General features: G+C 45.8%; 1 long non-coding RNA gene across 2 annotated transcripts; it reads right to left on the reverse strand.

Annotated features, from left to right (window-relative positions):
- Positions 1-35,557: 35,557 nt before the first annotated feature.
- Positions 35,558-38,918, reverse strand: LOC117851732 (uncharacterized). 2 transcript variants are annotated; one of them, XR_011898034.1, is made up of 3 exons: positions 37,822-38,879; positions 36,848-36,988; positions 35,558-35,874 (listed from the first exon to the last, which is right to left on the reverse strand). It is a non-coding gene; the product is annotated as an uncharacterized lncRNA (long non-coding RNA). The 2 variants fall into 2 exon arrangements; XR_004639639.2 differs by having other exon boundaries at positions 36,848-38,918.
- Between the last annotated feature and the right edge of the window lie 26,255 nt (positions 38,919-65,173).

Consider the following 65,173-nt stretch of genomic DNA (forward strand, 5'->3'; position numbering starts at 1 on the left):
GACACGCGATCATATGCTTTAATCAAGTTAACTCGGCAGTCCGTCGGATTTCCTCCGACAAACCACTACACAGGACCGAGAAAGCAGAGCTCACACGAAGGTGAGTGGTTCCAGAGAATACAATAGATCATCCAAATTAAACAAGTACATTAATTTGTTACAACACCAGTCTCGAAATTCAAACAAAGTTTTCAGAGTTCTCAAGCAGTGGAAAAGAACAAACAAAGCTAGCGCCGAAGTCGGACGTCATGAAGAGGTTGATCATGACATCAATGATCCCTGTCCTCGCCGTCCGAGGAGGGATCCCACTCGACCGTCCACCCAGGAGGAAGTTGGGGAGGCCAAGTGCCACCAGCAGCAAACTCAGGGGCTTCAACATCACCTGAAAGATGTGCCACAAGCAAGGCTGAGCAACTATGCTCAACAAGACTTAACCGACGGGTGGTTCTAATCCACCAACTTTTAGACATGCAAGGCTTTTTGGCTGAGGGGTTTGTTTTGCCAAAAGCGACTAGTGTAGGTCCTTACTTTCAATGTTTTAGCCACAAGTTCTACGTTCATTTACCAATCTAAGTGAGCAGATATACTAAACAAGCAATGGTTTCCAAGCAATTAAACAAGTAACAAATTTAGATCAGGATCATCTTCCATTCTTACTCAGTATAGCATAACGATCAAGCAGTCCCAAACTGTGAGAGGCAGACGAATCGATTCGAATTTCTTAACCATGCATGGTGAACCTAATCTCACAATATCCACGTACCACGAAGGGTCGCTTCACTTGTCAGCCGTCCCCATCAATTCCCAAGCACGTGTCAGGTCACAAACTCCCTTGGCATGCAATGCTCCACAGTCCCAGCCTATTGCTGCACTGTGACCGCACTTGCACCCACATGATGCACCATGGGAACCTTGTTCCAAGGACAGCAAGGGTATAAGCCACGCCCTAGTTCAATCAGGTACTAGGCTTCCCTATCCCATACTAGGTATGAGATTAGTACTTTCAAATACTTGATCACGAACACCATCACCTTTCGACCTTAGTCCATTTTCATGTAGACAGACGGGGCAATCCACCGACCACCAAAATAGTTCACAGAGCCCTGCCCCGTCCGTCGTCCTTATAGTTGTAACAAAAAGGAGAGCAAGCAACTCCTATAACTCGCGAGTGATAGGAAATCACTCGACTTTTACTGAGTCCTATTTAAGCAAAGTAGCTACTCGGCCTATCATACTAGTGTTCAGATCAAAGGAAACTAAGTCATGCATCTACAGTTTCAAACAACTCTTGAACGTAAATGCACACACATACAACAGAAGGCATGCGTAAGTTTAGAAAAACTGGGTTATGCTCCGGGGCTTGCCTTCAAGCGGGGCGGTGGCGAACTGGTCCTCGGCGGGCACGAGCTCAACTCCTGCAGGCGGCGGCTCTGCTACGGTGTCATCTTCCGGCGCCGGGTGAAGCTCGTACGTGCCATCGGCAAGGTTCAGCTCTACACGAAATGCAATGCAAGGGGTCAGACACTTAGACGGTGATTTCAACAACAGTTGCAAGGATTCAAACCCAAAATTGTAGCAAAACTACAGGAAAAGGTGCAAAACCCACTTTATTGGATTCAACTCAGAACGAGGATTCCAACCCAAATGATTTCACATTTTTCCGATTTTTCTTCGATTTAAGATGAAATCTCCAAGCTTCTGCTGACTCAAAACGAGTTAAAAGAGTCGGATCGGGAAAAACTTACGATCTAACCCTTAGACTTAAGGAATAACTGCACCGGGATTCTTAGATTTAACACACCCTCGGTTCAAAAGAAAAGACACAACCGAGCCCTCGAGCGAGGCGGACAACACTCGGGTGAGGCGGACAGCACTCGGGCGAGTCGAATAATACAACAGTTCAGTTTATATCATGCCCTGATGAGTGATACTGTAGCTCAATAATTTCTTTTAGACTAACATAAATCTCAAATGGCTCACTGTTATGAAAGCCTGCAGCCATAATCCCATTGTTCTGTGTCTTCCTATTTTCCTCTCGGTCATGTGTATGGTACCGGACACCGCCAACAAGACATGTTGAATATTTTCTTCCTCGCTTGCCTGATAAAACTAATAATGTATATAGGTCCTCGGCAGGCATGGTTTTGGACCTCGGTGGGAGGGGCGATAGCTGGGGCCATGTCGTTGGGGGCCCAGACCCTATATATTTAAGGTATGTATGTCAGTATGTGTTGCGTTTGTGCTCAAAGCCCAGCAGGCCTGGCCGCCTGGGCAGCCCACACATGCGTTCAGCGCCGCGCGTAGGAGGAAGGTTTTCACCTAATCGTGATTAGGGATTAGCTAATGCATTCCGCTTGTCCGTCTACCGCCGTCGCCAAACTTGCAATCGCTGTCCTTCATAGCCTGCTCTGATAGTCCCATCAATGAGTAAATCACTTGATCTGTGTACGGTTACTTGATTTGTTAGTGGTTTTTTGAAGCACTAAAACATTTCTATCAATAGAGTACACCATGGAGTATGGTTTTTATTAGAGATAATCCTCTAGTCAAATTTTGCCTCTCTTTTAATTTGTAATGCCAACATTTTTTCCATTTTCTAAAAAATGAATACATATTACTGCTAGTATAGGATCTTATTTTTTACATTACAAATAAAAAATTATTTAGGCTAAAAGGCCTATTATATTCAGTTTGCTCAAGGGCCCTACAAACCATAGAGCTGGCCCCGATCCTCAGAGACCAATCCTTCAGGCATCTTTTCAATCTGTACAACAAAACCATAGTTTTATATATAGTTTTGTAAAAAATTAGCATTCTCTCTATTCCTGTCCTCTTGATTGAATCGTGTGTCAACATCATCATCCATAAAGAACCTTGAGCAAAATGTCAACAACTCATTAGCAATATATACTTCTGCAATGGATCCTTCAGGCCTACCCATGTTTCCTCATGAAATGCTTTAATGTGCATAGCCTTCTTTCGACGGGATACATCCATCCATATTGTATAGGACCTCTTAGGATTGCTTCCTCAAGCAATTGGACAGCCAAGTGCACCATAACATCAAAGAAGGTAGGAGGGAAAATTTTCTTAAGCTTGCACAAAATTATTGGGATATCTATATTTATTCTCTTCAAAACATCCAACTTCAGAGTTGGAACATAGTTGCTAAAAGAAGTTTCCTAATTCCGAAACAGCTGAGTATATCTCTTTATCCATTAAACCTCAAAGGGAAGCAGACAAAATCCTTTGGAGTAGGATATGACAATAATGAGTTTTCAGTCTTTGGAGTTTGCATCCATCAGTGGCAATACATCTTGATAAGTTAGAAGCATATCCATCTGGGAACTTCACCTGAGATATAAATCACAGAACACCTTCTGTTTCTTTTTACCCATTGTATATGGAGATTCTGGCATTTTGCATGACTCTCCTTTTGTAGTATTCAGCATGTTTTGATGTGGTCTATTGCCCATCTCTTCCAAATCAACCCTAGCATTGATCGTATCCTTTGTCTTTCAACCAATTTTAAGCAATGTTCCAATAAGGTCTTCGCATATGTTTTTCTCAATGTGCATGACATCAAGATTATGTGGTAGCTTCAGAGTTTTCTAATACGACAAGTCAAACAAACAAACCCTTCGGCTCCAACACAGTCCGAGTTCCTGTTTCCTTTTCTGACCTTGAGGAGGCTTTCCTGGTTTAACGTCTTTAACCTTCTTCAGTTGGTGCTTAGGCTCCTCAATAGTAAATTACTCTAGCCTCTGTTGGTTTTTAGTATTACCATCAAACTCTACTTTCTTTCTTCTCCATGGATGGTCGGTTGGAAGGAAACAATGATGGCCAATATAACATATCTTGTTCTTCAATCTCCTTGAGCAAGGATCCTTGTCACAATGCACACAGGCATAAGAACCTTTCACGACTCGCCCCGCCAATGTGCTCAGTGCTGGATAATCATGTATGCACCAAATAACCGCAACATGCAGTTTAAAGGATTGATGACTACAAGCATTGTATGCATTGACACCCTTTCAAAGGTCCAACAGCTCATCTACGAGAGGTTGCAAGAAGACATCAAAATCCTTTGATGGAGAACTCGGCCCAGGGATCAATAATGCCATCATGAAGTTTGATTCTTCCATGCATACCCATGGTGGCATGTTATATGGCACAACAAATATTATCCACATACTATATGAGTTGGTCATGTTGCCAAATGGATTGAAACCGTCAGTTGCAAGGCCAAGTCTAATGTTCCTAGCATCTTTTGCAAAATCCATCCAATTTTTATCGAAGTCTTTCCATGCCTCAGCATCTGCTGGATGGCTAAGCTCATTGTCCACCAGTTTTCGCTTCAACTTGTGCCATTGTACATCCTTTGCAGTTTTTTATGAAAGAAACATCCTCTTCAGCCTTGAAACCAGTGGTAAATGCCTCAATACCTTTTGAGGAACGCGCTTCTTGTTGTCTGCATCTTTCTATCTTGAATCAGCTTCACAACACACTAGGCACACATCATGTTTCGCTAGAGTCTTGCGAAACAATACACAATTATTCTTGCAAACATGAATAGATTCATAGCCAAGTCCGATCGCACGTATGTACTTCATTGCATCATCGTAAGATGTCAGAACACATGCTCCTTGGAAAGCAAAGACACCATCAGAATCGCATTGAATGTGACATTACTGATCCAATAGAAAGACTTGATATGAAGTAACTTCACAACAAACGTAAATTGTGTATATAGATCCTGATGACACGTTACTTTTTAAATGATCCTCTATACATTCTAACATTTTCTGTTCAAGCACTTTAGCATGGCACATGTCGGCTATCATTTCAGGAAGTCCATCTTTAGTGCCTTCATCCTCCTCCATACCCGATATGTGTTCGTTTTCCTAAACCATTTCTTGATCACCATCTTCTTGTAGAACTCCATTATCCTCAACCCCCTCATCCGGCAGAATTGCAATTTCCTCAACCCCATCATCCTGCAGAATTGCATTTTCCTGAACCCAATATCCTACAGATTTGCATTTTTCTGAACCCTATCCTCAAATGTTTCTCCATGATGGATCCACCTAGTGTAGGTGCTTGCTATCCCAATTCTAAATAAGTGCATGTCCACCACTTCTACAGTACATCTAGACTTATTCAGACATCCATGACACAGGCATAGTATTTGTTCATCGTTAGAGTATCTACTCTTAACAAATTCCATAAAATCATATACCCATTTCTCATGCTCAGGGGTAAATAGTTGACAACCGTGTATCCAACATCTATCCATATGGGAAATTTTGGTTAATTCAACTCAAAATTACTAACCAGATTGAAAGACCTTAATGGGAATTAAATTTTGGCGAATTCAACTCAAAATTACTGACCATATTGATGTGCCGCAGTAGGAACCACCAGATTTGTGCTGTCATAGGACTGAGCCGCCGCAGGGAGGCACAGATCTCCACCGAAGTGCTACGTGGCCGCCTTCCCTCTATTCTTCTTTTTCCTTATCAGGGGAGTGCAACAATGGGTAAACTATTTTTTGGCTGCAGTGCAGGCTTTTATGCGACCAACTACCACACTCACCTGAAACTTACCTTACATGTGGGGCTCGGTTGCGGTAAATGTCGGTGTTTTAGACTGGCAACCCGCCTAGGGGGTACCCTAGGTGGTCTTTTATGCGGTAAGGGTCGTCGAGAATCAAGGAATCAATGGTGACGCAAGGAACACGATTTAGACAGGTTCGGGCTGCTAGATCGCGTAATACCCTACGTCCTGTGTGTTGGTTTGTATTGATGTATGATGATATGATGTCTATCTGTTCGGGTCTATTTGAGGGGGGTCCCTGCCCGGCCTTATATACACGGGAGGGCAGGGTTACAAGTCTGAGTCCTAGTCGGGTACTATTACAGAGTTCTACTCGGTAATGGCCCGAGTAGTTTTCCATAAACATACAAGACTAACCCGAGTAGGATACGCCCATCCTTGTTCTAATCTTGTCCGAGTACGTCCCTTGGTGGGCCATCCAAGGCCTACTCATGAACCTAGGGTGTATGCCCGACAAGCCCCCGAGTACTTTGTAGTCGAGCGCCACAGTCTTGGGCACTGCAGGCACTATCCGAGTAGCTTAGCCGTAGAGGTTGCAGACTGAAGTGCTCGAGTACTGTCGCGTGGCTGGAAGGTACTCTTTTTGCTCCTTCAAGTTGTTTCCATCTCGAGTAATTTTATATGGTAGTGCGATGTCAATCGCACTCCATATGAAGTAGCCCCCGAGCCTTAGGTTGATTCGAAGAGTCAGGCTTAGGGTCCAACCATCTTTGTCCATTTTACCCTTGGAGATCTTTGGGAAAAGAAAAAACTGATCAACGAGTACGGTACCCGCAGCCCTCGAGCACTTAGGCGATCTTTGTCGTTGAAGTGGTCAGCAGTCCGTTGAATAGAGTAGCCATTGGATGTTTAAGGCGATTAATACGCAATTAATCTGTTCGTTGCGCAACTGACGCGTGGAAACCGGGGCTGGCGGAGATAAAACTGGAAGGCCCCCTTTCGGTTGCTGTTACGCCGTATGGCAATCAGATTTCTTTTTCTTTCTCCTCTGCGCCTCCACTCTGTGTTTCGCCGCTGCCAGTGCCACCGCCGCCGCTATTGCCCCCTTTTGAGAAAGATCCGAGTGTGAGCTCCTTCTTCCTTGAGGTTGACTCCGTCGAATGCGCACAAAGAAGATGGGCAAGAAACCCGAGAAGATCCAGGGCAAGGTGAAATCCAAGAAAGGGAAGGAGCTGGTGCTGCCGGCGCCGAAGGTGGGGCCGACGAACCAGACTACGCTGCCGCCGCCTGGGGCAACCTGGCAACACTCGGTGATGAAGGAGGAAGCGGTCCAGGCGCTAGTCGAGGCAAAGCTCCTTCAGCCAAAGGAGATTCTTGAGTGGCGCCCCGCGTTTCCCAATGCGTGGCAGTTCGAGGAGCATCCAGGCGAGACGGTGATGCTCGCGCATTTTGTGGAAAGGGGGTTGGCGGTGCCCACCTCCGACTTCTTCAGAGGTATTCTCGAGTACTACAAGCTTCAGCTCGTCCACTTGAATCCCAATGGTGTACTGCACATGTCTATTTTTGTACACCTTTGTGAAGTTTACTTGGGAGTTCCTCCAAGCCTCGAGTTGTTTAGGAAACTGTTCCGTTGTAAGCCTCAACCGAGTGCCCAACGGACGGAAGTCTTTGGAGGCACCGGGTTCCAACTCAGGAACTCGGGCGCGTATATTGAGTATAACCTGACCGACTCCCACGGGGAGTGGAAGAAAAGGTGGTTCTACATCGGGAACCATGAACCCCGCTTGCCTGTGGTGACTGGTCACGCGCCCAAGCATGCGGAGAACTGGGTGAGCGAGCCCGAGGACACCCCTGAGCTTGATCACCTAATGCAGCAGATCACCGAGTTGAAGGCACTCGGTTTGACTGGGATCAACGTGGCGGCCAGCTTCCTGAAGAGAAGGGTCCAGCCGCTTCAACAACGTGCTCACTCGGGAAGTGAGTACGTAGGTCTGAAGGATCCATCGCGTATGTCCGATGAGGACATATCCAATGATGACGTAGAGGCGCTGCTGGCTAAATTTTTTAGGAACTATCAGGGAGTACCAGTAATTCCTGCAGCCCTTCGTCAGTATGACGCCTGGTATGAGCCAGAAGTGGTAAGTGTTTTGCTCCTGACTTGTTCTCTTTTGACTTGTGATTCTTGTTGCTGATACCGACTTGTTGTTTGTAGTCTCGAGTTCTTACCGGCTACTTGGCGCAGTCGGAAGAAGAGTCGGAAGCTGCTGTCGAGGAGTCGGAGGACGAGCCTTCTCCTCCTGTTAAGAGACGCAGAGTAGTCCGCAAGATGTCTGCAGCTAAGTCTGCTTCAACCCCTGAGAAGTGTCGGGGTACCAAGGTACATAGTTGTGAACTTGTCTGTTACTGATGGATTTGAACTTGTTATTGATGTGGCGAATCTTGTTTTTGTTTGTAAAGGCTGTAGATACGGCGCTTGGTGAAGATGAAGCTGTTTCTGAAGAAATGGCCGTGACCGACCTAGAAGTCGGTAGCGTGTCTGTTGACATGGTGCCGGAGGCGCCATCAACAGAAACTGGAGTAGCCCCCGAGCTACCCGCGCCTACTCCATTGGCTGCCATGCCGCCCATTGCTGACCAAGCGGTCTTGGGGCTGCCTGCTGGAGTAGCGGCGTTGCAAAGGAGGTGTCACCAGTACTTGCTATTGGTACTTTGCTGTCCAATGTGATCGCTAGCGGTAAGCATTGTCCCTTCCAATTGTATCCGATTGAGTAGTACTGTAGTCTTGACTCCAGTTTTGTAGGCCTTGGCAAGAAGACAGCGCCGGTGGCTATTCCCGCGGCTCCTAGTACTCGGCAGCCTGTCACCGAGAAGAAGCGTGTGCAACTACCACCACGTTCAACCCGGTGAGCTTTCTTGTCTGTTTGAATGTCGTTGGGTTGTCTTGAAATCATGTAATGACACTTTTTGGTGCAGAGATGCAGAGGAGACTATCCCTGTAGAGACAGGGGTGGTGCTGGATCCCTCGACTACAATGTCTATTCCTTTGGAGGACTTGATTGTTGAAGAGGTACCCGAGGTTGACGCCGGTCGTCTTGGAGCTACTATGTCGATGCTTCAAGACGTAATTCACTCGGTGGAGGTTCCTGCCGCTGCATCGGGCTCAGGAGGCGCTGCATTGTCGTCATCTACTAGCGGATCGCTGGCCGTAGTGGATGCTAAAAAAACCAAACAAGCAACTGCACCAAGTATGTTTCTGTAGTCTTTTTATTGTAGTCATAGCCGGTAGCTGATATGATAAATGTTGCAGGTGCTACTCTGGGTACGATTCCTCATCTTGTGGAGAGTACCCAAAGGCCAGTACTTAGTCTGCCTTCTGACTTGGAGTTCCAGAGAGCCATCGATGTTTTTCGGGGCTTCCAGGTAGATTTCCTTGTTGAGTTTGTTGCATGTCCCGAGTAGTTGTGAGGCTTGAAACTCACCACACCATACTTGGAGTTTTTTCAGGAAAGAAGACATCAGCTGGAGCAGGAATGTGCCCGACTGACAGAAGCTCTACGGGTTCACGAAGTCGGGGCGAAGTCCTTTGCCGTGGAACGCGCGGATCACGCGGTTCTGCAGGAAAAACTGGAGAGCCGCTACAAGTCCTTGAACAAGAAGTATCAAGGTAAGTATTTCAACTACTCTGGGCGTGTCCAACTGTAGATGGTTGTAGCCTGAGTTCTTTGTTTTGTAGAGCTCAAGAAACAGGAAGCGGCTGCGAGGAGCCAAGTCATCGACTGGAGAAATGCTCATGACCGAGTGGCAGATGAAGCCGAACATCTTCGGGCTGCGCTGACGGAAGCACAGGCTGCTTGTGAGCATCAGCGGGACCGAAAGATGCAAAACGGCGTGATGCTTGCCATGGCCATGGTGGCATGCAGAGACTATGCCCAGACTCTGGGAAGACTTTGGGGCGAACTCCAAGAGTTGTCTGGAGCGGCCGAAGACTTGGTGAATGCCATAGCCCCCGTGGAGGAAGGTGCAGGGGCGCAATCGCTAGTCGAGCGACTAAGAGCTGCCCCGAGTAAAGTGGCGGGACTTTGCAAGACTGTTTGCAAACAGGTTCTTGCAATTGTGAAGTCCTACTACCCGAGGGCAGACTTGGCGGTAGCTGGTGATGGCATGGCTTGCAACTGCAGAGAGGAAGCGTATGCACAGTACCTTGAGGAGGCGGAGCCTATTGCATCCACGATGTCGAAATTTGTCTCCTTAGAAGAGCTTTGAGCTTTTGTATGGACTTTTGTAATTGCGTCGAATACTTTGATACTTTTGAATATCAAGCCTTTGGATTTGTTTGAAGTTTGTTGTCTTGCGAAGAGTAGTTTTACTCCATTTTGTCCAACCCAAAGTGCTGAAGTTGGCTGGGCCTGACCCTCTAGGGGGGAAGCTTCATCTTGCCCGACCTTAAGTCTTGGGGTCGGCTGAGCCCGACCCCTTCGAGGGTGAAAACTCCGCCTCGCCCGACCCTGGGTCCTAGGGTCGGAGTAGTCCAAGACCCGGAGATGTAGGCCATGCTTGGCTTGTAGTAGTCCCGAGTGTTGAGTAGTCGTAATGCTGTCGAGTACTCATCATTTGAGGGACACGGGTGTACTGTACTCCTTTGTCCTTTGTGGCATAAGTGATGTCACGTGGGCAGAGTCAGGAGTCGTCAGACTTATTGATCACGGGTGCATAGTAACTCTTTGGCAGGTGGTAGTTGTGGCTTTCGGCTATAAATAGGGCCATCTGGTGAGCGAACCAACTCAAGTTCCTGAGTAGCGATGGATTGCCTTCGGTTGCTTCTGTTTGAGTGTAGAGAGCCATCAAAGAGTGCACCGGTGCTAGAAGATTCCTCGTAGATTGAGGCCACCTTCCCTCCACAGACTCCTGCGCTCGTAGGGATAGCCGCGATGCTAGAAGAATCCTCGTAGGAGGCTTCGTTGCACGCCTCATCTTGCAGCTCGTGATCCAGTAGGGTACGCGCTGGAACTTACGAGTGATGGGTGATGAGTGCCGCGGTCTTTATCCCGCTCTGAGAGAGGTGGAGGTGCGGCCATAGAGTAGATGGGTTTCGCAAGGCTAGCAAAAGAGCAGCCTTGGTTCCCTCTAGGCACGTTGTGCCGGATTTGGTGTTGCCGCTGTCAAGGCAGTGGTGATGCTAGAGTTCCTGGCATTGCCTTGGGTAGGGTACCTAGGCCTGGCTGCGTTTTGTGTAGCTTCCTTGCGTGTGGGCCCTTCGTCTTGTGGTCGGCAGACCTGAGTGGCCTTGTGATATAGTAAAAGCTTGAGGCTTAAATGCAGCCCGCCAGTAGGCAGTTGCTTGTAGTCTTCATGTATTCCAAGTACTTGTACTCGTATGTAACCTGATGTACTCTTGTTTCAGTAAAGATATTGATACGGAGATGTTGTACCAGGGCAATGATCCTTGTTGAGCTGAAAAACTCTTGTCGAAGCTGAGATATCTTGAAGTCGGTAGTCAGGCAGTTGGCTCGAGTAGTTGTCATGAGTTATTGCCTTGAAGTGATTACTCGGGTGCTGCTATGGGTAATAGCGACAAAGGTGTTCTATATTCCAGGAGTTTGGCACTTGTTCACCTGAGAGCTCTTGGAGTCTGTAAGATCCGAGTCCCGTAACTTTTGATACGATGTAAGGACCTTCCCACGATGAATTGAGTTTTTGCAATCCTAAAATGTCTTGGATACGCTTAAGGACCAAATCACTCGAGTTGAAAGATCTTTCCTTGACGTTGCGGTCATGGTAACGCCGTAAACCGTCAAGGTATCTGGCAGATTGCACTAGTGCTGCGCATCTTGTTTCTTCTAGACTGTCTATATCTGTTCGCCATGTTTCTGTTGCAAGTTCTTCGTCGTATTTGTTCAACCGATGGTGATTGCCACATGATGTCAGCGGGTAGTATGGCTTCCGAGCCTTATACCAGAAAGTAGGGTGATAGCCCCGTAGTCTTGCACGGTTGGGTGCGTAGGCCCCATAAGGCATTGGGTAACTCTTTGAGCCATCTGCCACCTTTGGTGTTGCCAATGTCATGTAGTCATTTCTTCAGAGCGTCAAGAATCATGCCATTAGCACGCTCGACTTGTCCGTTGGCTCGCGGGTGAGCAACCGAGACATAGCGGACGTCGATGCCGCTGTTCTCGCAATATTCCCAAAAGTCGTGATTATTGAAGTTTGATCCTAGGTCTGTGATAATCCTGTTGGGAAAACCGTAGCGGTGTACGATTTCGTCCAAGAAGTCGAGGACCCGGTCTGCCTTGGGGCAAGTGACTGGTTTGACCTCGATCCATTTGGTGAATTTGTCGATTGCCACGAGTACTCTGTTGAATCCTCCTGGCGCAGTTGGTAACGGACCAATCATGTCGAGCCCCCAGCAGGCAAATGGCCATGTTGGAGGTATTGTGACTAGCTTGTAGGCCGGTACATGTTGCTGTTTTGTGAAGAATTGACAACCTTTGCATTTCTGAACTAGTTGTTTGGCGTCGGCAAAAGCCATCGGCCAGTAGAAACCTGCTCTGAAAGCCTTGCCAACTAGTGTTCTCGAAGAGGCGTGGTTGCCGCAGATTCCTCTGTGAATCTCTTCTAGGATTTCTTGGCCATCTTCTCTGGTGACGCACTTCATGAGTACTCCAGATGATGCACCTTTCCTGTAGAGCTTTTCTCCGACTAGAACGTAATTCTTTACTCACCGGGAGATTTGCTCAGCTTTATTCTTTATCGGATGGTAACTGGTGATCTTTGATGTAGTCGATGAAGGGTGTCCTCCAATCGACTTCTATCATCATGATTTCTCGAGCGACGTTAGTAGCCAAGACTATTGGTGGTGTGACTTGTTCAGGTATAGACGGCTTGCGCAGTTCATGTACGAAAATTCCTGCTGGAACCTCTGCGCGAGTTGAGCCCATTTTGGATAAAACATCGGCGGCAACGTTGTTGTCGCGGACGATGTGATGAAACTCCAAGCCTGAGAATTTGTTTTCCAGTTTACGGACTTCTTTGCAATAAGCGTCCATGTTATCCTTGTTCCGGTCCCACTCATCATTCACCTGGTTTATAATGACTAGAGAGTCGTCATACACCAGTAGGCGTTTGCTGCCAAGGGAGATTGCGAGGAGAAGGCCGTGTAGGAGTGCTTCGTACTCGGCTTCATTATTAGATGCTTCCCAGAATATCTGAAGCACGTACTTGAGTTGGTCTCCCTTGGGAGAGATGAGTAAGACGCCTGCATCGGCTCCTTCAAGTTTGAGGGATCCGTCGAAGTACATTACCCAATGTTCTGGTCGTTCGACTGGTGTTGGAACTTGATTTTCAGTCCACTCAGCTATGAAGTCGACCAAAGCCTGAGACTTGATGGCTGTCCTTGGCTTGAAGTTCAAAGTGAGAGCTCCGAGTTCAACTGCCCATTTGGAGATTCTACCCGTGGCATCTCTGTTATGGAGAATTTTGCCGAGCGGGAAATCGGAGATGACTGTGATGTTGTGCTCTTGGAAGAAATGGCGCAGCTTCCAGGAGGTGAGCAGAATAGCGTATAAGAGTTTTGTATCGGTGAATACCGAGTTTTGGAGTTCGAGAGTACTTTGCTGACGAAGTAGACAGGTCGTTGGACCTTGTAGGCGTGGCCCGGTTCAGATCGTTCGACTACTATTGCCGTGCTGACGACATGAGTAGTAGCGGAGATGTATAGGAGCAAGTCTTCGTTCGGAGAGGGAGCGGTGAGTACAGGAGGCTTTGACAAAAAGTCTTTGAGTTGTGTTAGCGCCTCATCTACCTCTTCCGTCCATTTGAACTTGTCCTGGCATTTGAGAAGCTTGAAGAAGGGTAGTCCCCGTTCTCCAAGTCTCGAGATGAACCGGTTGAGAGCGGCCATGCAACCTGTGAGTTTCTGGACATCCTTAATGCTGGCTGGTGCCTGCATGTTTGTGATGGCAGATATTTTGTCTGGGTTGGCCTCAATGCCGCGATGGCTAATGATGAACCCGAGTAGTTTCTTGGAAGGTACTCCAAAGACGCACTTAGTAGGATTAAGTTTCCATTGGAAAGCGCGGAGACTAGAGAAAGTTTCCTCCAAGTTAGCAATTAGTTCCTTCCGGTTTCTTGTTTTGACGATGACGTCGATGACATAAGCTTCGATATTGCGGTGAAGTTGCTTTTCGAAGCACATCTGTATAGCCCTTTGATAAGTTGCTCCTGCATTTTTTAGTCCGAAGGACATTGTTTTGTAGCAGAAAGCTTCGAAGGGCGTAATGAACACTATTTTGGCTTGATCTTCTTTTTTGAGGCTTATCTGGTGATAGCCGGAGTAGCAGTCGAGAAAGCATAGCAAAGCGCACCCAGCGGTGGAGTCAACCACTTGATCGATCCTGGGTAGCCCGAAAGGATCTTTCGAGCAGTGTTTGTTGAGGTCGGTGTAGCCAGCACACATTCTCCATTCGTTGTTTTTCTTACGAACAAGCACGGGATTGGTGAGCCAATCAGGATGAAAGACTTCTTTGATGAACCCTGGCGCGAGTAGCTTGGCTAACTCTTTTTTGATTGCTTCTCGTCAAACCTGAGCGAACCGGCGCAATCGTTGCCGTTTTGGAGTAGCTTTGGGATCAACGTTGAGAGAATGCTCGATCAGTTCCTTGGGCACACCTGGCATGTCAACCGGCTTCCAAGCGAAGATATCATAGTTAGCCCGAAGGAAACTAACGAGCGCGAGTTCCTATTTAGGATCTAGCCCTGTTCCGATCAGGGCTGTCTTGGAAGGATCACCGGTCTGGAGGTCGACTTATTTGAAGTCTTGCTCACTGGCGGGTTTCACCTTTGTGGACCCCGACTTGTTTTCCAGGATCTCTAGTTCGGTTGGATGGAGCTTCTTTGAGGCTGTGAAGACTTGCTGCATGGGACTAGGAGATTGAGTAGTCGCAGCAATTTCCACAGCTTCGGTGTCGCATTCATAGAATCTTCGGAGATCTCCTCGTAGCGTGAGCTCCCCCTTGGGGCCTGGCATTTTGAGTACCAGGTAGACATAATGTGGTATGGCCGTAAACTTGGCGAGTGCTGGCCGGCCGAGTATAGCATGATAAGATGTCTCGAAGTCGGCGACCTCGAATCTGATGTACTCGGTGCGGTAATGTTCCTTAGTTCCTAAGGTGACCGGAAGGACAACTTGTCCTAGTGGTATAGCCGCATTTCCGAGTACGATACCGTAGAAAGGTGAATCCGTTGGGGTAAGCATTTCAGTAACATCGAGGCACATTTTCCTTAATGTCTTGGCGAAGATAATGTTGAGGCCGCTTCCGCCATCGATGAGTACTTTGGTTAACTTTGATCCCGGCACAACTGGATCCAGGACTAGTGGGAAACGGCCTGGTTCTGAAAATTTTGTCCATTGATCTTTTCTGCTGAAAGAAATTGGAACTTCTGACCATTTTAACGGTGTGGGGTCCATTGGCTCGATGGCCATGATCTCCCTAAGTACGAGTTTGTTGGCTTGCTTGGATGCAGTGCCTGGGATACTGCCAAAAATGACGTTGACAGTTTTTGAAGCTCTTTGGAAGTCGCCTTCCTCATCTTCGTTGTTGCGGGCTTTATTTTTACCCTTATCTCTGTTCTTGGTGCACTCTTCAGGGGGTGGTGGTGCGGGTAAGTCTTGCATGACTCGGCGCATGCTGTAGCAGTCTATCGCCGAGTGCTTGCTAGTTGGATGCCATGGGCACTGCTTTTTGAGTAGCTCTGTGAAGGTTGGCCCTTCGTCGTTTCTGCGGTGTCCCTTTTTTCCGGAGCTGGTCATGGCGGCAACGGTGTTGTCGGGCTTCCTTTTGCGACTGTGGTTACTCGGATAGGAGTTCCGAGCATCGCTATGTCGAGTTCTATCTGGTTCATTGTTGTTGTTGTTGTCGCGTCCGCGGTTATGGTGGGAACCGAACCGTTCTCGCTCTTTGTCTTCTTCATCGGCCCACTGTTGTACCATGACTTTGAGTTCTTTGACATCAGCTGGTCGTCGGCAACCGAAGTCTTGGTATGTTCGTCGGTCATAGAGTCCATTTTGGAAGCACTCAATGACGTCTGTTTCGGAGATGTCAACTATGGTAGCCTTCTTTTCGAAGAACCGTCGCAGATAGTCGCGTAAGGTCTCACCTTCTTTTTGCTTAATTTGTCTTAAGTCGATCTTGTTGCCTGGTCTAGCCATGGAGCTGGCGAAGTTGTTGGTGAAATCCTTTGTCAAGTCTGCCCAAGAATCAATGGACTTGGGTTTGAGTGACTCGAGCCAGGTCAGTGGTGCGGGTTCCATGCATATGGGGAAATGGATAACTTTGGTGTCGTTATTGCCCCCTGCTGCTTGGACGGCTAGCGAGTAACAGCATAGCCATTGAATTGGGTCTTGCTTGCCGTCGTACTTGGTGATTCCGGTTGGCTTGAACTTATCTGGTAATTTTATTTTCATTACCCGGTTTGTGAAAGTAGGAAAATGGTTGTAACTGTCGACTTCTCGTTCGCGCCGACTGTTGAGAATTTCTCGCAGATCACTGAAGTTGGACATTTCGCGGATCTTCCGAGTGGGGCGGATTCTTTTAATCGAGTTGGTGCAGCTGACCTCACCAACATCCTTATGTCGAGTAGGAGCTTTATGCTTGCTTGGACCTTGGTTGTGTTGCCGAGGTTGGTTGACTGCATCAACGTTTTGTGGGGCGGCGTTTTTGTCTACAGCTCCCCTACTACCTTCTTGATGAGATGTGATATGAGGAACAGATAGGATTGGTGATTCTTTGTCGAGTAGCTTGTAAGCTTGCTCCATGAGTTGTGCGATCAGTCCGTTGCCGTGCTGCACGAGTTGAGCTGTGCCTGCGTTGTCCCTATCCTGAGGCATCAACGTAGTTAAAAGGTTGATTAAGGCGATGGCCGCGAGTGGAGTATTGTGCTCCTGAGCCTGAACTATGTTGAAAGCCCTTTCAAGATTCGTAATGGGGATATTTGTAGCCATCAACTGTCGTCGCTCGGCTCGAGTAGCATTGCGCGCCCTTCGTTGGTTGCGCTGCTCGGAGGTTTCACCGTGAGGGGCGTCAGCTGTAGACTCATCTTCGGAGATGTTGTCGATTTTTGCTAATCGCCTGGGGGTTCTGTTTTGGCTAGTACCCAGGTTGTTATTCTGAGTAATAACAAGTATCTCCCTGTCCGGGTAGTAACTTCCGGAGCTTGATGTTGCAATCTCTATGTAACATTCCTCGCGGTTGAGTGGAACGCCTTCTTGATATGGTAGGTTGTCTATATGGGCGACGAGGCGCGAGTCGTAGTCACGGCCAAGAAGAGGTGGTCGCAATCCCGGCAAGTGGACGAATCTGCCTTGTGATGTCGAAGTTATTACCAACCCTTGGCTGGACCAGATAATGGTATCTCTGGTGAATAGAATGAGTCGGAGTCGACGTCTTCGTCATGCCCGAATTCGACTCGGGTTCGAGCAAGAAAACCTTGGTGGACTTTGGTTGCGTTGCGGAGTCCGTGCGGGAACCGCTTTGAAGTCGAAACCGACTTGGATGCTGACTGGGATCGATGAGTCCGAAGCGAGTCCGACCCTGAGTTCTGGGGTCGGCTGAGCCCGACCCTTTGTCTGTGAATCTCCGCCTCGCCCGACCCTGAGTCCCAGGGTCGGATGCGCCCGGCCCCTCGAGGGTGGAACTCCGCCTCGCCCGACCCTGAGTACTGGGGTCGGGTGCGCCCGACCCCTGAGCGGAGGGTTGGAGTAGTCCGGGGCGAAGTCGAATCCGACGCGTAGTCAAACTCGAACTCGTCGACTTTGAAATCTTGGTTTTTTCTGGTCAGAGTTTCTAGTTTCTTCTCCTGAACGTCAACGATCTGGCACCAGAATGATCCTGAGCCTTCGGCGACGCAAAGCCATGATCCAAAAATGAAGGTGGCGCCGGCTTCGATGAAGAAGACGAGCCTGATGATGATCTTTGCCATTGAGTTCGCGCTGAGAAACTCGACGAGTCCCCCTACCTGGCGCGCCAGCTGTCGGTGTTTTAGACCGGCAACCCGCCTAGGGGGTACCCTAGGTGGTCTTTTATGCGATAAGGGTCGTCGAGAATCAAGGAATCAATGGTGACGCAAGGAACATGATTTAGACAGGTTCGGGCCGCTAGATCGCGTAATACCCTACGTCCTGTGTGTTGGTTTGTATTGATGTATGATGATATGATGTCTGTCTGTTCGGGTCTGTTTGAGGGGGGTCCCTGCCCGGCCTTATATACACGGGAGGGTAGGGTTACAAGTCTGAGTCCTAGTCGGGTACTATTACACAGTTCTACTCGGTAATGGCCCGAGTAGTTTTCCATAAACATACAAGACTAATCCGAGTAGGATACGCCCATCCTTGTTCTGATCTTGTCCGAGTACGTCCCTTGGTGGGCCGTCCAAGGCCTACTCGTGGACCTAGGGTGTATGCCCGACAGTAAAGACTTTCCATTCGATCGGTAAAAGGTTCAACCCACGGGAGGAGCACGTTTTCCATTTTATTTTACCACCCTACTTATCAGCTTAAAGTTCCATGTGGGACCTTGGTTGGTTTATGACATTTTCGAAGAGCTTATATCATCACAAAACCACCATGTAACAGCGAGTGACAATTTCTTTTTGGCTGCAGTGGCAACTTTTATGAAGTTCCATAACTTTGTCACTAAATTTGCTTGAATGTGAAACTTTATGATGTTTTTAGCTATAAACTTCATAGATTTATGAAGAGAACAAATGTGTCATAAAATTTCCATCATAGATCAGCACATTTCTTGTGGTGAAGGAATCACGAATACGAACTTACTGTATACCAAAGGAAGCTAGCATCCATAAAGGTACAAGCTGAGAGGAGAGTTCTGACACCTTGTCCCTCCTACCAAACTACCCCCACTCTCCCCCTACACTAAGCACTAGCTAGGCAGCGCTTCGCCTTTGCAATGGAGCACTAATTCTACTCTTGAATGGTCTGTGTGAGAGAGGGGGTAGGGGGTCCTATTTATAGTGTGAAGGTGCCATGGGAGAGTGGAGATGCTCCTAGCATCCCAAGGAATATTCTCTTCTAACTCCTCTCCTTGTGCCACCTGGCAGGATCCGAGGCTCCGAGGTGGTAACTCCCAGCGAAACGGTCACAACCACATTCAGGAAGTCACCAGGAGTCACCACGTGGAAGCTAGGCACGATCGGAGTCAAAGGTGGTTTGGCCAAACCAAAGGTGGTTCAACCGAACCCCGGCCACTGCCTCTCGCGCACCCCTTCATTTGGGGCGCTGCCTGGTGGGCCCTCAAGTCAGTCCAGGGTGCACGCGCCAAGTTAAGGCGATTTACCCCCTGATGTCAGCCCACGGGTCTGTGTACTCTTCCTTGATTGGGTGGAATTGTGTTTCTTTGCCTCTTGGGTGTTGTTGACGTAAAATCTGGGCTTCAGGCTTCTACGTTGAACAACACGGAGGACCTGAGAGATCTTCTTAACTCCAGTGCAGGCTCCAAATGGACTTACGAAGGTGCAAAGTGTGCTAGTCAATTTGACTTGAAATTGACAAGGCAAACGTTAAATTCTTGAGCCGATAGGCGGCTAAGCCTCCGAGCTCATAAACAAGCATTACTTTGAATAAACACCATAACTGATATGAACCCGCTAGGGTTGATTCCCGATCTTTCGATGAGAGGTGTGGGATAACTCGATTGGTCGATAGAGACGACGTTCACGACCCAACTATAGCCTTCCAAGCTGCGCCTTAGCAACCGATATACCACCTCCAATAGTTGCCGCAATCTTGTGGAGCACAATCAACCAAACCACTAGGGTAATTCCTGCAAGCAAACAAGGAACAAGCAAGAACAAGTATAATAAGCAACTCAATTGCAAATATAGAGATGGAAACCAATCTGAACTCACAAAGTTGGGATCCTGAATCGAGTAGAACGGATGGTCTAGTCGACACACGCGTCTACAAGGAAGTAGCAATGGCTAAACTTTCAACAAAACAAAACCCAATCTATTTGTGGTGGCTCTAATCCTTATTAATACCTAGGAGGACGACCAGGGGGGTGTTGGGGTCGTGCTCCAACCCTAGGACATGTCCCTAATGGACCCAACTTGATACATGTGTTGGGATACGAGGTAGGCTACGCTAGCGCAAATTAAAATTTCTACCGCGTATAACCAGGAAGAACTACCGTATAAGGATCACGGGATTACCACTCGACGCACTACTGGTGCGGAAGATGTAGATATGCGTCGATGCAGTGAAGACGATCACGTAGTCGTACGTAGTCGATCAACGTAGTCGTACGTAGTCGATCACGTCACGTCCAGCAGCTCCTCAGCAGCTCGTCCACGTGCAGCAAAATCGCCTCCGGTGCCGCGGCTCGTCGTGGCTCGTCGGCGACTCGTCGACGGCTCGTCCAAGTGCTGCAGGCGCAACACCTCCAAGGTATCCACACGTGCAGGGAGGAAGCGTCGCAAGTCGGACTGCTAGATCCACGAGTTGCAATAGGCGAGGGCGTGGGAGGCGCGGCAGGTGTGTTTCGCCAAAAGGTGTAAACCCTAGTGCGCCCCCACCCCTCTATTTATAGAGGTTCCTGATGGGCCTCTGGGTCCGAGGCCCATTAGTACTTCGAAACCTAATCCAACTCGGATCAGATCCGAATTGGGCTTCCAACCCCTTAAGTGTGTGACCCTATGGGTTTGGATACGTATAGACATGGCCCGAGTACTCCTACTCGGCCCAATAGTCGGTAGCGGCCTCTAGCAAGACGTGCCAACTCCTATACGCACACGAAGATCATATCAGACGAACCATCACAACATAATATACATGCTATTCCCTTTGCCTCACGATATTTGGTCTAGCTTCAAGCCGACCGCTCTTTCTCGATCCTGTGATTCGGAATCCCTTTGTAGGTTAACTCTTAACCGTACGTAGCATGGCCATGCATTTTCGGATCCGATCACTCGAGGGGCCCAGAGATATCACTCTCAATCAGAGAGGGGCAAATCCCATCTTGATTGACCATGTCTCGTAGCATGCTTCTTGACAAACCCGAAAGCTACCTTTATAACTACCCTGTTACGGCGTAGCGTTTGATAGCCCCTAAGTAGGTCGATCCACATCTAGAATACATGCGACAATCTCAGGTCTAAGGACAAAGCGTATATGTGGTTTAAAGAGAGAACTACTTCTCGTGTTGGGTCAGTCCTAGCACATGTCTCCACATGTGTCCACATTATTAGTTCAACATCTCCATGTCCATGACTTGTGAAACATAGTCATCAACTAATACATGTGCTAGTCTAATATTCATGTGTGTCCTCACATGAACTCCGACTAGGGACAACTTTATAATAACCATACAAGTAAAGAGTTTCACATACAATTCACATAATTGCAAATCAATTCAAGTAGCCTTCAATGGATATTCAATGAACACAACATACAAATCATGGATACAAATGGAATATCATCATCTCTATGATTGCCTCTAGGGCATACCTCCAACAGTCTCCCACTTGCACTAGAGTCAATCTAGAAGGTACCTAATACCCATAGCTCTTACATGCACATCATGCTTAGCCTGCGGCAGTGGTTTTGTCAACGGATCAGAAATGTTCAGATCCGTGTGTATTTTGCATATCTTGATCTCACCCCGGTTAACAAAGTCTCGAATGAGATGAAATCGCCGCATTACGTGTTTGTTCTTCTGGTGGTTCCTTGGCTCCTTTGCTTGCGCAATTGCCCCATTATTATCACAGTAGAGATTCAATGGGCTGGACGCATTCGGGAACACACCAAGCTCAATGAGGAAATTCCTTATCCAAACACCTTCCTTCGCGGCTTCCGAAGCCGCGATGTACTCGGCTTCTGTCGTAGAATCGGCCACCATCTCCTGCTTGGAACTCTTCCAACTAACAGCACCACCATTCAATGTGAACACAAATCCTGATTGTGACTTTGAATCATCTATGTCGGTTTGGAAACTAGCATCGGTGTAACCTGTTACAATGAGCTCCTCCTCACCTCCATAGACGAGGAACATATCTTTAGTCCTTCTCAAGTACTTAAGAATGTTTTTCACCGCTGTCCAGTGACTCTCACCTGGATCAGATTGGTGTCTGCTTGTCATACTTAGCGCATATGAAACATCTGGGCGAGTACTTATCATTGCATACATGATAGATCCAATAGCCGAGGCATATGGCACTCTACTCATGCGATCCCGCTCATCAGCAGTCGAAGGACACTGAGTCTTGCTGAGATGTATGCCATGTGACATAGGCAAGAACCCTTTCTTTGCCTCTTCCATGCTGAACCGCTTCAACACTTTGTCAATGTAAGTATCTTGGCTTAAACCTATAAGCCTTCTCGATCTATCTCTATAGATCTTAATGCCCAGAATATATGCCGCTTCCCCTAAGTCCTTCATCGAAAAACTATTTTTCAGTGAAGTCTTTATGGACTCAAGCATAGGAATGTTATTTCCAATCAGTAATATGTCATCCACATATAAGATTAGAAATACTACAGAGCTCCCACTAACCTTCTTGTAAACACAAGACTCTTCTTCGTTCTTGGTGAAGTCAAACCCTTTGACCACTTCATCAAAACGAATGTTCCAACTCCTAGATGCTTGCTTCAATCCATAAATGGATCTCTGAAGCTTGCATACCTTTCCAGCATTTTTCGGATCGACAAAACCCTCGGGCTGTATCATATACACGTCCTCAGCTAGGTTTCCATTCAGGAAAGCTGTCTTGTCATCCATCTGCCATATCTCATAATCAAAATATGCAGCTATAGCTAGAATAATCCGAATGGACTTAAGCATCACTACGGGCGAGAAGGTCTCGTCGTAGTCAACTCCTTGAACTTGTCGAAAACCTTTTGCGACAAGTCGTGCTTTATAGATGTGAACATTTCCATCCATGTCCTTTTTCTTCTTATAGATCCACTTGCACTCTATGGCTTTAACACCATCAGGCGGGTCAACCAAGTTCCAAACTTGATTGTCTCCCATGGACTCTATTTCGGATTGCATGGCACTCTGCCATTTTTCGGAGTCTGGGTCCATCATTGCTTCTCCATATGTCGCAGGCTCATCATTGTCCAACAATAATATTTCCCGCATTTCGCGGAGCCTTGCCGACATTCGTGGTTGTGGCGGTGCTTCTCTTGCCATGGGTATCTCAACTTGTTCTGCTACGTTAGCATCACTCATTGATTCTTGCCCGATCGGCTCATCTTGAACTTCTTCAAGATGCACTGTCTTTCCACTCTTTTCTCCTTTGAGAAACTCTTTCTCTAGGAAAACCCCGTTCCGAGCGACAAACACTTTGCCTTCTGATCGGTTGTAGAAATAATATCCCAAAGTTTCCTTTGGATATCCCACGAAAATGCACTTATCCGACTTGGGTGTGATCTTGTCCGACTGAAGTCGCTTGACGAAGACTTCACATCCCCAAATCTTTAGAAAAGACAAACTAGGAACCTTTCCAGTCCATATCTCATATGGTGTCTTAACTACGGATTTAGATGGTACCCTATTAAGTGTGAAAGCTGCTGTTTCTAGAGCGTATCCCCAAAATGACAACGGTAGGTCCGACTGACTCATCATTGATCGAACCATGTCTAACAAAGTTCGATTACGTCGCTCGGACACACCGTTTCTCTGAGGTGTTCTAGGCGGCGTAAGTTGTGGAACAATTCCGCAACTCTTTAGATGACTGCTAAACTCGTGGCTCAAATACTCGCCTCCACGATCAGATCGTAAGGCCTTAATTTTCTTGCCACGCTGATTTTCAACTTCATTCTGAAATTCCTTGAACTTTTCAAAGGTTTCAGACTTGTGCCTCATCAAGTAGACATAGCCATATCTACTAAAATCATCAGTGAAAGTTATGAAGTATTGGAATCCTCCTCTAGCCGTCGTGCTCATTGGTCCGCATACATCACTATGTACGAGTTCCAACAAGTCTACTGCTCTCTCAGGAAATCCTGTGAAAGGCGTCTTGGTCATCTTGCCTAGCAAGCAAGCCTCACATGTCTCGTATGATTCAAAATCAAACGAAGTTAGAATTCCATCAGAATGGAGCTTCTTCATGCGCTTTTCACTTATATGACCCAAACGACAATGCCACAAGTAGGTAGGACTCAAATCATTAGGTCGAGGCCTTTTAGCACTTACATTACAGACAGGTGAACCATCAAGATTTAAAACAAATAATCCATTCACAATGGGTGCAAAAGCCATAAACATATTATTCTTAGAGATCACACAACCATTGTTTTCACTCGCAAATGAATAACCATCCTTCATCAAGCATGAAGGAGATAAAATGTTTCGACTTAAACTAGGAACAAAATAACAATTATTCAACTCCATAATAAATCCTGACGGGAGGTGGAGTTGCATCGTCCCGACGGTCAACGCAGCAACTCTTGCATTATTGCCCACGCAGAAATCAACTTCTCCTCTTTCCACTCTTCTACTTCTTATCATTCCCTGCATCGAATTGCAAATATGAGCAACCGATCCGGTATCAAATACCCAAGAATTAATAATTATATCAGCGAGAAATATGTTGTCTATAACATTAACAACAAGCGTACCTGAGGTAGAAGTACTCTTACTTCCGCCATTCTTCAAGGAAGCTAGGTACTGCTTGCAGTTTCTCTTCCAGTGACCAAGTTCATGACAGTAAAAGCACTCTTTGTCTGGAGCAGGTCCAGGTCCAGCTTTAACCTTGGGCGGTGGGTTTGGCTTGGACGTTCCAGCCTTGCCCTTCTTCTTCCAAGAATTGCCCTTCTTCTTAAAGCTAGGCTTGTTCTGTATCGCCATCACATGGCTGGTACTAGCGCTTTTCTTGATGTCAGCCTCTGCTGTTTTAAGCATGCCACACAGCTCATTCAGACCCTTCTCCGTCCCATGCATATGGTAGTTCGAGATGAAGTTCCCATAGCTAGGCGGAAGAGACGAAAGAATGAAATCAATGGCCAACTCTTGGCCCAGTGGGAAGCCTAGCTTCTCCAACCGTTGAGTGTAACCAACCATCTTGATTACGTGTGGTCCTACTGCTGCGCCTTCTGCTAGCTTGCTCTCAACAAAGGCCTTAGACACATTGAACCTTTCAGTCCTGGCCTGTGTTTGGAACATGTCTCTAAGCGCCACGATCATATCGTGCGCCTCATGGTTTGTTTCGAACTGCATCTGCAGCTCGGGTTCCATGCAAGCAAGCATAAGGCAGCTTACTTCGAGGTTAGCATCACATGCTTTCTTGTAAGCATTCTTAGCAGCAGCGGGTGCATCATTAGCAGGTTCTTCTAGTAGTGGGTTGTCTAGAACATCTTCCTTTTTCTCAGCCCTGAGAACAATTCTCAGGTTACGGATCCAATCCGAGTAATTTGTTCCATTCAACTTGTCCTTCTCAAGGACCGAACGCAAAGCAAACGGTGTAGTGCTGCTAGGTGCCATTTAATCTACAACAAAGTAATGCAAAATACACTAAGACAAACGTATGCATGATAGAGTAAATCACATTAAACTATTTTAACAAAATCTACTCCCACTAAAATCAATATCCCTCTATTGAAACTTAGTGATTCAGGATCCACAACTAACAAGTCCACTAGTGAGCTTTAGCATCACCGCTAGCAAACAAGGTAGATCGGTAAGCAACTTTTGCTAATCATATCACATATGACTCCTGTTGTTGGGTGACATCTCTATGTCTCGGCGCCAAACCTTTATGCCCCAAGGTCCTTAACCGTTAAGATAACCTTTTTAAGCAAACCAACCCTTATGCGTGTAAGTGTCCGACACAAACCCGTCTAGTCAAGGAAAACTAGTGGCACCCTAATTTCATAGACCCACCACTAATTGTACAAGACACGGGACGATGCAAGTTTTAGTTGGGAGGGCATACTAACTTAAACTTTGTGAGGGATCATTCTACTTCTAACATCACAGCATGCAGAAAGTAAAACATAAACAGAATAGCATTCACACAGTTGTGACACAGTATGGCCCGTTTTTCTTATGGTGATCTCCATCTCCATAGAAGTTGTTCACCATGGTGATCTCCATCTCCATGTTCCATGTGCGCCATCCTTCTGGTGATGAGTCCTCCAAGAACTTAGAACATGCTATTACACCTAATAGCTAGTAAAGAAGCTAGTAATGAAGATTACATAGTTCCTTGGATCATCACAGATTGGTACGCAGACCATTAAATACAATAAAGTGACAACACATATGGCTCCTGCCGTGTTGCCGTACGCGCGACACGCAGGTCACGAATGAGTTACACACATGCATCACATACACAAGGGGGCCATACTCATCACAAGATACATACATACATCCTGCAAAACAGAGTTAGGCACCCTAACGTTCCAAACTTCGGATGCCCGAAACCCCATCTTCCAAGCCGAATTTGGGAAATCTAATCTCGCCGAAAATGGCGAAGCGGTTGAATTTCATGTGTAACTTTTTCTGTAGATCAATTTTCATATAAAATTCGCCCTGATCCGAGATCGTACCAAAAAGTTACGGCTGATTTACCGAAGCATACGCATACGGCAAAAATCCCGACCCCGGCAGTAGATCTCATCTACCATTACACATCTAATGCGCCTGGCGTATGACCCTGGATTTCGATTCGACCAATCATATTGATCTTCGCTCACTGCAACTGGATTTACGTGTATCACTTAACTCCGATGGCGGAAACCGACCGGTAGGAGTATGTCGTTACACTACCATTGTAGCAAGGGCACGAAAACAGGACATAGATCAAATGGAAAACTCGCATATCTCAATATGCACACATCCCGAATCCAAAACTAAGCAGCTACGGCTCTGATACCACTGTTGGGATACGAGGTAGGCTACGCTAGCGCAAATCAAAATTTCTACCGCGTATAACCAGGAAGAACTACCGTATAAGGATCACGGGATTACCACTCGACGCACTACTGGTGCGAAAGATGTAGATATGCGTCGATGCAGTGAAGACGATCACGTAGTTGTACGTAGTCGATCAACGTAGTCGTACGTAGTCGATCACGTCACGTCCAGCAGCTCCTCAGCAGCTCGTCCACGTGCAGCAAAATCGCCTCTGGTGCCGCGGCTCGTCGTGGCTCGTCGACGGCTCATCCAAGTGCTGCAGGCGCAACACCTCCAAGGTATCCACACGTGCAGGGAGGAAGCGTCGCAAGCCGGACTGCTAGATCCGCGAGTTGCAACAGGCGAGGACGTGGGAGGCACGGCAGATGTGTTTTTCCAAAAGGTGTAAAACCTAGGACGCCCCCACCCTCTATTTATAGAGGTTCCTAACGGGCCTCTGGGTCCGAGGCCCATTAGTACTTCTAAACCTAATCCAACTCGGATCACATCCGAATTGGGCTTCCAGCCCCTTAAGTGTGTGACCCTATGGGTTCGGATACGTATAGACATGGCCCGAGTACTCCTACTCAGCCCAATAGTCGGTAGCGGCCTCTAGCAAGATGTGCCAACTCCTATACGCACACGAAGATCATATCAGACGAACCATCACAACATAATATACATCCTTTGCCTCACGATATTTGGCCTAGCTTCAAGCCGACCGCTCTTTCTCGATCCTGTGATTCAGAATCCCTTTGTAGGTTAACTCTTAACCGTACGTAGCATGGCCATGCATTTTCGGATCCGATCACTCGAGGGGCCCAGAGATATCACTCTCAATCAGAGAGGGGCAAATCTCATCTTGATTGACCATGTCTCATAGCATGCTTCTTGACAAACCCAAAAGCTACCTTTATAACTACCATGTTACGGTGTAGCGTTTGATAGCCCCTAAGTAGGTCGATCCACATCTAGAATACATGCGACAATCTCAGGTCTAAGGACAAAGCGTATATGTGGTTTAAAGAGAGAACTACTTCTCGTGTTAGGTCAGTCCTAGCACATGTCTCCACATGTATCCACATTATTAGTTCAACATCTCCATGTCCATGACTTGTGAAACATAGTCATCAACTAATACATGTGCTAGTCTAATATTCATGTGTCCTCACATGAACTCCGACTAGGGACAACTTTAGAATAACCATACAAGTAAAGAGTTTCACATACAATTCACATAATTGCAAATCAATTCAAGTAGCCTTCAATGGATATTCAATGAACACAACATACAAATCATGGATACAAATGGAATATCATCATCTCTATGATTGCCTCTAGGGCATACCTCCAACAACATGGCCCATTGGGCCAAAATAAGGTGACGCAGCACCTCTCGACAGAAAATCTCTCGATAGTATTTTGATGATTGCGGCCTCCTAAGAATAGATATGGATATGATTCTAGATCCATATGAAAATAGACTTCATAAGGATTCCAAGGAGTACTTGAACGCTCAAAACAGAGTCCGAATATGGTCGTGGCGGCCGTTGCAAGTTGGCACAGAGTTGCAGTCCGAATCCAACCCCGAAACATGTTGGATTGGATGTCTTTCTTTTCCTGGGCCAAAAGTGACGCGGTGGCCTGGTGGAGGACGTTGGGAATACTTGGACTTGACCCCCAATCTACTTCTTTGGTCCTCCATACCTTCCATGTGTCTTTAGCACTATTTTTGATCCACGTATGTATTTCTAAAATTGACGACGAACACACATCATGGTGCAACATCAACTCATCAAATGTATCAAATACAATCATGGTAAAGAGTTGTTTCACCTGGGAATCAAAAGTTACTAATGTGGTTATATCCGAGCAGGTGATTTCCTCATCATTCTCCCCTTCTTGGCTGCAAGTCGTCCTCGACTTGCTCCAATAGCTTTCTAAGGTGCTTGCTTTGATGTTGGAGCACACAGTGATGGCAATGTTGCATGGCCACAACCAGTAATGCTCCCCTTCTTTGATCTTACCCTGTTGCATATGGGAAAAACTAGGAAAACTTTGCAAGACATTATTAGTGTTAGTGCAGCCCTCTATTTTATCATGGTATTGTAACCCAAAAGGATATTTCAAATTAGAGCAAATATAAACTTTATGCACCAAATATTCTCCTTTGCTGTCGTATTTGCCAATTGGATGAAGCGAACAATGATTAAAGCTTGGCAAACCAGAATCAAATTAAGTTTCTCTTTTAGACAACTTAGATTACACAGAACATCAAATTCAATATAACCCAAAGTATTTAAAGAGGATAGCAAATTCAGTTCATCTTGTGCACAAGTAATAGAATGAAAAAGTTTATCTTCATCACATTTGTATGGTTCCAAACTAAAATTATCACACTTATTCACTACTTGTGGCATAGGAGTAAAAGAATCATAAGCACAGAAATCATCTTTATCACAAGGAACAGCAAGTAATTCAACTTGTGACAAAGGTAAATCAACAGTGGATTCCACTATTTGTTGCTCTTCAAGAGCATGCAGAGTGGACAAATTTTGGATATTTTGGGTCACATCATTCTTGCAATTATTCACAGATAATAGAATTTCCTTTTCAGCATTGAGAGCAAGACAAAACAATTGACCAATATGGCTATAAGAAATGCTAATTAACAAGGTTCGAATTTCAGAATTGAGACCTCTCATGAATCTACTCATAACATCTTCCATGTATTTATCTAATCCACCATACATGATACAAATTTTAAAATCATGGAAGTATTCTTTCACAGGCCTACTACCTTGCTTCAAGTTGTCTAATTTTGCAAGCAAATAATCAGCATAACATGCCGGAATCAATGCATCTCTAAAAAGAAATTTGAAGTCTTCCTAAGATTCTAGAACTTTGTTGTGCTTACAAATGCGTTTCCATTCTAGCAAAGCATATTCAGTCAAAACATTAGAGGCAATATAAACCTTTTGCTTCTCTGACAGGTCATGCTCATCAAATTCATTATCTACTTTTAGCTCCCAATCAATGTAAGCTTTAGGATCAAACTTACCATCATATAACAGCAAGTGTTGAATAACATCCTGAATATGAGGGTCTAGTTTCAACAACTCAAAAATCTCCGTATCACCTATCATGATTAGTAGAAAACAAGAAACACAAAATAATATGTATCCTCCTGTCAACTACTAGGATGTGTTGGTTGTAGAAAACAAGGCTCTGATACCAACTGATATGAACCCGCTAGGGTTGATTCCCGATCTTTCGATTAGAGGCGTGGGATCACTCGATTAGTCGATGGAGACGATGTTCACGGCCCGACTACAGCCTTCCAAGCTGCGCCTTAGTAACCGATACACCACCTCCAATGGTCACCGTGATCTTATGGAGCACGATCAACCAAACCACTAGGGTAATTCCTGCAAGCAATCGAGGAACAAGCAAGAACAAGTATAACAAGTAACTCAATTGCAAATATAGAGATAGGAACCAATCTAAACTTACAAAGTTGGGATTCTGAATCGAGTAGAACGGATGGTCTAGTCGACACACGCGTCTACAAGGAAGTAGCAATGGCTAAACTTTCAATAAAACAAAACCCAATCTGTTTATGGTGGCTCTAATCCTTATTAATACCTAGGAGGACGACCAGGGGGGTGTTGGGGTCGTGCTCCAATCCTAGGACATGTCTCTGATGGAACCAACTTGATACATGGCTCATTGGGCTAAAATAAAGTAACGCAACACCTCTGGACAGAAAACCTCTTGGTTGTATTTCGATGATTGCGGCCGCCTCAGAATAGATATGGATATGATTCTGGATCCATATGAAAATAGACTTCATAAGGATTCCAAGGGTACTTGAACGCTCAAAACAGAGTCCGGATATGGTCGTGGCGGCCGTTGCAAGTTGGCACAGAGTTGCAGTCCGAATCCAACCCCGAAACGTGTTGGATTGGATCTCTTTCTTTTCTTGGGCCAAAAGTGACGTGGTGGCCTGGTGGAGGACTTTGGGAATACTTGGACTTGGCCCCCAATCTACTTCTTTGGTTCTCCATACCTTCCATGTGTCTCTAACACTATTTTTGATCCACGTATGTATTTCTGAAATTGACAACGAACACACATCATGGTGCAACATCAACTCATCAAATGTATCAAATACAATCATGGTAAAGAGTTGTTTCACCTGGGAATCAAAAGTTACTAATATAAACCATATCCAAGCAGGTGATGTCCTCATCAATAACAGTCAAATTTTCAATATAATCATGAAGTATAAATAAACAGAAGCATTAATGGCGTGTGCCATCGGCTATGTGAGCTGACGAGCTAGGATAAATGCAATATAAAACAATATCCATAAAAGGAGTCCTTGCTAGCCACGCACATATCAGATAAACTAACAGATCTAGTTAATATCATGAGACGTAGATTGGACTTAACCAAGATAGTACGACTGAGAGAGCATCAACCTCAATCTATTAATATAAAAGATTAGAGCATGGCAACAAGAACCTCCTGCCTACCACTTATGAGCTTATTAAGCTAATGGATCTAATTAATGTCATGAGACGTATATTGAACTTAACTAAGGCAACACGGCTAACAGGACATTAACTTCAGCCCACTAACTTGATAGACTAGTTTGTGGTAGCAAGGCCTTGCACGCTAGACTATCAGCTCGATGACATCATCCTTCTACCAAGAGATATGGATAAGACCCAACCGAGGCATGGGCTCTCATCGGTAGCGTTTTGACGTTAAGGATCCAAAGGCTAGAAATGCGAGGGGCAGGAGTGAAGATCTATCAGACCTAGCATATATAAAGCATGTAAAGCAAACAAGATCTAACGAGCCGATATGATAAGATAATAGGTGAACGCTTAAACAAGATCAAGAAGCTAATAAGATAACCTAACTAGATCTAAGCTGTTCGATAACTGCGAGCGCTTGATAAAACTAAGAGATCGATACAATACAACTTAATAAAACCAAACAACTTGATAACTATGAGCAACGTTGAAAACAAATAGAATATTGAACAAAGCCTAGAAAGTTCTACTTGCAATCTAAGTTAAGTCGGTAACTAGCCTTTACGATAAGAGATCAGAGTATTGGACAATACCTAGAAAATTCTGAAATAGATAATGTACTTACAAGCTTGCTTGAGATCGAAGCCGATGCAGCCCTGCGCAAGAAGAAACTCGCCGATTTCTACTCTACCCCTACTCCTAGGGTTTGGGCGGCGTGGCACCGAAAGGCTGTATTAATTGATTGATTATTATTCATTACAAGGCTCATGTCTTTATATTTATACCTAGAGCAAAATAAAATCCTAGTCAGTTATGACATGAACCAGTACAAACGAATCTAAAAACTACTAAAGATATACCTCCACACTTTTCCTTATTTGGTGGGGTCAATTTTTCTTTTAGATTGGATTCTCCTAGATCTTCTATCGGCTTTTGGAATCCAATCACCCATGATGTCTTTGATCAACATAGGGTCATCAATAGACTTTCTTCTGCAAGTCCATCTGTTGTCAGAACCTTATCCTCATCGGTTGACTCTGGGCAAAAGCCAGTGTCAACACATGCCCCCCAATTTTGGAACATAATATTATGTTCCAAAATTCTCTTCTCTTGTCAGCACCTCAAGGGTTCCAAGCCAATATCCTTCCAAAACCAAAAGAGTCGTTATCGCAATCATGACCCTTTTTCCCAGGTTTCGCAATGGCACCTCCCTCGATTTTCAGGATTCTCCGGTGAAAATCTTATTATATAACCTCCTCATCCTTTCATCTTTTTTACCAAGCCAACCAAGTTTTCTGCCACCACATATCAGAAACAAGGCTCCATCAGGAATCATCTTCATCAAGGCGCAGCAGACGTCAAAGCCTCGAATAGCTCCAATGGCTACCTCCAACCTCATCCCAAAGGTACTGTATATCATCACCTCATCTTGATGATTTAGATCTGATCTACCCTTTTACCAAATCCCTATTTTCGATTCAATTTGTGATAGGCACTTAGAGATCATATCCTAATTTTGCTTAGCGATCTGAATGGTGCATTCTTCCTTGGCCCCATGGGTGATGAGGATCCCATCGATTTTATTAATGTTGAAATCCAAAGGATCCCTTACAAAACATCCTCCATTGATTTAGATGATTGGATAGATGGTCTCCACTTATGGCCGTGTAAACTCCAAGGTTGGAGGACATTGTATCATAGGGTGTCAATAGCCAAAAGTGTAGAATGGGACGAGTTGTGCATTGGCATTGCATAGAACTTTCCTTGTTCGAGATGGAAAGGGACAAACCCATCTTAACCGTCACCTCATATTTCTAGTCCAATGCGTTCAACGCTTTTATGTTTGGGGATGGTCCAATGGCTCCCAGCTTACTAGACATTTACATGCTGACAGGTCTTGACATTACTTCCCCTGTCTCCCTATTTCACCTCAAGAGCATCAACAAGCACAAGTTGGATACAAAGGGTATGATGAACTAGAGAAAATATATCATCACCTTCAGCAAAACTTCAGGACCCGTCAATGACAAGGAGCACACAACTTTCCTGAATATGTGGTTAGAGAATTTTATGTTCCATGGATCAACTTTAATTCCATCAGATTCACAATGTTTTCCCGAAAAGCTATCCATTGCCGGAAAAATCCCTCTTGGACAATATTTATTGGGTGTCGTATACTCTCTGATGCATCATGTATCAGCCAAATTACGAGCTGGCTCTCCCATTGGCTCAATCAATGGTCCATGGTGGTTTATCCAACTATGGCTCAATGTTTACACTGCATCAACATTTGGAAGAAACCCAACTGTAAACTCTTTCCCATCCAACTATGCCGAAGGGGATAAAGTCACACGTTGCAGATGCACACCCTTTGGTGAAGCAGCATCGGCTTATCCTAGTGCTCTATTAACAGCATCATCAGTAATCGATTTGTTCAAGATCTTCTATAATGGATTCTTTTAGCCATCATCCCTTTGGTTCACATATGCAGACAAGAACAACAGCTTCGAATTACCAATTGACCTAGATTTTGACCAAGTGGGCATCGAACGCAGCACATCCATCTTACTGACCAGCATCTCCCCATATGTACTCCCTGTTGGCTTTGGTCAAGGAAGATCTCTAAAACCTTCTTATGAATTTTATCATCCATCAGTCTTTGTTTGTCAGCTAGGCTTTTGGCCAAGTCCTAATTGGCTTATTCTTTATGGACAGAGTGAGAGCTAGGGACCCTTTGGATCAGTCCCTCAAATTTGGAAGATTAAAGAATTTAACCTCCTCACTGCCTTTTCCCATCCTATTGGAATGGAAGCGCCTCTTGGGATATGCATCAAGGTTTTTTGTCCGATGATGAAAACAATGGTGAAATCATCTAGCCAACAAATCAGCTACGTACTACTGCAAGAAGATTTTCTTAGAATATGATTCAATAAATGAGGTAAAAGTTCTACTCTCAATTCTTCCTAGCTCTTTCATCGCTATTTCTCATTTTCCTTTACTATGTCCAGGAAGAAACCGATGATGAAAACTCGGTTGTGAGTAATATCGGTCAGTCGATTGACTATGGTCCACCAACTCCTACCCCGATCCTGGGAGCCGAGGCCCCACCAGTGTCTACTCTTCTCAAAGGCATCTCTTCTCTCAACAAATGTAAGTTTCCTACCAAGGATACACATCAAAGGAAGAAGAGGCAACTACATATTGGATCAGCATCAAGAGTATGATCTTTACATTCTCTTCATTTCTTTAAATGTCCCCTTTGCTAAATTTCCTTTTGCCCCAGACATTACCAGATTCAGCATCGGCTTATCCGGTAGAAGATAAATTCTTGCAAGAACAGCGCGATCCAATCAAGCAAGAACCTCTATTACAAATTCAGTAAAATTTATGTTTGAAATAATCAATGTTCATAGTTTTTCCATATATCAACTCATACCCTTTTTGCAGGAAGAGACGACCCATGAAGAACCAATCAACCATCTAGGGGCCACTTCGTTGGCTTCGATGTCACTCAAGAATCCAAGGTCTGCAGCCGATGGAGACAACTCTCAAGTCGATGTTCATTTGCAACAACAGATTTGTGCCCAGGTACGAATCTTTTGCTCTTAACAGCAACACCCTTTCAACGAAGAACTACTCATCCTGATCAATCTTACAGGTTGACAAGCTATTAACATCAGCACTCTTTTCCTTCAGTTTTGACGAGTATGTAAGTGATGAGGAGGTCAGTTCAAGCCAAAAGAACACCCAAATCTCATTGAATGTCAAGGGTCAACTATCGGCTATACTAAAGATGCTTTGTCAAGATACTTCAGTTTGCTGGAAGACTCAGAGCTGATTCAGAAGCTATGCAGGCTGATCAGAAATCATCTGGCCCCAGACTTGGCAGTAGCGCTAACCTCAGCAGCCTTTATTGAGTCAAACTTCCTCCAAGTTCATGCCGCTCAGAAGCGTATAACCGATAGGCAAGCTAGCCAACAAGCTATGCTTAAACTTGAAGCTGATCATCAAAGTCAAAGTACTCAAGCAGTAGGCTGAGAACCTAGCAGCTTCTTCTTCTGCTGTAGAACAAACTTTAAAGGAACTGGAAATCAAGCGAGACTAGTTGATGCAAGAATTAAGAGTCAGATTGACATTTATCCTAGTGCAATCCAAAAAAAATTTTAAGAAAGAAGAGTTGACAGCTTCTATCAAGCAAGTATGCTGCCAACACCAAAGCATCAGCCAAGTGTCAAGATCGGACGAAGACCTTAAGTTGATAGCCGACATAGAATAAATCTGCCTGTGTGCGATCGAGGCCATCGAGAAGGTATTGTAAAAAGAATACTTTAGATTTTCCTTACATCATCTTTTACATAACTCCTATGTGCTTGCCTCTCTTTCAATATCTTAGTGATAAACAGAATCACGTATCTATCCAAATGCTAGGATAGTATTTTTTCAGATATCTTCCATTAAGGCTTTTGCAAATATTTCTCCTTCAAGGGTGTGACAAAACCGTCAAATTAAAACTCTAATTAAGTATAATGGCCATCATTTGAACACATCCAGCTCATTAATTTAATGGTTTGATTTGACACCCTGCATTTACCAATATGCCGATCGAAACAAACACAGTAGTCTCACGCAAAGGTAGGTGCAGATAGTACAAACGTAGCAGCTTTTACACAAAATAAGTGATACAACATACGGATGATACAAAAGTTTACAAAAAGAGTTCAAGTACAAGAATAATATGTAGATTTGAAAGGTGCAACTGGAGTAAAGTTTAAAACACAAATAGCGGTCATCTAACTACAAAGTGAAAGCGACGCCGAGAAGAAGACATCACATTGAGCCCACCGATATGATATCACAGAGCAGCGGCACCTCCTGAAATAAGGTCACAACAACAACCCTGAGTATACTAATACTCAGCAAGACTTACCCGACTATGGTATATACTCAGACGACTCCTAGTATGCAAGGCTTTTAGCTCTGGGTTTGTTTTGCCAAAAAGTAACTAAGATTGGATCCTTACTTTCAATATTTTAGCTAAGTTTAAGGTGAGAGAAGTTACTTTTCTAAGTTTGTAGGAGTACAACATTAGTGTGGAAAAGAAATAATTGATTAGATAAGCAACATCAATTATCACCATCACATTACACTTGCTTACTAGTGATGTAGCGTAGTGACTAAGGTTCTGTTATCCGAGAGGTACGGCGAATCAATTCGATTTAATCCTTGCAAGAAAAATCTAACCACACGACAAGTGCACACTCAGAGGTCACATAAGGCAACCTTTCATGAGTACACTACCAAATATCTGAACTCTGTTCACAACTCCCGAGGGTCAGCCCCCATCATGACACCACAAGCAACTCGGTCATCGGTGGGTTATAGGTCCTTTTCCCCGCCCTCATTCCACGCCAAGAGGAGCTCGCATAGTTCAAATTCCGAAGTGACACAAGCTACATCGCCTACCTCCTACTCCTAGCATGTGATTAATATTGTTCAAACTTGGTCAACAAGGCCAGCAACGAACAAGCCTTAATCGATATAGGCCTTGTTCAAACTCTTTCAATCCATATTTCATATCCTTAACCAATCTCCGCTCCGCCCGGTCTCTCACTTTATCATGTGAACCATTTATCCATAGAACAAATATAAGTATCCAAAGACCCTATATCTCGTGAGTGACAGGCAATCAAATTTAATTAAGCATGGCAGCGCTAACAACCTACACATACTAATGTAACTATAGGAATCTATGGATCATGCATTTAGGGTTTCATACAACTCCTAGAAACGTAAATGCACAAATATATAATTAAGAATATTGTATAGTTATGAAAGTAAGGGTTACGTTGTAGCGTTTGCCTTCCAAATGTTCGTGGTTAGTTCTTTCGAGGCCTTAGCCCTTCCAGACCTTGGGCCAGGTCTTCGGACTGCTTGTGCTAGGACTCCTCCTGCACCTGCTCCTCTGCTACGTCATCTACTGCGGTTCCTACATGAATGCAGAGATGCAATGCGAGTGAGCGAATACAATTTAAGATTTTTGACCGGACAGTTGAGCAGGCAAACAAGCTAACTACACAGAAATAGGTAGCTCAGCATGGCAGGTGGACTAAAAGAAGTGATTTCAGCATCTTAGTGGTACAATCATTTAGTACGGATTAATTAGGCATAAGCACATCTCACCTGGAGCCTGAACTAACTTTGGATATGAGATAAATTAAGTAGGCAAAAATAATTTAATCACAGATAAGAGCATTCGGCCTTGCCTAAACATACTAAAAAATACTTTCCCTCTTCAAAACAGATTTAAGAAGACACATAGAGTTGGCTTCACTAATTGTTGGCATCTTATGAACTATTGATGAACGAATAAATAAATAAAAACTTAACCACTATTTAGCGAAAACTACCAGTTCAAAGCTATTCATGAGTCATAGCAGATTTTATCTGTGCAACGTTATCACATAAAGTCACAACAATAGTTGATGGTATTGGATAGATTATGCGTCAAGGGAACTAACATGATTTATCTCATAGGACTTCAAGCAACAGAGAATTAACCATTCATTTAACAATTTATTCATCACACACAAATAAACCAAAAACAAATGGACAAACATTTCATGAGAAACTGCATTTGCATAATGTAAGGAATAACGATACAAAGATATGATAGTTGGTTTCATGATTTTTAGAGCTACCATTATTTTTCTAGGAATTTCACAGAATCAAGCACGCACAAGTGTTGACACGAAGGAAACTAACTAGCTTTGTTCATCTCTTCACCAAAGCGTGCATACAAGCAGAGTGCTAGGCCTGCACCTGCTCCTTGGCCATGCTTTGCACTCGATGACGGGCTGCACAAGGCACACGATGAGGGGATTGGTGGGCTTAGCGTCTGTAGAGGAGCTCCAAGAGCAGCCTGTGAGCATGGATAGGTCCTGGCCGTGGCCTGCGGATGGACGCGCGGAAGCTCACCGGCGGCCACGAAAACCGGCGACCCAGCATGATTTGAACTACAACAAAGAACGCAAGCATCTACAGCAGAGGTGATCGATGCGCTCCCCAGTTCTCACTGGTTCGCGCTGCTTGGAGCTCACCATGGAGGCGGCCATGGCGGAGGTGCATGCGGCGGCGGCGGCGACTGCGTCCTGGCCAAGAGGGCCGTGCACGCAAGGAGCTGTCACGTGAATACGGTTTGAAGCGTTGGACAGCGAAGACGGAGGCCGGAAGACGGAAGTGCTCGGCGGCGACTGCGACCCACGGCCGTGAGATTTGACATTCACGGCACGGGATTCGTTTGGGTTCAACGAGGCTTGGATGAGAAGGGAGCCAGAGATGTGTAGGATCCAGGGGTGAGAGGGATTTAGAGTTGGTGGCTTGTGGCTGGAGTATTTTGGCCGGCGGTGACCTGCGAGGTCTGCTCGTTCTTGCACAGAGGGAGAAGAAAGAACGAGAGGGAAGACAGAGAGAGACAACAGGCCTTGTTCCACTTGCAAGAAGGCAGGGAAGGAAGTGGCGCTGACGGTCTCTGTGCTCTGGATAGCAGAGAAGGCACGGGTGAGGAGCTGGCAGTGAGCAGCGGCAAGGACAACGCGAGGACGGCCAGAGCAGTGGCGTCGGAGTACCGGCGTGACGTCGTCGGCATGGCAAGGCATGGGCGCGGCATGGGTACGCAGAGCAAGTGGGAGTTGACTGACCCGCAGAGCCGTGCAGTGCTGGCCGCGGAAGCCGGCGCGTGGCGGCGTCGTGGCTCGCCGGCGACCGAGGCCTGCAGCGCGTCGTGCAACAGGTAGAGGAGGCTAAGGCAGAAAACGTCGGTTTGACCCGATTTGACCAAGATTTTGAAGGATCCAATAAGGTTTTCACTGGTGCTTATCCTACTCAAATGAAAGTTCATTAGTTGTACTACAAATTTTATGTTGGTCGGAAGTTCAGTGTGTAGGCAAAATAAATTTTTAACGTCAATCAAACATAGCCAAAAAATATATCACTCAAGCACAAAGTTTCAAAAACACACGCACAAATGTACGACTTTCATTTGTTTGGGTATTTAAACATGAACCTGAGCCAAAAATAATTCCTTTGACTATTCCAATTACATTTGAGCCTAATTCTCATATTTTTCGTATTTATACCTTTTATCATTATTAAATGGCAGAAATAGCCTAAACCCTTAATTCCTTACATTTTAATTAACAAGCTATTATCAAATGTGTATAAAGCCTAACAAAATTTATCATAAACAAATATGCATTCATGATAAATGCTAATGATCATGCCATGAAGATGGTTACTTTAAATGGAAATGTCTAAACACCAGAGGTGTTACGACCCTCGTCCCTAAAAGAAATCTCATCCCGAGATTAAAGTATGGAATCTTAAAAAAACGGAAACGCTATGGTCCGGGCGTCCGGACGGTCGGACGCTCTCCACTGCTCTGTTCCTTCTACCATTTTTTCTTCCCCATCCTTTTTCTTCTTCAACCTTCCATCCCGACGTATTCCTCATCCATCCCGTTGGCGGCACGCTCCCCAACCCCAGCAAGCTCGTCCCGCACCCCGGTGGCCTCGTCCCCCACACCAACGGCGACGTGCTCCCCCACCACGGCGTCCTCCTCGTCCACCCCGGCGGCGGTGTGCTCCTCCACTCCCGGAACCTCGTCCCCCACCCTGGTGGCGCCCCTCCCCCTACTCCGACGTCCTTAACCAACCGGGAGCGCCCAACGCCCCGGATCCGGTGGCCCTCTCCCCGACCCGGCGAGATCCGAGCGGGGAAGGATCGGGCGGCGGCCATGGTGGACGACCTTCGGTGGCAGGCTGGTTGTCGTGGATCTGCGTGTTGCAATAGGTACCTCATGGTGTTGCAATAGTCATTTTTAGATGTTGCAACGGTGGCTTTTGATGTTTCATCTGTTTTGCAACAGTCTGACTTGCCAGCAATCGGGTGTTGCATCGGATCTGGTGGCCCTCTCCCCGACCCCAGCGAGATCCGAGCGGGGAAGGATCGGGCGGTGGCCATGGTGGACGACCTTCGGCAGCAGGCTGGTTGTTGTGGATCTGAGTGTTGCAATAGGTACCTCATGGTGTTGCAATAGTTATTTTTGGATGTTGCAACGGTGGCTTTTGATGTTTCATCTGTTTTGCAACAGTATGACTTGCCAACAATCAGGTGTTGCACCAACTTGTTCATGATGTTGCATATAGTTGTTTTCTTTGTTTCGTCTTTTCTTCTTTCGTTGTTGCAATGTTGTAAGAGATGTTTTTTTATTGTTGCAATGTGTCTATTTTGAATGTTGCACGAAGCAATTCGGGATGTTTCATGCACGTAAAGGTTTGCAATCCTTGGTGTTGCAAGTGTTGATATTTGATGTTTCGATAGTTATTTTTCAATGTTGCGACGGAGCGTCCGATAAAACAAAATTATCGGACGTCCAGGCGCTAGCACTTCCGTAAAAAAAATGGAAGATAATGGTGTTAGTTACCTTGGTCAGTATTAAGGAACTCAGGATAATTAGATTTTATAAACTCCTCTTTTTCCCGAGTAGCTTCATCTTCTGAGTGATTACTCCACTAGATTTTATAAAATTTGATGGTTCGATTTCGCGTAACTCGATGCTTTGTATCAAGAACCTTGATCGATTGCTCTGGATAAGTAAGATCCGGTTCAAGTTGTATGTCTTCCATACCAATTGCTTTTATTGGAACCCGGAGACATTTCTTGAGTTGCAAAACGTGAAAGATATTATGGACTGCCGATAAATGTGGAGGAAGCTCCAAACGATATGCTACCGGTCCACATTAATTGTTCGATGATAGGAAATGGTCCAATATAACGAGGTGCTAGCTTCCCTTTTACACCAAATCACTGAACACCTTTCATTGGAGATACTCGAAGGTACACATAATCACCAACCTCGAATACAAGAGGTCCGCGTCTTTTATGAGCATAACCCTTCTGGCGAGATTGTTCAGCCTCCAGGTTGGATTGTATGAGGCGAACTTATTCTTCAGCATCCTTGACAATATCTGGCTGAAAGAAAGTCCTTTCGCCAGCTTCCAACCAATTTAATGGAGTCCTACATCTCCGCCCATACAATACCTTGAAAGGTGCCATTTTGATGCTTTCTTGATAACTATTGTTATAAGAAAATTAAGCTAGCGGTAGACATTCATTCCATTTCTTGCAGTAGGTGAGAGTGTATGCTCTAAGCATATCTTCAAGGATCTGATTTATTTGTTCAGTTTGACTATCAGTCTGAGGATGATAAGCTGAACTACGAATGAGCTGGGTACCAGGAGGTGCGTGCAAGTTTTCCCAAAACTGAGCAATGAACTGAGAGCCACGGTTAGATGTGATTGTTTTTGGAACACCGTGGAGACTAACGATGCATGCAATGTATAGCTCAGCATATTGCTTTGCACCAAACCTTGTTTTAACCGGAAGCAAATGAGCGGATTTTATGAGACGATCAACAATAACCCAAATGGAATCAAAGCCCTCTGAAGTTTTGGGTAAGCTAACAATGAAATCCATGCTAATATTCTCCCAATTCCAGGATGGAATATTCAAAGGTTGAAGTGTCCCAGCTGGCCGTAGGTGACTAGCCTTTACCCTTTAACAGATATCGCACTCAGATAAATATTTGGCAATCTCACGCTTCATCCTAATCCACCAAAAACGTTGTTTCAGATCTTGGTACATTTTATTGCAACTAGGGTGGATAGAATAATGGGAGAGGTGAGCTTCATCAAAAATTTGTTTTCGGAGCTCTAAATCCTTGGGCACCATGAAAATATTTTTAAACCATAGAACACCATCACCGTCTTGCTAAAAACACCCAATTTTAGTGTCATTTTTAGCAAGCCTCTGCCGAATCCTTGCTGCTCCAGCATCATTTTTTTGAGCTGAAATGAGTTGGAGTAAGGACCAAATTAGCAATAGTGCCACGTGATACAATTTCCAGATTTAATTTTTCCGACTCATGGCAGAGAGTCTCACTTAATGCCATAGCAGACATCCAATTGTAATGAGCTTTGTGACTCAGAGTATCTGCAACAACATTGGCCTTTCTCGGATGATAACGAATCTCTAAATCATAATCTTTGATTAGCTCTAACCATCACCTCTGATGCATGTTCAATTCATTTTGGGTAAAAATATATTTGAGACTTTTGTGATCTGCGTAGACATGAACTAGATTACCCAAAAGATAATGGTGCCAGATCTTTAATGCATGAACCACTACCGCTAACTCTAAGTCATGAGTAGCATAATTTTCTTCATGCCACTTAAGTAACCGAGAAACATAAGCAATCACACGATGGTCTTGCATCAAGATACAACCAAGACCGGTGCCTGTTGCATCACAATATACATCAAATGGCCTTATAATGTCAAGTTGAGCTAATATAGGAGCTGAAATTAAGAGCCTTTGAAGAGTCTGAAAGACATGTTCACATTTGTCACTCCAATCAAATTTCACACCTTCCTTGAGCAATTCTGTCATAGGCTTAGCAATTTTTGAGAAGTCAGGAACAAAACATCGAAAGTATCCGTCTAGCCCAAGAAAGCTTCTAATATTAGAGATGGACTCTGGAGTCTTCCAATCCAATATATCCTGGACCTTGCTGGGATCCACAGAAATGCCCTCCGCTTTGAATTCAAACTTCAAAAATTCCCAATATAAAAGTTGTAGTCCAAACCATACACTCAACTTCTACAAAAGCCTATGGGTGTTCTCAACAGATTTTGAGATAAACCAGTCGAAGGTGGAACGCCGGCTTGGCTGGTTTTGAATTTGCCCCACTTTGGCTGAACTTTGGTTCAATTTTTGAGTGCCTTCCACTCCAAATCAAAGAAATCTCAAATAACAAATGTTGCTTGTTTTAAAAAGTTCTACAAATTCTATATTGGCCAAAAGTTAAGTTCTTATATAAAATTTATTTTTAAAACCTGCCCAAAGAAAGTGCCTTTTAGTGGTGTTTTCAACACTTAGATCAATTGAAATACATTTGAATTAGACAAGTGGCAATTTGAGTTTAGTGGTGATTTGTTTGCTTAAACACTATGATTACTCTTGATTTGTTTGGCTAATACTAGGGATGTTATAGCCTACCCCTCTTGAAAAGAATCTCGTCCCGAGATTCTGGTGAAGAAAAACTAGTGTGGTTGTGCATGTACCTCCCTGTTCGAATAGGAAACCGTAGAAATTTTGGTTGAGATATTCTACGGTTTCCCATGTGGCTTCATCCTCTATATGATGGCTCCACTAAACCTTAAACACTCTCACCACTTGCCTCCGAGTTCTCCTTTCCTTGCGGTCAAGAATCTTGATGGGAAACTCAACATAAGAAAGATCCGGTTCTACCCATACTTCCTCTTGTTTAATAATCTCGGTTGGAACTCTAACACATTTCTTGAGTTGAGATACATGGAAGATGTCATGGATAGCGGAGAGTCTGGGTGGAAGTTTCACTCGATAAGCAACAATTCCACAAATTTTCGTGATTTCATATGGACCAATATATCGAGGAGCTAGCTTTCCTTTTACTCTAAATCTTTGCACACCCTTCGTTGGTGAACCTGAAGGTATACATGGTCACCAGCTTTGAATTGCAATGGTTTCCTTCTCTTGTTGAAATAGGTCTTTTGCCTAGACTGGGCGGCTTTAAGTTTTTCTCTTATTATCCTCACTTTCTCTTCTGCCTCGATTACCAGATCTGGCCCATATACCTTTCGTTCTCCGGCTTGGGGCCAACTCAACGGAGTTTGACATCTGCGACCATACAAGTCCTCAAATGGTGCCATCTTCAAACTAGCTTGATAGATGTTGTTGTAAGAAAACTCCGCTAGAGGCAAGCATTTGTTCTAGTTTTTATCATAATGAATGACACAAGCTCGAAGCATATTTTCAAGGATTTGATTTACCCTCTCAGTTTGTCCATCCATCTGAGGGTGATAAGTCGCGCTGTGTATTAACTTAGTGCTGAGAGAAGCTTGCAACTGTTCCCAGAAGCATGCCACAAATTGAGTACCTCGATCAGACATGATCGTTTTGGGCACTCCATGTAGGCAAACAATGCGATCAAGATACAGTTCGGCATATCTCATGGTCGAGTAAGTTGTATGAACGGGAATGAAATGTGCTATCTTAGTGAGTCCATCCACTATGACCTATATAGAATCATGTTTTTGGGAGGTGTGGGGTAAATCAACAATGAAATCCATGCTTATGTCCTCCCATTTCCATGAGGGTATAGGTAGCGGTTGAAGAGTACCGTCTATCTTTAAGTGGTTGGCTTTTACCCTTTGGCATGTGTCGGATTCTGACACATATCTAGCAATCTCCAGTTTTATCCTAGTCCACCAAAAATTTTGTCTGAGGTCTTGGTACATTTTGGTGCTACCAGGGTGAATAGAGAATTTGGAGAGGTGTGCCTCATCCAAGATTTTCTTCCAGAGATCGGGACTAGCTGGAACAACTAACCGGTCATAGTACCATATAACTCCTTTCCAGTCCTACCGGAAATGCTTATAGCCTTCGTCTCTTTGTGCAAGCTTTTTCTTGATGAGTTTTATTTCTTCATCCTCTAGTTGTGCTAGGATGATTTGATCGTGCAAGTTGGGTTCAACAGAGATGTGGCTCAGTGTGCCTTGAGGGATAATTTCCAAATTAAGCTTCCTCATCTCATGACACAAAGTTTATGTGTAGTTCTTTGCGGAAAGGCAATTGCAATGGGCCTTGCAGCTTAGAGCATCTACAACCACATTGGCTTTTCCTGGGTGATAATGCACCTCTAGATCATAATCCTTTATTAATTCCAACCATCTTCTTTAACGCATGTTCAAATTGGCTTGAGTGAAGATGTACTTAAGACTTTTATGATCGGTGTAAATATAGCAGTGAGCACCCATCCGATAATGTCTCAAGATCTTGAGAGCATGAATCACTGCTGCTAGCTCAAGGTCATGTGTCGAGTAATTCTTCTCGTGAGGCCGCGGTGCATGTGAAGTGTAGGCAATAACAAGATTCTCTTGTATAAGAACACATCTGAGTCCAGTGCCAAAGGCATCACAGTAGACGTCAAAGGGCTTAGTGTTGTCTGGTTGGGCAAAGACTGGTGCGGAGGTCAATAACTTTCGCAAGGTGTGGAAGTCTTCTTCACATTCTTTGCTCCACACAAACTTGACCCCTTTCTTCAACAACTCGGTCATTGGCTTGCTATCTTTGAGAAGTCAGGAATGAAATGCCAGTAATAGCCTGCTAGACCAAGAATGTTTCTGATTTGATGAACTGCAGTGGGTTGCTTCTAGTCCATTACCTCCTGCACTTTGCTTGGATCAACTGCTATGCCTTCGCTGGATATAGTGTGCCCTAAGCTTTTTACACTATCCAGGCAGAATTTGCACTTAGAGAACTTGGCATATAGCTGATGATCTCTAAGACGTTGAAGAACAACGTGGAGGTGTTCAGCATGCTCTTCTTCATTCTTGGAGTATACGAGGCTGTCGTCGATCAAAACCACGATAAACTTGTCAAGCTCAAGCATAAACACCGAATCAATGAGATGTATGAAATAGGCTAGAGCATTTGTGAGCCCAAAGGATATGACTAGGAACTCGTATAGTCCATACCATGTGGAGAAGGCAGTCTTAGGGATGTCAGTCGGCCGGATCTTAATTAGATGACAGCCAAAGCAGAGATCAATCTTGGGGAATACCCTGGCTCCGGCGAGTTGATCAAAAAGGACATCAATACAGGGTAGTGGATACTTATTCTTAATAGTTACCGCATTGAGAGGTCGGTAGTCTACGCACATCCTCAGACTACCATCCTTCTTCTTTACAAAGAGAGTTGGGCAGTGTCGGTGTTTTAGATTGGCAACCCGCATAGGGGGTACCCTAGGTGGTCTTTTGTGCAGTAAGGATCGTCAAGAATCAAGGAATCAATGGTGATGCAAGGAACATGATTTAGACAGATTCGGGCCGCTAGATCGCGTAATACCCTACGTCATGTGTGGTTGTTTGTATTGATCTTAGATGTACTTGGAGTTGTTCTGTCTGAGGGGGGTCCCTGCCCGCCCTTATATACAGGGGAGGGCAGGGTTACAAGTCCGAGTCCTAGTCTAGTACAATTACAGAGTTCTACTCGGCATGGCCCGAGTAGTTTTCCATATGCATACTTCACTAGTCCGAGTGGGATAAGCCTATCCCTTTGTCGTGATCATATCTGAGTACGTCCCTTAGTGGGCCATCCAAGGTCTACTTGTGGGCCTTGGGTGCATGCCCGACAAGCCCCCGAGTACTTTGTAGTCATGCGCCGCGGTCTTGAGTACTGTGGGCATTATCCGAGTAGTTCTTTTGTAGAGGTTGGGGTGTCCAAAGTGCTCGAGTACTGTCGCGTGGTTGGAAGTTACTCTTCTTGCTCCTTTGAGTTGCTTCTATTCTGAGAAATTTTTTATATGGTAGTGCGATGACAATCGCACTCCATATGGAGTAGCCTCCGAGCCTTAGGTTGAGTCGAAGAGTCAGGCTTAGGGTCAATCCTGCTTCTTCGCTGTTTTACTCTTGGTAGTCTGAAAAAGAAAATTCTGACCATCGGGTACGGTACCCGCAGCCCCCGAGCACTTAAGCGATTTTTGTCGTTGAAGTGGTCAAGACCCATTGAAAAGAGTAGCCGTTGGGTGTTTAAGGCAATTAATCTACTTAAAACTCGTTCGTTGCGTAACTGATGCATGGAATCCGGAGGTGGTGGAGATATAACTGGAGGGCCCCCTTTCGGTTAGGTTTATGCACCATTTGTAACAGATCTGCTTTTCTTTCTCCCCTGCTTTACCGTTCCGCATTTGCGCTGTCGCAATTGTCTAGTGCTGCCACCGCCATTGCTACTCCCTTGAGAGAGATCCGAGGTTGAGTGTATTTTGCTGAGGTTGAAGCCGGCGGATGCGCACCAAGAAGATGGGGAAGAAACCTGAGAAGGCTTAAGGCAAGGCTCCAGCGGCGACAAAGGCCAAATCGAAGAAGGGGAAAGAGTTGGTGTTGCCGGCGCCGAAGGTGGGGCCGACGAACCAGACTGTGCCACCGCCGCCTGGAGTGACGTGGCAGCATTCCGTGATGAAGGAGGAGGCCGTTCAGGCGCTAGTCGACGCCAAGCTTCTGCAGCCGAAGGAGGTACTCGAGTGGCGCCCTGCTTTTGCAAATGCGTGGCAGTTCGAGGAACATCCGAACGAGATGGTGATGCTTGCGCACTTTGTGGAGAGGGGGTTGGCAGTGCCCACCTCCGACTTCTTCAGAGGTATCCTTGAGTACAACAAGCTTCAGCTTGTACACTTGAACCCCAATGGTGTACTGCATATGTCAATTTTTGTGCACCTTTTGTGAGGTTTACCTGGGAGTTCCTTCTAGTCTTGAGCTGTTTAGGAAGTTTTTCCGTTGCAAGCCTCAGCCCAGTGCTGTTAGGACGGAGGTTTTTGGTGGCGTCGGGTTCCAGCTTAGGAACTCGGGCGTGTATATTGACTATAATTTGACTGACTCCCATGGGGAGTGGAAGAAAAGGTGGTTCTACATTGGGAACCATAACCCTCGCTTGCCGGTGGTTACTGGTCATGCGCCAAAGCACGCAGAGAATTGGGTGAGCAAGCCTGAAGATACCCTGGAGCTCGACCATTTGTTGCACCAGATTACCGAGTTGAAAGCACTCGGTTTGACAGGGGTTAATGTGGCGGTCAGCTTTCTGAAGAGAAGGGTTCAGCCTCTTCAAAAGCGGGCTCACTCGGGGGGTGAGTTCTTGTGGCTACTTGGCACAGTCGGAAGAAGAAAAATCTGTTGTTGAGGAGTCAGAGGACGGGCCCTCTCCTCCTGTGAAGAAACGCTGAGTAGTCCGCAAGATATCTGCTGCTAAGTCTACCACGACTTCTCCTCCTGAGAAGTCTCAGGGTGCCAAGGTATGTAGGCGTGTACTCACTTATAGCTGATGGATTTTAACTTGTAATCTTTTAATCACTTTATCTGTCTCAAAAGGCTGACGACGTGGCGCTTGGTGATGATGAGGCTGCTTCGGATGAAGTAGTCATGAGCGCTCAGGGTGTTGATGTTGCGTCTGTTGAAAAGGTGCCAGAGAAGTTGCCACCAACAGATGCTGGAGTAGCCCCCGAGCTGACAGTCCAGGCCCCATCGGCTGCCGCGCTGCCGGTCCCTAACCAGGCAGTCCTGGGTTTGCCTGCTAGAGTGGCGGACGATGTTGGGAAGGGAGTATCGCTAGTAGTTGCTACTAGATCTTTGTTTGTTTCCGACTGTTTTTGTTAGTCTAAGTTTATTGTAGTCTTAACCCTGTGTTTCCCAGGTCTTGGTGAGAAGATAGCGCCAGCAGCTGTTCCCGTGGCGCCGAGTACTCGACCACGTGTCGCCGAGAAGAAGCGTGTGCGATTGCCGCCACGATCAACTCAGTGGGTTGTTTATCCTTGGTGTGTATCTTTGAGCTTTCTTGAAGCCATGAGATGACTTTATATTTTGATGTAGGGATGCGGAGGAGACTATCCCTGTAGAGGCAGGAGTAGATTCTTGTCCCCCGACTACTCTTTCTACTCCTTTGGAGGATTTGATTGTTGAAGAAGTATCCGTAGTTGATGCTGGTCGCCTTGGAGCTACCATGTCTATGCTTCAGGAAGTGATCCGCTTGGTGGAAGATCCCTCAGTTGCTTCGGGTTCTGGGAATGTTTCCTTGTCAGCGGCAACTGGTGGAGCTCTGGCTGTAGTTGATGTGGAGAAATCTAAGGAACCAGCTGCTCCAGGTACATATCTGCAGTCCTGGTATTGTAGTCCTAGTATTGAGATGACTGATGTTAATCTCCTAGGCACTTCCTTGGGTGCAGCTCCTCATCTTGCAAAGAGTACTCAAGGTCCAGTACTCGGGCTTCCGTTTGAGTCAGAGTTCCAGATAGTTGTCGATGTTTTTCGAAGCTTCCAGGTGTGTTTCCTTTGCTTGTCTAACAGTTTTAGTAACTAGGGGAGTTGACCGTTTGCTTTGTTGTGCAGGATCTGTATGACCAGACGCAAAGGAACACTCGGGCCCTTCAAGAGCGGAACGAACAATTGGAGCAGGAGTTTGCCCAGCTTGTGGAATCCTTGAGGGTTCACGAAGCTGGAGCAAAATCCTTTGCTGTGGAGCGGTCAGATCATGAAGTCTTGCAGCAGAAGCTGGAGAGCCGCTACAAGTCCTTCAATAAAAAGTATCAAGGTGAGTACTTTTCATGTTCCGGGTATATCCGACTGTAGTCGGCTGTTTATAGAATTTGGTCGTTGTGTGCAAGGCTCAAGAGGAAGGAGGCTGCTGCGAGTAGCCAACTCCTTGACTGGAGGAACGCGCACGATCGAGTGGCAGATGAGGCTGAACATCTTTGGGCCGCGCTGACTGAGGCACAAGCTGCCTGCGAGCATCAGTGAGACAGGAAGATCCAGAACGGAGTGATGCTTGCCATGGCCATGGTGGCATGCAGAGATCATGCCCAGACCATAGGAAGACTTCGAGGCAAGCTCCAAGAATTAACTGATGCCGCTCAAGGCTTGGTGAACACTATTGCCCCCTTGGACGAGGACGCAGGACCTCAAACACTAGTCGAGCGCTTGAAGACTGCTCTGGGTAAAGTGGTCAGCCTGTGCAAGGTTGTTTGCAAACAAGTCCTTGTTGTGGTCAAGTCATACTACTCGAGGGCAGATTTGTCTGCGGCTGGTGATGGTGTTGCTCGCAGCTGCACAGAGGAATCCTATACGCAATACCTCAAGGAGGTGGAGCCAATTGCGTCGAAGATGTCAGAATTTGTATGTCTGGAGGAGCCTTAAGAGTTTATGTACTCTTGTAAACTTCCGAGTACTTTGAGTATTACCTTGTCTGGGAGTTGAACACGTGTCCATATTTTGTTATTTGAAGTGGGTCTGGCGTGTCATGGGTAAGGAGCGTTTCACTCCATCTTGCCCGACCCGAGGTCCCATGGTCAGACACGCCCGACCCTTTGAGGATGGAACTCCACCTCGCCCGACCCTTGGTCCCAGGGTCAGATGGGCCCGACCCTTGGTCCCAGGGTCGGATGCACCCGACCCCTTGCCGTAAGGTTTCGTATCGCCCGAACCCTTGCCGTAAGGTTTCGTATCGCCTGACCCCGGGTGTAGGAAGTCGGACTCAACTGGGCCCTCAAGACAAGGATCCGCTGCGGGCACAAACCAAGTTTGGCAGAGGTTGTTCTGAAGACTGAGTTTGAGTAGTCGTGATGTAGTTGAGTACCCTTGTTACTCTGTGAATAGGAGGTGCACGGGTGTACTGTACTCTTTTGTCCTTTGTGGCATGAATGCTTTCACGTGGGCAGTCAGAGATCATCCAGACTCATCGGTCATGGGCGCATAGTAACTCCTAGGTGGTTGATGGTTGCAGCCCTTGGCTATAAAAAGACCCCCCTAGAGGTTGACCCGAATCAAGCTTTGAGTGGCGATGGATTGCCTTCGGTTCCTGTTGTTTGAGTGTAGAGAGCCTTCAAAGAGTGCACCGGTGCTAGAAGATTCCTCGTAGATTGAGGCCACCTTCCCTCCATAGACTCTAGCGCTCGTAGGGATAGCCGCGATGCTAGAAGAATCCTCGTAGGAGGTTTCATTGCGCGCCTCATCTTGCAGCTCGTGATCCAGCGGAGTACGCGCTGGAACTCGCGGGTGATGGGTGATGAGTGCCGCGGTCCTTATCCCGCTCACTTAGAGGTGGAGGTGTGGCCGTAGAGTGGGTTGGCTCGGCAAGGCTATCAAAAGAGCAGCCTTGGTTCCTTCTATGCACGGCACGCGGGATTCATCGTTGCCGCTGTCAAGGCAGCGGCGGTGCAGGAGTACCTGGGTAGAGGACCTGGATATGGCTGCGTTTTGCGCAGCTTCCTTGCGTGTAGGTCCCTCCCGTTGTAGTCAGTAGACCTGAGTGGCCTTGTGATATTGTAAAAGCCTGAGGCTTAAATGCAGCCCGCCAGTAGGCAGTTGCTTGCAGTCCTCTTGTATTGTATTTCGAGTACATGTACTCGTATGTAATATTGATGTAACTTTGGTCTTGAGTAAAGAATTACTCTACTGCTGAAGCTTTGTACCAGAGCTGGAATGCCTGTTGAGTTGGCAGTCTGGTGTCAAGAGTAGTATATCTTGTAGTTGGTAGTCGAGCTGTTGGCTCGAGTAGTTGACGAGTTTTTGCTTGAAGCAATTACTCGAGTTCTGCTACAGGTAGTAGCAACAGAGGTGTTCTATATTCCAAGAGTTTGGTACTTGTTCTCCAGAGAGCTCTTGTAGTCTGTATGATCCGGGTCCCGTAACCTTGGATACAATGTAAGGACCTTCCCATGGTGAATTGAGTTTATGCAATCCTGACGTGTCTTGGATTCGTTTGAGGACCATTTCGCCTAAGTTGAAAGATCGTTCTTTGATGTTGCGGTCGTGGTAACGCCTTAACCCGTCAAGATATCTGGCAGATTGTACAAGCGCTGCGCATCTTGCTTCTTCTAGACTGTCTAGATCTGTCCGCCTTGTTTCTTCTGCCATTTCTTCATTGTATTGTTCGACTAAGGGAGATTGCCACATGATGTCTGTGGGTAATATAACTTCTGAGCCATATACGAGGAAATAGGGAGAGAGCCTAGTAGTCTTGCATGGTTGGGTTCGTAGTCCCCATAGAGCATTGGGTAATTCCTTGAGCCATTTGCCTCCTTTTGTGTTGCCGACGTCATGTAGTCGTTTCTTAAGAGCTTCGAGTATCATGCTATTGGCACGCTCGACTTGTCCATTGGCTTGAGGGTGAGCGACTGAGATGTAGCGGACGTCAATTCCACTATTCTCGCAGTATTCCCAGATGTCGTGATTGTTGAAGTTGGACCCCAGGTCTATGATGATCCTGTTTGGAAAGCCATAACGGTGTACGATTTCATCCAAGAAGTCGAGGACTCGATCTGCCTTGGGGCAAGTGACTGGTTTGACCTCGATCCACTTGGTGAATTTGTCAATTGCCACGAGTACTCAGTTGAATCCTCCTGGCGCAGTTGGCAATGGCCCTATCATGTCGAGCCCCCAGCCGGCAAACGGCCACGTTGGAGGTATTGTGACTAGCTTGTAGGCGGGAACATGTTGCTGTTTAGTGAAGAACTGACAACCCTTGCACTTTCGAACTAACTGTTTAGCATCAGCTAGAGCCATTGGCCAGTAAAAACCCGCTCTGAAAGCCTTGCCAACTATTGTTCGCGATGATGCATGGTTGCCACAAACCCCCTTGTGAATTTCTTCTAGGATTTCTTGGCCATCTTCATGGGTAACACACTTCATGAGTACTCCGGATGATGCACTTTTCCTGTAGAGCTTGTCTCCGACTAGAACCTAGTTTTTTCCTCATCAAGAGATTTGTTCAGCTTGATTTTTGTCAGAGGGTAACTTGTGATCTTTGATGTAGTCGATGAATGGTGTCCTCCAGTCGACTTCTATCATCATGATTTCTCGAGTGACGTTAGTAGTCTGGACTACTGGAGGTGTAACTTGTTCTGATATGGACGGCTTGTGCAGTTCGTGTACGAAAATAACTGCTGGAACCTCTACACGAGTTGAGCCCATTTTTGATAACACGTCGGCGGCTACGCTGTTGTCGCGAACGACTAGTGAGTCGCCGTATACCAGAAGTCTTTTGATGCCGAGGGAGATTGCAAGGCGAAGACCGTGTAGCAGTGCTTCGTACTCGGCTTCGTTGTTTGATGCTAACCAGAGATTTGTAGTACGTACTTGAGTTGGTCTCCTTTTGGGGAGATAAGGAGTACGCCTACACCGGCCCCTTCGAGTTTGAGGGATCCATCGAAATACATTACCCAGTGCTCTGGCCGCTCGACTGGTGTTAGCACCTGATTCTCAGTCCATTCAGCCACGAAGTCGACCAAAGCCTGGGATTTGATAGTTGTCCTTGGTTTGAAGTCCAAGGTTAGAGCTCCGAGTTCAACTGCCCATTTGGTATCCGTGGCATCTCTGTTGTGGAGAATTTCGCCGAGCAGAAAGTCAGAAATGACTGTGATGCTGTGTTCTTGGAAATAATGGCGCAGTTTTCGGGAGGTGAGCAGAATTGCATATAGGAGTTTCTGTATTGGTAAGTACCGAGTTTTGGAGTCCGAGAGTACCTCACTAACGAAGTACACAGGTCTTTGGACCTTGTAAACGTGGCCTGGTTCAGACCGTTCAACTACTATCGCCGTGCTGACGACATGAGTAGTATCTGCTATGTATAGGAGCAAGTCCTCATTTGGAGATGGAGCAGTGAGTACAGGAGGCTTTGACAGAAAGTCTTTGAGTTGCGTCAGTGCCTTGTCTGCCTCTTCTATCCATTTAAACTTGTCCTGTCATTTAAGAAGCTTGAAGAAGGGTAGTCCCCATTCTCCAAGTCTCGAGATAAACCGATTGAGAGCTACCATGCAGCCTGTGAGTTTCTGCACATCCTTGATGCTAGCTGGTGCTTGCATGTTTTTGATGGCAGATATTTTCTCCGGGTTGGCCTCAATGCCGCGATGGCTGATGATGAACCTGTCGGGGATACATCCCCAGTACCCGCAAGGAAGGAAGAAGTCAGACTCCTACTAGGATTCCCCTGTAATCCGACTAGGACTAGTCCCGTGTACTCCTACTAGGACTCCTCCTTGTAATCTGACTAGTACTCTGCCCCCTGGAGTATATAAAGAAGGGCAGGGGTACCTAGCTCGGCAGGTCATAGCTCAACACCAAGCCCAGGTCACACGAGAGCAACTCCAGTTCATCAAATACAAACCAACACACAGGACGTAGGGTATTACACGATCTAGCAGTCCGAACCTGTCTAAATCGTGTTCCCTGCGTCTCCATTGATTCCTTGATTCTCGACGACCCTTACCGCATAAAAGACCACCTAGGGTATCCCCTAGGCGGGTTGCCGGTCTAAAACACGGACAGAACCCGAGTAACTTGCCAGAAGGTACTCCGAAGACGCATTTAGTAGGATTGAGTTTCCATCGGAAAGCTCGTAGACTGGAGAAAGTTTCCTCCAAATCGGTGATGAGTTCCTCCTGGTTTCTTGTTTTGACGACTACGTCGTCCACATAAGCTTCAACATTGCGATATAGTTGTTTTTCGAAGCACATTTGTATAGCTCGTTGATAGGTTGCTCCTACGTTTTTTAGTCCGAAGGACATTGTCTTGTAGCAGAAAGCTCCAAATGGTGTGATGCAGGTTGTTTTAGCTTGATCTTCCTCTTCGAGGCTTATCTGATGATAGCCTGAGTAGCAATCGAGAAAACATAGTAAAGCGCACCCAGTAGTGGAGTCGACCACTTGGTCGTTCCTGGGTAGTCCGAAAGGGTCTTTGGGACAGTGTTTGTTGAGGTCAGTGTAATCGACGCACATTCTCCACTCGTTGTTTTTCTTTCGAACGAGTACGGGATTAGCTAGCCAGTCAGGATGAAAGACTTCTTTGATGAACCCTGCCGCGAGTAACTTGGCTAGCTCTTTTTTGATTGCTTCTCGTCTGTCTTGAGCGAACCTGCGGAGTCGCTGCCATTTTGGAGTAGCTTTGGGATCAACGTTTAGAGAGTGCTTGATCAGCTCCTTGGGCACACCAGGCATGTCAGCTGGTTTCCAAGCGAAGATATCGTGGTTAGCCCGAAGGAAACTGACGAGCGCGGATTCCTATTTAGGATCTAGCCCTGTTCCGATCAGGGCTCTCTTGGAGGGGTCACCCGTCTGGAGATCGACTAGTTTGAAGTCTTGCTCGCTTGCGAGTTTCACCTTTGCGGACCCCGACTTGTTTTTTGGGATCTCGAGTTCGGTTGGATGGAGTTTCTTTGAAGCTGTGAAGACTTGTTGCATGGGGCTAGGTGCTTGAGAAGTCACGGTGATCTCCACGGCTTCAGTGTCGCATTCGTAGGATCGCCGTAGATCTCCCCGTAGCATTAGTTCTCCCTTAGGCCCTGGCATTTTGAGTACCAAGTAAACGTAATGTGGTATGGCCATGAACTTGGCGAGTGCTGGCCTTCCGAGTATGGCGTGGTAAGATGTCTCGAAGTCGGTGACTTCAAATCTGATATACTCGGTGCGGTAGTGTTCCTTAGTTCCAAAGGTAACTGGAAGGACGACTTGTCCTAGCAGTATAGCTGCGTTTCCTGGTACGATGCCATAGAAGGGTGAATCCGTTGGAGTGAGCATTTCTATGGCGTCGAGGCACATCTTCCTCAAAGTCTTGGTGAAAATGACGTTGAGGCCACTTCCGCCATCAATGAGTACCTTTGTCAGTTTTGAAACTGCCACAACGGGATCGAGTACTAGGGGGAACCGGCTTGGTTCTGAGAACTTCATCCACTGGTCTTTTCTGCTGAAGGATATGGGTACTTCTGACCATTTAAGCGGTGTTGGATCTGTTGGTTCGATGGCCATGATTTCCCTGAGTATGAGTTTGCTGGCTCACTTGGATGCGGTGCCCGGGAATTCCACCGAAGATGACGTTGACTATCTTGGAGGCGGTCTGAAAGTCGCCTTCTTCTTCTTCGTCGTTGTGGACTTTGTTCTTGCCTTTATCCTTTTTCTTGTTGTATTCTTCAAGAGGTGGTGGTGCGAGTAAGTCTTGCATGACTCGACGCATGTTGTAGCAATCTATTGCCGAGTGCTTGCTAGTCGGGTGCCATGGGCACTACTTTTTTAGTAGCTCGGTGAAGGTTGGCCCTTCATCGTTTTTACGGGATCCCTTTTTCCCGGAGTTGGTCATGGCAGCAATGGTGTTGTTGGGCTTCCTTTTGCGATTCTGATTACTCCAAAAGTTGTTTTGAGTATCATTGTGTCGAGTTCTATCTTGATCATTGTTGTTGTCGCGTCCACGGTTGCGATGAGAGCCGAACCGTTCGCGCTCTTTGTCTTCTTCATCTGCCCACTGTTGCACCATGACTTTGAGGTCTTTGACATTAGCTGGTCGTCGTCGACCGAAATCTTGTACGTTCATCGATCATAGAGTCCGTTCTGGAAGCACTCGATGATGTCTTTTTCTGAAATGTCGACTATAGTTGCCTTCTTTTCGAAGAATCATCTCAAGTAGTCACGTAAGCTTTCACCTTCTTTCTGCTTTATTTGACTCAAGTCAATCTTGTTGCCTGGTCTAGCCATGGAGCCAGCATAGTTGTTGGTGAAAGCCTTTGTCAAATCTGCCCAAGAGTCGATTGACTTGGGTTTGAGTGATTCAAGCCATGTTAGTGGTGCGGGTTCCATGCATATGGGAAAGTGGATGACTTTGGTATCGTTATTGCCCCCGACTGCTTGAACTGCTAACGAGTAGCATCGTAGCCATTGAATTGGGTCTTGTTTGCCATCATACTTGGTGATTCCTGTTGGCTTGAACTTCTTGGGTAGTCTCGTCTTCATTACCCTATTTGTGAAAGCAGGAAAGTGGTTGTAGTTGTCGACTTCTCGCTCACGCCGACTGTTGAGTATTTCTCGTAGATCACTAAAATTTGACACTTCGTGGTTCTTCCGAGTAGGGCGAATACTTTTTACGGAGTTAGTGCAGCTGACTTCTCCAACATCCTTATGGTGTATTGGGGCATTGTGTTTACTCGGGCCTTGGCTGTGTTGCCGAGGTTGGTTGACGACTTCATTGTCGTTTCTTTGAGCATCGTTGTTGTTGGCTGTAGCACCTCCGATGCCTTCTTGATGAGCTGTAATGCGGGGAACAGATGGGATTGGTGATTCTTTGTCGAGTAGCTTGTAGGCTTGCTCTGCGAGTTGTGCGATTAGTCCGTTGCCGCGCTATACAAGCTGAGTTGTGGCCTCGTTGTCTTCGTCTCGGGGTATGAGCGTTGTCAAAAGATTGATAGAAGCGATTGCTGCAAGTGGAGTGGTATGTTCTTGAGCCTGAACTGCGTCGAATGCTCTTTCAAGGTTTGTGATGGGAATATTTGTAGCCATAGTCTGCCGTCGCTCAGCCTGAGTAGCATTGTGCGTCCTTCTTTGGTTCCTTTGATCGGAGGTTTCATTTTGCGGGGCGTCAGCTGTAGACTCGTCTTCTGAGATGTTGTCGAGTTGTGCTAATCGCCTGGGGGTTCTGTTCTGGCTAGTACCCAGGTTGTTATTTTGAGTAATAACAAAGACTTCCCTGTCTGGGTAGTAGCTTCCGGAGCTTGATGTTGCAATCTCTGTGGAACTTTCCTCGCGGTTGGAAGTGAGTGGGACGCCTTCCTGGTACGGGAGGTTGTCTATGTGAGCGACAAGGCGTGACTCATAGTCACGGGCAAGGGATGGTCGCATTCCTGGCTAGTGAACGAATCTGCCTTGTGATGTTGTAGTTATTACCAGTCCCTGGGTTGGTCCTGATAATGGTATCTCTGGGAGATAGACCGAGTCAGAGTCGTCGTCTTCGTCGTTCCCGAGTTCGAGTAGAATTCGAGTGAGGAAACTCTGGTGGGCTTCGGCTGCGTTGCGGAGTCCGTTTGGAAACCGTTTTGGAGTCGAAGTCGATTTGAGGAGCGACTGGGACCGACTAGTCCGAACCGAAGTCGAGTCCGACGCGTAGTTGAACTCGAGGTTGTTGACTTTGAAATCTTGGTTTTTCTGACCAAATCCTCCGATTTCTTCTCCTGGGCGTTGACGATCTGGCGCCAGAACGATCCGGCGCCGTCGGTGATGCAGAGCCAGGATCCAAAAACGAAGGTTGCGCTCGCTTCAATAGCGAAGATGGGCTTGATGACGACCGTTTCCATTGAGTTCACGTTGAGAAACTCGACGAGTTCCCCTACCTTGCGCGCCAGCTGTCAGTGTTTTAGACCGGTAACCCGCCTAGGGGGTACCCTAGGTGGTATTTTGTGTGGTAAGGATCGTCGAGAATCAAGAAATCAATGGTGACGCAAGGAACACGATTTAGACAGATTCGGGCTGCTTGATCGCGTAATACACTATGTCCTGTGTGGTTATTTGTATTGATCTTAGATGTACTTGGAGTTGTTCTGTCTGAGGGGGTCCCTGCCCGCCCTTATATACACAGGAGGGCAGGGTTACAAGTCCGAGTCCTAGTCTAGTACAATTACAGAGTTCTACTCGGCATGGCCCGAGTAGTTTTCCATATGCATACTTGACTAGTCCGAGTGGGATAAGCCTATCCCTTTGTCCTAATCATATCTGAGTACGTCCCTTAGTGGGCCATCCAAGGTCTACTCATGGGTCTGGGGTGCATGCCCGACAAGCAGCCCCAAGGTGATGTGCTTGGGCAAATAAAACCCTTATCTAATAACTCTTGAAGCTGGGTTTTCATCTCTACAAATTCTACAGGCAGCATTCTATAAGGTCTCTTGGATATCAGTGCCATGCCTGGTTGCAACTCAATAGCAAATTCAATGTCCCGATCTGGTGGCATTCCTGGCAAGTCATCCGGAAAAACATCGGTATAATCGCGCACCACGGGAATATCCTCTAGTTGGGACTCTATGGTTGGATGGGCACAGGAATTTATGCACTCTCGGGCTGGCAAGTGAAGTGTTGAAGGTCTATGTCTAGGTGAATTTATTTGGACGGCCCGTGCGGCAATATCTAGTGTGACCTTGCGCTGAGTCATCCAATTTGCCCCAAAAAAATATCTATGCCTTCCAATCCTAAAATAATGTCAGTTGGGATAATTTTACTACCCAACTTGAGTGGCACATGCCGTGTTATTTGGTCGGAAGCAATTTTAACACCAGGTGTTAAGATCATGTAAGACCCTTTTGTATGACAGAAATCCAATCCACATTTACCATTGAATCTCATTCCAAAAAAACTATGTGATGCACCCGAATCAAATAATATAACCACAGGCTGGTTATAGATAGCGAAAATACCCATCATTACTGGTGCACCCTTGGGGAGATCGAGAAGAGTGGTGAAGTTAAGCCTCCCTTGCTTGATCAGGATTTTTTGGCTCTTGCCCTTGTTCTGATTTGAGCCTTGTCCTTGGTTCTGGGGCCTATTCTGTGGACACTCCTTAGCAAAGTGATTGGGACTCCCACAGATGAAACAGCGATTCTCATTGCCAGTGCGAGCTGGCTGCGAAGCAATTGGCCTTGGGCCCTGCTGCTGAAAGTTAGGGAGATGTGGAGCCTGAAAGTTAGGGAGACGTGGAGCTCCCTGCTGCTGATGCAGCCTGATGACCCAACATCCAGGCTGTGGGGTTCTCTAAGGAACTCAAGGCGGAGCATTCGGAACTAGTCGGAACTTCGGAGTCGGGGCACTAGCCAATGGCATTGGAGCCTTCCTCTTCTTCTCTGCATGATGAGCCAAGATACAGTCCTCTTGGGAGATCGCCAAGTTCACCAGCTCATTATAACTTTTTACTTTGATGGGATTTAGTCGTTCCCTGAGCTTGGTGTTGAGACCTCTGTGGAAATGGTCCCTCTTCTTCTCATTGGAGTCAGAATGATAACCTGAGTACTGACACCAATCATTAAAGGCCTGAGCATTCTAGAGCACATCGCGCGTGCCCTGAGTTAGTGCTAGAAACTCATTCAACTTTCTCTCCATCAAGCCCTCTGGAATGTGATGACCCCTAAAAGCAGCTTTGAATTTTTCCCAAGAAACCACATGATCGGCCAGAAGCATGGCCTAATAATGGTCCCACCATATATGTGCCGAGCCTCAAAGTTGCTGTGCAGCAAACTTCGGCTTGTTCTCATTAGGACAAGGTACCATGAATAGCGAAAATTTGGATTCGATAATGCGAACCTAGGCTTCCACATCCAAGGGCTCTTCTGTTTTCTGAAAAAAAAGGGGTTGGGTGCCCAAGAAGTCCTCTTAACTCGCGACCCGGGGTTGAGGTTGCTGCTACTGCTGAACAAGATGCCGCAGCAATTCCGTTTGGGCAGCCAGTATTGCCTCCACAGAGGGTGGGGGTGGTGGTGGTGGTGTTTGTTGCCTGCTGCCGCTAGGTGCAAAACCACCAGGGTTCTAACGCGTTCCCTGCACCATCTGCAAGGGTGAATTTTTTCATTAGTCTCATAATTTTTAAGCTTGCTCACAAGAAGATGACCAAGGTAAAATATATGCGGAATGTTAAAGTTCAAAATGCAGTTAAACAATGTGGGCAGAAAATTGTCACTTAGGAGAAAATTCATATCGGCTGACTCAAGCATCCATAAATTCTCATCTTTGGTCACTGAGTAGGAATTTATGTACTACAACTTTGGTATTCAACTCAAAGACCAATTCAGGTGTTTTCTAGGCCGAAAAATTCCATCCTTGCATCTCTGTCCTGGCTGTTTTTCAGCAGGCCGAGCTGTGATGTTTGGATCATAACTTGAGAAGTACCCATCCAAAAATTTCCAAATTTTACCAGAAGGTTTTCTGCTATGTGGTCTATAACTTTGTTTTTATGTACTGACATAAAATAATCCAAAAGGGGTTGAAAAATTCAATCTCTGTCTACTGTGCATTCAGAAATTTTCAGCAAATAGTAGGTTACTAATTTGATCATAACTTGAGTTCCTCTTGGCCAATTTTTATGAAATTTTTACAGAATAACACTTGCTAGATTATAAAAAACTTTCCTATGGGGTATTTCTAGAACAAATATCATTTAAGAGCTCAAAAAAAAATTCTGACAGTAGGTAGCTGAAGTTCGTAACAACTAGAAAATCCTCAGGTGAGTTGGCAAGAATTTTTGTGAGAACCTCATTAGGTAACATGTTAACCATGCAAAAGTTGTTCCAAATTCCAATTTGCAAGTTTTATCATGATGCATGCACGACCTATGCGTCCTCACAAATCAAACAACTGCCAATTACTTAGACTTACGGGGTTAGTGCCGGTGGCAAGGCAACAATTTACGGCTCTCCCTATAATAGCTAGTCGCATTTCTAACCATTCGTTATCTTAACGTAATTGCGGTTAGTGTACTTGCAGAAGATCATATGTACAAACTGAACCTTTCATGCCAGCACTCACGAAAGCGTCCACATTCATTACCGTTCACTATAGAAATGGAACCCGCACAATTTTCGCTGTACGGGCAACGCTCATACGCCAAGTAGCGTATTCACTTTTTATGTGCCGCCATCATATTTGTATATGATGTTGGGGGTACATTAAAACAATCGTCGTACCCTTGCACCAACCATTATATATTTTTGGGTACCGCCACCATATTTCATATGGTGCCATGGGTACGTTACATCAATCGTCGTACCCCTGCGCCAACCGTTGTGCAAGAAAGTAAGTTTTGATAGAATGTAAATGTGCTGGAAGTCAGTATAATATAACCAATAGTTAATTAGCCACCTGATCAACCCATAATCCCCTAGGTCTTCTCGTACTAACTTTCCTGTTGGAGGTATACCCTAGAGGCAATCATAGAGATGATGATATTCCATTTGTATCCATGATTTGTATATTGTGTTCATTGAATATCCATTAAAGGCTACTTGAATTGATTTGCAATTATGTGAATTGTATGTGAAACTCTTTACTTGTATGGTTATTCTAAAGTTGTCCCTAGTCGGAGTTCATGTGAGGACACACAGGAATATTAGACTAGCACATGTATTAGTTGATGACTATGTTTCACAAGTCATGGACATGGAGATGTTGAACTAATAATGTGGACACATGTGGAGACATGTGCTAGGACTGACCCAACACGAGAAGTAGTTCTCTCTTTAAACAACATATACGCTTTGTCCTTAGACCTGAGATTGTCGCATGTATTCTAGATGTGGATCGACCTACTTAGGGGCTATCAAACGCTATGTCGTAATAGGGTAGTTATAAAGGTAGCTTTCGGGTTTGTCAAGAAGCATGCTATGAGACATGGTCAATCAAGATGGGATTTGCCCCTCTCTGATTGAGAGTGATATCTCTGGGGCCCTCGAGTGATCGGATCCAAAAATGCATGGCCAAGCTACGTACGGTTAAGAGTTAACCTACAAAGGGATTCCGAATCACAGGATCAAGAAAAAGCGGTCGGCTTGAAGCTAGACCAAATATCGTGAGGCAAAGGGAAAGCATGTATAATATGTTGTGATGGTTCGTCTGATATGATCTTCGTGTGCGTATAGGAGTTGGCACATCTTGCTAGAGGCCGCTACTGACTATTAGGCCGAGTAGGAGTACTCGGGCCATGTCTATACGTATCCGAACCCATAGGGTCACACACTTAAGGGGCTGGAAGCCCAATTCGGATCTGATCCGAGTTGGATTAGGTTTAGAAGTACTAATGGGCCTCGGACCAAGAGGCCCGTTAGGAACCTCAATAAATAGAGGGGTGGGGGCGCCCTAGGGTTTACACCTTTTTGGCGAAACACATCTGCCGCGCCTCCCACGCCCTCGCCTGTTGCAACTCGCGGATCTAGCAGTCCGGCTTGCGACGCTTCCTCCCTACACGTGTGGATACCTTGGAGGTGTTGCGCCTGCAGCACTTGGACGAGCCGCCGACGAGCCATGACGAGCCGCCGATGAGCCACGACGAGCCGCGGCACGAGGGCGATCTTGCTGCACGTGGACGAGCTGCTAAGGAGCTGCTGGACGTTGACGTGATCGACTACGTACGACTACGTTGATCGACTACGTACAACTACGTTGATCGTCTTCACTGCATCGACGCAAATCTACATCTTCCGCACCAGTAGTGCGTCGAGTGGTAATCCCGTGATCCTTATACGGCAGTTCTTCCTGGTTTTACGCGGTAGAAATTTTGATTTGCGCTAGTGTAGCCTACCTCGTATCCCAACAGTGGTATCATGAGCCGTAGCTGTTTAGTTTTGGATTCGGGATGTGTGCATATGGAGATATGCGAGTTTTCAGTTTGATCTATGTCCTGGTTTCGTGCTCTTGCTGCAATGGTAGTGTAACGACATACTCCTACCGGTCGGTTTCCGCCATCGGAGTTAAGTGATACACGTAAATCCAGTTGCAGTGAGCGAAGATCAATATGATTGGTTGAATCGAAATCCAGGGTCATACACCAGGCGCATTAGATGTGCAAAAGTAGATGGGATCTACTACCGGGTCGGGATTTTTGCCGTATGCGTATGCTTCGGTAAATCAGCCGTAACTTTTCGGTACAATCTCGGATCGGGGCGAATTTTATATGAAAATTGATCTACAGAAAAATTTACACATGAAATTCAACCACTTTGCCATTTTCGGTGAAATTAGATTTCCCAAATTCAGCTTGGAAGATGGAGTTTTGGGCCTCTGAAGTTTGGAACGTTAGAACGCCTAACTCTATTTTGCAGGATGTATGTATATATCTTGTGATCAGTATGGCCCCTTTGTGTATGTGATGCATGTGTGTAACTCATTCGTGACCTGTGTGTCACGCGTACGGCAACACGGCAGGAGCCATATGTGTTGTCACCTTAACATATTTAATGGTCTGCGTACCAATCTGTGATGATCCAAGCAACTATGTAATCTTCATTACTAGCTTCCTTACTAGCTATTAGGCGTAATAGCATGTTCTAGTTCTTGGAGGACTCATCACCAGGAGGATGGCGCACATGGAACATGGAGATGGAGATCACCATGGTGAACAGATCCTATGGAGATGGAGATCACCATAAGAAAAAATGGGCCATACTGTGTCACAACTATGTGAATGCTATTCTGTTTATGTTTTACTTTCTGCATGCTGTGATGTTAGAAGTAGAACGATCCCTCACAAAGTTTAAGTTAGTATGCCCTCCCAACTAAAACTTGCACCGTCTCATGTCTTGTACAATTAGTGGTGGGTCTATGAAATTAGGGTACCACTAGTTTTCCTTGACTAGACGGGTTTGTGTCGGACACTTACGCGCATAAGGGTTGGTTTGCTTAACAAGGTTATCTTAACGGTTAAGGACCTTGGGGCATAAAGGTTGGGCGCCGAGACATAGAGATGTCACCCAACAACAGGAGTCATATGTGATATGATTAGCAAAAGTTGCTTACCGATCTACCTTGTTTGCTAGCGGTGATGCTAAAGCTCACTAGTAGACTTGTTAGTTGTGGATCCTGAATCACTAAGTTTCAATAGAGGGATATTGATTTTAGTGGGAGTAGATTCTACTAAAATAGCTTAATGTGATTTGCTCTATCATGGATACGTTTGTCTTAGTGTATTTTGCTCTTTTGTTGTAGATTAAATGGCACCTAGCAACACCACCACATCGTTTGCTTTGCGTTCGGTCCTTGAGAAGGACAAGTTGAATGGAACAAACTACTCAGATTGGATCCGTAACCTGAGAATTATTCTCAGGGCCGATAAAAAGGAAGATGTTCTAGACACCCCACTACCACCAGTACCTGCTGATGATGCATCAGCTGCCGTTAAGGCTGCTTACAAGAAGGCATTTGATGCTAATCTTGAGGTAAGCTGCCTTATGCTTGCTTGCATGGAACCCGAGCTGCAGATGCAGTTCGAAACAAATCATGAGGCACACGATATGATCGTGGCGCTCAAAGACATGTTCCAGACACAGGCTAGGACTGAAAGGTTCAATGTGTCCAAAGCCTTTCTGGAGTGCAAGCTAGCAGAAGGCGCAGTAGTAGGACCACATGTAATCAAGATGGTTGGTTATACTCAGCGATTGGAGAAGCTGGACTTCCTACTAGGTCAAGAGTTGGCCACTGATTTCATTCTTTCATCTCTTCCACCTAGCTATGGGAACTTCATCTCGAACTACCATATGCATGGGACGGAGAAGGGTCTGAATGAACTGTGTGGTATGCTCAAGACAGCAGAGGTAGACATTAAGAAAAGCGCTAGTACCAGCCATGTGATGGCTATACAGAACAAGCCTAGCTTTAAGAAGAAGGGCAATTCTTGGAAGAAGAAGGGCAAGGCTGGAACGTCCAAGCCAAACCCAACGCCCAAGGTTAAAGCTGGACCTGGACCTGTTCCAGACAAAGAGTGCTTTTACTGTCATGAACTTGGTCACTGGAAGAGAAACTGCAAGCAGTACCTAGCTTCGTTGAAGAATGGCGGAAGTAAGAGTACTTCTACCTCAGGTACGCTCGTTGTTAATGTTATAGACAACATTTTTCTCGCTGATACAATTATTAATTCTTGGGTATTTGATACCGGATCGGTTGCTCATATTTGCAATGCGATGCAGGGAATGATAAGAAGTACAAGCGTGGAAAGAGGAGAAGTTGATTTCCGCGTGGGCAATAATGCAAGA

This window comes from Setaria viridis, chromosome 4 (genome assembly GCF_005286985.2).
Source record: "Setaria viridis chromosome 4, Setaria_viridis_v4.0, whole genome shotgun sequence".
Taxonomy (NCBI): domain Eukaryota; kingdom Viridiplantae; phylum Streptophyta; class Magnoliopsida; order Poales; family Poaceae; genus Setaria; species Setaria viridis.